A 72,089-nucleotide genomic window follows, 5' to 3' on the forward strand; every position below is an offset into this window, starting at 1 on the left:
CTTCTCTTCGTGCGCTTCAAATTTAGGCCGAAATTTCAGCTTCTCTTCGTGCGGCGACGACTTTATCTTAATGAACGGAGACCACCCCGAGGACAGGACTGCATGTTGCCTGAACGCGGAAAAAAATGCGGATGTCGCTCGAGTGATCAGATGAATTACCTGTCACAGGTATTATACTGGAGTACAAGTTATTTGAAATAATAGGTTTTTTTAACTTTTAGTAATTAAAATTATACCTGGTGGGTCAACACACCAGCATAATTTGATTTGAGCACAGGTAATTCAACGTCACAGTCCCTCAGCGCCTGTTGAACCGAATCAATTGAATCATATTCAGAGGATTTGATGGAGAATATGGCACCTGATCTGGCTAGGACTTTGGATGGATAAAATCCAGAGAACTCGAGTACTCGGAATTTCCGAGTCGGAAATAGGCTCGTTCTGTAAACGGGCACTGTCACAAAAGAGTCGATTCCAGCATTCCCACAGGCCAGTCACCGACCAAAAGTCATTTTAACCATCAAATAGCTTTTAGATAGTTTTCGCGCTCGCACCGGTTCGACTAAACAAAACCAAATTTCATCAGGACTCCCAGCGATCTTCGTCAAATCAAAATAGATAGTGATGGCACTCTCAAGCGACGCTTCAGGTAGCGGGGCAGATTCGAAATGGCACAGGAAAAAAACCGTCGGGGAAAGCTATCAGGACCGAGAACCTGAGCCCAACACATGCCGCCTACATTGAAAAGCGTCAACAGAGTTTATTGCGCCGCCTGGAGCGCTGGTGAACGAATCCTCAGGGCAGGCGGCAACGCCTCAGAGGTTAGCAGTCTGAATCGAATGAAAATGCAGCACGTCACCGTTGCATAATGACTCTGCAGTCCAAGCGCCAACTCCGACACGTCGTTTTCTCCATCATGAACCTTTACCAGCGCCATGCCGGTGGTGCTGGGCCCTATCACGAGCCTTACGCTTTGGGACAAGACGACTATCGGTAACTCCGGGCTTCTTCCTCAGCGCAATCATCACCCGAAAACGCCCCGATTCCTGATGTGCAAAATGGCGAAGATGCCGTCGACTTGTGATGCTGATGCACACCAAAACTATCAAGCACAAGCAAAAGAAAAAGTGCAAGAAAGCATACATTCAAGTCGTGGACATTTGTTCGTAGTATGCATACTTTGAGATTAACAGTTTATTCCTCCTCCCAAAACTCTCAAATGTGTTCCATTACGTCTGCTGCAGCTTGAAGTATTGTTCCTCATTTTCATGAATGAATAGTTACCCGCTCACTAATGATTATGGACGGTCCATCCGTGAGACGCGAGCTTGCTAAGTGCTTAGTTGTTTTGTCCTTGAACAAGTAACGTGCTCATCAACGTTCGAATATCGGTTCTCCTCACAAATCATATATATATAAGATACAAGCCCGCATCAACTTGTCTATGTCCAACGAGAATGTAGTTTGCATGGAATGGCTGATATCCTCCATCGAGCTTGAAGAACACCAAACGCCTGCTCAACATCCTGTCGCACGCTTTCTTGTCTTTCAGCAAATTTCTTTTGCTTGTTTCCGAGAGGTTGAGATAATGACTTAATGAATACAGGCCATTCAGGATATATTCCATCAGCTAAACAATAAGCCATGTTGTAGAATGTCCATTGACCTCAAACTCAACGCGGAGCAGTCCGTTCATTATCCTGTCAAAACAGGAGAGCGGTCAAGAATGTTGAGATCATTTAAAGCCCCGGCACCGAAACTTGCATGCCAAACCATAGGTCCCGATCGGCACAAGTTCCAGACGACAGTAGGTTTCTTCTCTTTGCCCTTGAACTGTCCACCCATCCATATGGACAATTCTTCCACTCCCAGTGCATGAGTCATACTGCACCACATGCCCACAAAACCTCGACAGCATTCATTTCTAGGAGCGCAGCATGTCTTCATCAGTCGGGGAACGAAGATATTCAGCCCCAAACCGCTTATCAACCGCCCTACAAAGTGCATGATGCTATCTTAACAGATCTCGATATCTCCAGATTCTCATCACATACATGCGGGTACACCGTACGCAAGTACCCGCAGAGCGATATCTCTCGATAGGTGTATTCCTGCCGCCCTGCCGCGTCTCGGCGCTGCTCAAAGTATTCAGAATCAACTCCAGCACTCCTTCCAGAACGCGATGAACATTGGTTGATCATTCGATTCCGCTCCTGAATTCGTCATCGTGTAAACTGGGGTTCTCAAAATACGCTTCATAGAGCGCCTATAGAGTCTCAAAGTCCCGCTCTTTGTTTTACTCTTTCCTGGCCGAGAACCGTCGCGTTTCACTGTCGTATCACGAGAGCAGATCGAGACGCTGGGAACAGAATTGCTGGCATGCCATCGTCGTCACCTTCAAATCAACTGAGGATGTCAAGCCACCCGCGCTCACCTGCGCAAGAGCGCTTACTGGTACGTCTTCCATCTCCACTACGACTACCCTCCCCCACTGAAAACGATTTGACTGACTTATCGCCGCGACGGGTGCGAATTTTCTCTCGATCAAATTTGCCGGATCTTGTATCCCAGTTTGCTAACTTTGACTTGGTTTGACGACCGGAATACCCTTACGTGAATCGAGTCTCCCAATTGGCTTTAAGATAGAAACCTGTATGATACGTCTGCGTGTAAGTACTGAATTAAAGATAGATTATCTCGTTAAACGCTTTGAACTTCCTCACTGTGAGACACACCGATGATTGAAGGGACCACAGTGAGGGTCACATACAAGATCCATTGGTGAAGCAGCATCTTCACAACAGAGACTAATAGCTCGATGAGCCAGCGCTGCCAACCCTTCATAGATGATAAACAGTTTTAGCAGATTTTAGAGGAAGATCAATTTACAACATACAGTTCTCATTTTACCTAATCTAAGTCACTGGAATCTTTTGTTACTTAACTATATTTGTATTCAACTATTACCTAGTTTACTAGACTTAGCTCCTCATACACGTTGGAACTGTAGTAATAGCGAGTCAAGTTAGAACTAAAACCCACCCTCAAAAGAAACACACCGGGTGTTTGATAACGATTGAAGATTGAAATACGTGCTCAGTGACGGATTATGATGGTGTACCGTGTACAAGCACGCCATCAACAGCAACATGCTCGCAGTCAGCGAAGAAACGTCGAAGCTTATATTATGCATTTTTGTACACTATTCAGACCCTGAATCAGAGTCTCTCTACGGCTGTGCGGATGAGCAGACGAACACCTTCTATCGAGTCTGGTGAACCTACCGTATCGCATGTGCCGTAGCTGGGGCACAAACGGCATGTTCTGGGTATGTTCTGGGTGGACCAGCCCAGCGGTACACTCCTTTATTTGCATGCTCGACACCAGTGGCGGCACGAGCGTGGCGTCACGCGTGCGCGACGGCAAGACCTGTTGAGTCAACATTGAAATATGTTAGTAGCAGAAGTAGACCGAGTCGTAGAAGCTCATTGTGGAATTGGAAGCCCACTGATGAGGCCCCGTGGCGGAGGTCGAAATCGATATGAGCAGCCTCTAACGAAACAATCAAATTGTATTGCCTAATGTCGACCCGGAGCCAGAACACGGCAACCGCTGGAAAGGGACAGAAGCGAGTGTCAGGTTGAGAGGTTGATAGGCGTGGATGTGACATTGCCTCAGCCCGTTGACGATAATTTCTTAAGACCTTTGGAAAGATCTGGCCAAGGCTACCTACCGTAGTACCAATGGTACGCGCGTTTGCCGATCAAAGATTGATAATACCAGGTATCCGAAGAAGTTGGCAAGAACTGCTGCAAGTGATCACACAACCGTGGATTCACACACAGTCACAACAGTCACAACAGTTGTGCTTCACACTCTGCGCAGCGTGTCTTCAACTTCTTCGGATACACCTGGTATTATCAATGGATGTGGTCGCAGTCTGCAGCTTCTTCTCTCTGGACTGTAAGCCTTCCATGAAAGAGCCTCTTTTCTTTTTCGTATTGTAGTCACTAGATACTCTACGACAAGGACCCTTGCAGGCGAAGCTTCCTATTCCGCCTGCATCACAGAGGATGTCGAACTTTCCAGATAGCGCCAATGAGCCAAAATGAAAATAAACGTTTACAATCACTTTCACCCAGCTTACCATTAGCGACAAAGGAACCCACTTTTGACATTCAAAATTTAGATGTGATTATTCTAGCCGAGTTGGGGGCAAATCGAGGCCAATACATGTACCGTACCGGGAAAGTACATCGGGGTCCAGGGTACCTTCTTTTACACCTCGTTTGTTGATTACGTCCAGAGATTTACAGTCAAAGACACGATGCCCAGTGCAATGCCCAAAGTAAGCCGGGCCGGAGGAGGCTTCTGAGAAATAATCTGGCAAAGGCCGCCAAACCGACGAGACATCCGGAGTTTCTGCCCGGATACGCCGCCATTTTCACCGCTCGCCGCCGTGACGACTCCGTCATATGCGTCGGAATACACGTAGCAATGTGTGTGACACGTGTGTTCAGTACATACGTGCAAGCGTACCGATCAACCGATCCTATCTTTTATCCTACGTAGTGCCGGATGCCGAACTTTGGCAACCTGCACGCAGTGCGAAGAGAGGTTCGATACCATAAGTTAGCACAGTATCCGTAAACCGGCAACTCCCAGGTTCGGCGCGTTCTCGTTCGGGTAGCTCTACGACGAACACCACTCCTTCAATTTCCAACCTACCACCAAGAACGTACAAAAATGAAGTTCTTCTCTCAGACTGTGGCGGGGCGGTTATGCTTGGCAAGCGGACTGACGCGGCTTGGGAAAGATATCGATGAGCAACAATTCGGCGAACCCACGGCACTTTTTTTCGGACACGAGCTTTGCCATCGCTGGACAAAGCGTGCACTCTCACGATCCGCACGGGCGAGGTGTGAATGGCGTCGGAATCGACGTTCAAGCCCGGACGGGAAGACGAGGAGCAATCCGTTCCACGGGGTAACGGCGGCAACCCGCAGACTCTCACCCCGAACCCTGGTGAACGCTTCCAGTGTTTGGAGGCCCACTGGTAATATCACGACCGCACGCGCATCCGGTACATTAACGATCAGTACGTACTGGCAGATCGATTGTGGTGGTACCCCCACGACCAGACTGGAAAGGTTTGCGCACCGGATGGTTTCCAACTGGGCGGTTTTGAGGGTCTGTCGGGCGAGGCTGATCAGGTGGGTGCGCTTTGGACCATGAACAGGTCGGATCAAGTTCCTGCTCCAGTTACTGAGTGGTGGATTTCTCAAGAGAGGCTATCACACTACCGAAGCGCATGAGATCAATTCTGTAGATGTAGCGAGCGCCAAACCAGCTACCTGATAATTTACAGTTCCCGTCTGATATCAGTGTCTTTAGCTCTTCGAACGCGATCGGTACGAGCGCTCGAAGGCAGGATTAGTACTTAGTGGTCCACAGCCTGCGGGAGTAGTGCTGCCGTCTGAGACGCTGTGTGCGGTACTATTCGTAAGTGCTTCTCCGGTTGTGCATGAGGCGAATGCACCAAACGATGCAAAATAATCCCTTCTTCCCGTGACGCTACATTATTTCTAAACCTGCCCACTCGTTTCTAGCAACTTGACTTCAACAAACTGGTAAAATACGACTGCATTATTTCTAAAGCTGTCCACTCCAAAACCAGACGTTTCTATCCAAAACTGGTACAGTACAAAAAATAACATTGCGTACCGTCCACCCAACACGTCCCTCAAACGACGCGCCCGCCAAAATGGTCCTCCGCTCGCTTCAGCTTCGTGTGCGCCACGCCCAAGATCGCGCCGTTTCGCACCAGTCTCACGTGACGATCCAGACGAGGAGAGCAGATATCTCGGTCCACGGTAGAGCAGCCGAGCATTCATGCAGCGACGCAGGCCTCGGTGCACTAGGCCGAGCGCAGCTACAGGCTTCATCACTAGGATGTGTGCGTCGCTGCTGGTCGTCGGTGCGCGCCCAGCTGTTCACGCCGAGGACGCCCGGTCCGCCCGAGAAGCTGGTGTCGCCGCGAGCGACTCGGCGGTGCGCGTGCAGTTCTTCCCGCGCTGCACGTCAAGCCGAGGGCGTGAACGGCGCGCCCGTGCTGGGCTACCGCGTGAGCGCGCGCGTGGACGAGGCGCAGAGTTCAGGTGGCGGCGGACGGGCCCGTGCTGGCCGGCGGCTACCGCGTGACTTCGCCAACGCGCGCGGCTCGGCGACGACGTCGTGCGTGGCGGAACGCGAGGCGCCGCTGAGCTGGGACGGCGTGAGCAGCGCTGCCCAACGTGGAGAAGCGTCGGCGTGGCGCGCTCGCCCACAGCGCGGCAAGAACGGCTTGTACACGGTCACGTTCGATGGCGCGTACCTGGTGAGCGGCCCGCAGCCAACAGCTCGATGCGCCACGCTTGTCAGGATAGCGCCCAACCGCGCGCTGTCGTTCGAGGGCGCGCACACAACGACGGGCGTCCCCGGCTTCTACCCGGAGGTGTGGAGGTCGTGTCACCGACTCGGCAACGCGCAGGTGCTGGCAGGCACTTTCGACCTGTCCGTGGGCTTCGAGAGCTAACAATGGGGCACTATTTGGGCAGTAAGATGTTTTGTTAACTATACATCAATAAAAAACTCAGAAACGACGCGTCCCAGGTCTGAGTTTGTGGAATACTCGAATACTACAAAGCCGTGCTTCGCCCGGAACAGCTCTGGATTTTGCGTGAGCGTGCGAAAAGAAGTATATGATATAATACAGTCAAGCACAATGCCAGATCGCTGCAAAACCCGGGCCGATCGAGCTTGCGAACTGACGGTTCCAAAGAATTGGGTAAATGTATGATACGCAAGTACGCTATAGTGTGCCCCCGGTGATTGCCTAGTTTGCAAGATGAAACTGCGCGTGACCGCCATGATGTATTGCCTAGTGGCAAGATAAAACTTGGTGACCGCATGATGAGTTGCGGCTATTTAGAAGTTTTGTGTGCTCGTGTATTCCAGCCGAATTGATCGTCGAAAATTTTCCGGCGCTCGGGAATCAAGAGTTATAGCGGCACTGCACCGAGACGATGAGTCGCATGCTGAAGCGAATGAAGATATCGACGAGGTGGAGGACGAGAAATGCAGCAAGTGGCCAACGAAAGAAATGTTGTTCTTCTTGATCGAAATATTATCTCGATCTCCAGGTCGACCATGCTCGCGAATCTGTATCAGTTTGCAGCCGCACTTCACAACGCAGGTGTTTCTAGCCAAGTCGCAGACACCTAGTCCGAGTGCCGCCAAAGTAAGCTGCCTTCCATGTCCACGGCATTGATCCGCTATTCTTTCGTCTCTTAATATGTTATTTATCAAATCATTAGTTTTCTAACAGCAACAAAAGTTTGGAAAATCACAGCATTTTCGGGTTGAGCAGGATTCTTTTCCTCCTGCAAGAACTCTGCAGTATGACACTGCTCGTTGATCTTCTTCTCGGCGTCATTGCCGTTCTGCAGCTGGTTCGTTGTTGACACGGCCAGGAGTGGGCACGAAGAGCTGGATGCGGCCGCCTGGACGCGGGCAGTACCTGGAGTCGAACAAGGGTTTGCGCGTCAAATGGCGTAAAGCTAAGGATGGAGGTGACAGGCGATCCTGTCGTGACCGCAGGTGCTATAGAGTCCAGTGACAGTTGACCCACCCTCTCAGTAAAATATTTTTTTTTCCCGAGCTCTGGTCTTGTTCCCCAGACGCCGTCTGCCCGCGCGGACTTCATTAAAGGAAAGAACACACGATATATATTAGTCTGACACGTTCATTTTGATGATTCGCTGAGTAGTCGAGTGCATGGGGTATTGTTTGTGTGAGCCAAATGGTGGTCTAACGAAGTGTTTGTGATTTGCTTTGCTTGTTCAGACGCCCACTTAATATCTATTTCACAAAGCACGGGAGTTGAGCAGCTTTTGAACACAGCACAGCTTAAAGGTTTTGTACAAAGGATGATTACTGAGAGTTGCCCATTTGCTGGTTTTAATGTTTTGTCGGAGTTGGCTGGGCCACAGGCATCCACGTCGCATGGTCTCCAAATTTGGAACGTGGAGCAGCTTGTTCTCCCAGGTCCGTGGCAGAGCTGGGCACGGCAGCAGCGACAGCAAGGATAACGACGACGAGGGCAGGAACGTCATGGTTTGGCTCTTCGGATGACAGGGCGGGTTAGGCTGACTTGGAAATTTGAGAAGTCATGTCCATGACATACCGTCCTCCTCTTCCTAATTCCTCTGTGAGGTCCATTACTCCAACAGAAAATACGTGGTATGACGCCTACATTCGGCGGCCACGGGAAGCGACACTTTTATCGTTGAGGCGTGGATGTTTTATTTGGTGAACTTGAGAACGATGTCCAACGTAGTAAGCAAGTGCGCAACATGAGTTTGTGGAGATATATGTATTATAGAGGGTAGCTTGTAGTGGACTATAACTCACTCAAACAGAAAAATATAAACAACATAACGGCAGGTACGGAGGAGAACTAGAGTGCACCCTGGACACAAACGGCATTATCCGCGGAAAAAAATGAAAAATAAGAGAATGCATACTGGCGTAAGAAACACGAGTGAATGAACTAGACCTTGACTGCCTTTTGGTCGCATGAATCTTTCACATACATAGTAGGTGACTTGATGGCAATTCTCAAGATTCGGATTGCCAACATTTCTCGATCAAAACGTGCGACTGTAGTGTCTGCAGGAAATCGAAGACACGCTGGGGAGTCGGCGAAGCTCCCGGAAGTTTAGCCGTAGTGTATTGCCAAAGGTAAATAAAGTGAATAGGAACGAGGTATCTGTGGCGGCTCCTGCTAACCAGTGAAGCCGCAGCTACCGTAATTCAGGTTGTCGTTAGCTAGTCCTCAAGTTTGTCGTTATGGCCACTGGATTTCTTTCATCAGCTTTACGTTATGCTCCGCCTGCTTTCGTTATACAGATTTGTTGCGCCGTCATTGCGGCGTTATTGACTGCGACGAGTGTGCTAGGGCTGGACAGGTGAGATTTCCTCCACTACAGCGACTCAGGTTCGAAAGTGCAACGATTTGGATGTAGAATAAATTATCTGACCAATAATCCGGACAATTTTGGTTCATCGCAGGTCCGCGCGTCCTATTATCGACATAGTTCCGCAGACCATACGCATGTCCAGTCTTATCTACTACTTCGAAGTAATAGAGATCAGTTCAACGGTGCTCTCGGAGTGTGACTGGTAAAAGGTGATGGCGAATTTCCCTTAGATTGAAATACAGCTCTGTTTTAGCTGATTACTGTATTATATCCGTTTGGGTCTGGGAGAAAAAACTAAACTATCTATTTCCAGAAAAGATGAGCGCAGTACTGTACCACAGCAAGAATATATCTTGTTATGCTTTGTGGCCCGCAAGAAAATCCAGGGCGAAGTTTTTAGAGTTTGCCAGTGACGCGACCACGCCGCGTAGCTGGCTAGAAATAACAAATCGAGGCAGGGCGTAGTTTTGCTTCATCAGCTTCAAATTTAGGCCCCGAAATTTCAGAGCTTCTCTTCGTGCGGCGCACGGCTTTATCTTAATGAACGGAGGCGACCACCCCGAGGACTAGGGACTGCATGTTGCCTGAACGCGGAAAAAATCCGCGGATGTCGCTCGAGTGATCAGATGAATTACCGTCACGGGATTATACTGGAGTACAAGTTATTTGAAATAATAGTTTTAACTTTTAAGTTAATTAATTATACCTGGTCAACACACCAGCATAATTGATTTGAGGGTAATTCAACGTCCCAGTCCCTCAAGCGCCTGTTGAACCAAATCAATTGAATCGGCATTTCTTAGAATAAGGCAAGCTGCGATGGATGGTAAAATCCAGAGAACTCGAGTACTCGGAATTCCTCGGAAATAGGCTCGTTCTGTAAACGGGATCTGCCAAAGAGTCGGAGTACCAGCATTCCACCCGGGTCAAAACACCGACCAAAAGCATTTTAACATCAAATAGCTTTTAGATAGTTTTCGCGCTCGCACCGGTTCGACTAAACCAAACCAAATTTCATCAGGGCCATCTCCCAGCGATCTTTCTGTCAAATATTGCAAGAGGATAGCTGGGGATGTCACTTCTCAAGCGACGCTTCAGGTAGCGGGGCAGATCTGAAACATACAGGAAAAAACCGTCGGGGAAAGCTATCAGGACCTGAGGAACCTGGAGCCCACACATGCCGCCTACATTGAAAAGCGTCAACAGAGTTTATTGCGCCGCCTGGATGCGCTGGTGAACGAATCCTCAGGGCAGGCGGCAACGCCTCAGAGTGTTTGCAGTCTGAATCGAATGAAAATGCAGCACCAGCCTCAAATCGGTGTGATGCGATCGACTCGCAGTCCACAGCGCCAACTCCCGACACGTCGTTTTCTCCATCATTTGAACCTTTACCAGCTGCATGCCGGTGGTGTGGGCTCATCACGAGCCTTACGCTTTCAGGGACGCAAGACTCATCGGTAACTCCGGCTTTCTCCCTAGCGCAATCATCACCTGAAAACGCCTCGATTCCTGAGTGCAAAATACAGATGCCGACTTGTGGATGCTACCAAAACTATCAAGCACAAGCAAAAGAAAAAAGTGCAAGAAAAGCAATACATTCCAAGTCGTGGACATTTGTCTCAGTATGCATAATTGAGATTAACAGTTTATTCCTCCTCCCCAAAACTCTCAAATGTGTTCCATATTACGTGCTGCAGCTTGAAGTATTGTTCCTCATTTTCAATTAGAATAGTTAACAAGTCACTAATTGATCATGGGAAGTCCACTTGGCCGTGAGACGCGTAGCTTGTACAAGTGCTTAGTGTTTTGTCCTTGAACAAGTAACGTGCTCATCAACGTTCGAATATCGGTTCTCCCTACAAATCATATTATGCAAGATAATACAAGCCGCATCACCTTGTCTATGTCCAACCGAGAATGAGTTTGCATGGAATGGCTGATATCCTCCATCGATTGAAGAACACAAACGCCTGCTCAACATCCTGTCGCACGCTTTCTTGTCTTTCAGCAAATTTCTTTTGCTTGTTTCCGAGAGTTTGATAATGACTTAGAATCAGCCATTCAGGATATATTCCATCAGCTAAACAATAAGCCATGTTGTAGACATGTCCATTGACCTCAAACTCAACGCGCGGAGCGTCCGTTCATTATCCTGTCAAAACAGGAGAGCGGTCAAGAATGTTGAGATCATTTAAAGACCCGGCCACCCGAAACTTGCATGCCAAATCCATAGGTCCCGATCGGCAAAAGTCTCCAGCACGACAGTAGGTTTCTTCTTCTTCCTTGAACTGTCCAGCATCCATATGGACAATTCTTCCACGTGCATGCAGTCAATACTGCACCACATGCCCACAAAACTCGACTAGCATTCATTTCTAGGAGTCGCAGCATGTCTTCACAGTCGGGGAACGAAGATATTCAGCCCCAAACCGCTTATCAACCTGCTATGATGCCATTATACAAGTAATCGATATCTCCAGATTCTCATCAATACACACTGCGGGTACACCGTAGCAAGTACCCGCAGAGCAGCAGATATCTTCATGATAGGGTGTATTCCTAGCCGCCCTGCGCCTCGGCGCTGCTCAAAGTATTCAGAATCAACCTCCAGCACTCCTTCCAGAACGCGCATGAACATTGGCTTGATCATTCGATTCCGCCCTGAATTCGTCATCGTGTAAACTGGGGTTTCATCAAAATACTGCTTCATAAGCGCCTATAGCGAGTCCAAAGTCCCGCCTTTGTTTTACTCTTTCCTGGCCGAGAACCGTCGCGTTTCATCTATCACGAGATAGATCGAGACGCTGGGAACAGAAGTTGCTGGGCGATAAGCTCATCGTCGCACCTTCACAATCCAAACTGAGGATGTCAAGGAACACCCTGCGCGCTCACCGCAAGAGCGCTTACTGGTACGTCTTCCATCTTCACTACCGACTACCCTCCCTCACTGAAAACGATTTGACTGACTTATCGCCGCGAGGTGCGAATTTTTCTCTCGATCAAATTTGCCGGATCTTTGTATCCTCAGTTTGACTAACTTTGACTTTGGTTTTGACACGACCGGTGGAATACCCTTACGTGAATCATGAGTCTCCCCAATTGGCTTTGAAGATAAGAAACCCACCTCAAAAGAAACACACCCAGGGTGGGTTTGAACGATTGAAGATTGAAATACGCTCCAGTGACGGATTGATGATGGTGTACGCACAAGCACATCAACAGCAACATGCCCGCAGTCAGCGAAGAAACGTCGAAGCTTATATTATGCATGTATTTTGTACACTATTCAGACCCTGAATCAGAGTCTCTCTACGGTTGTGGATGAGCAGACGTGAACACCCTTCTATCGAGTCTGGTGAACCTACCAGTACTGCATGTGCAGCTGGTGGCAACAAACGGCATGGTCTGTGGTGGATTCTGGTGGTACCAGCAGCGGTACTTATTTATTTGTCGATACCAGTGGCGGCACATGCGCTCACGTGCTGCACTTGAAGGAGGAAGACCTGTGAGTCAACATTGAAATATGTTAGTAGCAGAAGGAGACCGAGTCGAGAAGCTCATTGTGGAATTGAAGCCCACTGATGAGGCCCCGTGGCGGAGGTCGAAATCGATATGAGCAATCTAACGAAACAATCAAATTGTATTGCCTACCTGTCGACGCCGGAGCTTAGAACACGGCAACCGCTGGTGAAAGGGACAGAAGCGAGTGTCATGGTTGAGAGGTTGATAGGCGTGGATGTGACTTGCCTCAGCCCGGACGATAATTTTAAGACCTTTGGAAAGTATCTGGCCAAGGCTACCTACTGTATGTACCAATGGTACGCGCGTTTGCGCAATACAAGATTGATAATACCAGGTGTATCCGAAGAAGTGGCAAGACACGCCGCTGCAAGTTGTGATCACACACAACTGTGATTCACACACAGTCACACACAGTCACACACAGTTGTGCTTCACACACTTGCAGCAGCGTGTCTTGCCAACTTCTTCGGATACACCTGGTATTATCAATGGGATGTGGTCGCAGTCTGCAGCTTCTTCTCTCTGGCTGTGAAGCCTTCACTGAAGGAGCCTCTTTTCTTTTCTTTTTTCGTATTGTATTGTAGTCACTTAGATACTCTGACGACAAGGACCCTTGCAGGCGAAGCTTCCTATTCTGCATCCGCTGCATCACAGAGTGATGTCGAACTTTCCAGGTAGCCCAATGTAGCCAAAAATGAAAATAACGGTTACAATCACTTTCACCCAGACGTCATTTTTAGCGACAAGAAACCCACTTTTGACATTCAAAATTTAGATGTGGATTCTAGCCGATGATTTTGGTGCATACGAGGCAATCATGTACCGTACCGGTAAGTAAAAGTACATCGTCGAAATGGTACCACCTCTCTTTTTACACCTCGTTTTGTTGATTACGCTCTAAAGAGATTTACAATTGTCTAAAGACCCGAGTACGCCCAGTGCAATGCCCAAAAGTGAAGCCGGCGCCGGAGGAGGTTCTGCGAGAAATAATCTGGCAAAGGCGTCGCGCCCAAACCGACGAGACACTCGGTGTGAATTTCTTGCCTGGATACGCCGCCATTTTCACCGCTCGCCGCCGTGACGACCTGTCATAGCGTCGGAATACACAGTAATGTGTGTGACACGTGTGTTCAGTACATACGTGGCTGAAGCAACGCCTACCGATCAACCGATCCTATCTTTTATCCTACCGTAGTGCGATGCTGGAGCACTTTGAACTCTGCACGCAGTGCGAAGAGAGTTCGATACCATAAGTTAGCTACAGTATCCGTACAACCGGCAACTCCCAGGTTCTCGGCGCGTTCTCGTTCGGGTAGCTCTACGACGAACACCTCACTCTTCAATTTTCCAACCTACCACCAAGAACCTCAATAACGATGCTTCTTCTCAGATCGTGGCGGCCGTAGCTACTGGCGCTGGACTGGCGAAAGATATCGAGAGCAACAAATTCGCGAACCCCACGCACTTTTTTTCGGACAGAGCTTTGCATCGCTGAGCGCGCACTCCGTCACGATCCGCACGGGCGAGCGTGAATGGCGTCGAACGACGTTACAAGCCCGGACGGGAAGACGAGGAGCAATCCGTTCCAGGCGGTAACGGCGGCAACCCGCAGACTCTCACCCTGAACCCTGGTGAACGCTTCCAGTGTTTGGACCCAAAATATACGACCGCACGCGCATCCGGTATTCAATCAGTACAGTACTGGCAGATCGATTGCTGGTCGGTACACCCAGACCGGAAAGTTGCGCACCGGATGGTTTCCAACTGGGCGGTTTTGAGGGTTCGGCGGAGATCGACAGGTGGGTGCGTTTGGACCATGAACAGGCCGGCAAGTTCCTGCTCCAGTGCATCTGAGTGGTGGTTCTCACGAAGTGAGGCTACTACCGATACCGAGGCGCATGGAGATCAATTCTGTAGATGTAGCGAGCGCCAAACCAGCTACCTGATAATTGAAGTTTCGTCTGATATCGAGTCTTTACTTCGAACGAAAATATGCGATCGGCTGAGCGCTCGAAGGCAAGTGGATTAGTACCTTAGTGGTCCACAGCCTACAGGAGTAATGCCTACAGCGTCTGAGACTGCTGTGTGCGGTATGCATTATTCGTAAGTGCTTCTCCGGGTATAGCGAATGCAATCAGTGGCAAACGATTGCAAAATAATCCCTTCTTCCGTTGCTACATTATTTCTAAACCTGCCCACTCCCCGTTTCTAGCCAACACTTGACGTTTCTAACAAAACTGGTCAATACCTGCATTTCTAAAGTTGCCCACTCCCGTTTCTATCCAAAGCTTGACGGTTCATCAATACGGTACATGATGAAATGAACATCGCGTTTGTTCCCCACGTCCACCCAACACGTCCTCAAACGACGCGCCGCCAAAATGGTCCTCCCGTCGCTTCAGGTTCGTGTGCGACCCCAAGATCGCGCCGTTTCGCACCAGTCCTACGTGACGATCCAGACGAGAGCAGATATCTCGGTCCACGGTAGAGCAGCCGAGCATTCATGCAGCGACGCAGGCCTCGGTGCACTAGGCCGAGCGCAGCTCAGGCTTCATCACTAGGATGCTGTGCGTGGCGCTGCTGCTGGTCTCGTCGCGCTCCGTCGCGCCGAGGACGTGCCCGGTCCGCCGAGATCTGGTGTCGCCCGCGAGCGACTCGGCGGTGCGCGTGCAGTTCTTCCCGCCGCTGCACGTCAAGCCCGAGGGCGTGAACGGCGCGCCGTGCTGGGCTACCGCGGGAGCTGGCGCGCGTGGACGAGGGCAGACGTTCACGGTGGCGGCGGAGCCCGTCTGGGGTACCGCGGACCTTCGCCAACGCGCGGCCTGGCCACGACGTCGTGCGTGGCGTGGAACGCGAGCGCGTCGAGCTGGAGACGGCGCTGGAGCAGCGTCAACGTGGACGCGTCGGCGTGGCGCGCTCGCCCTACAGCGCGGCAAGAACGGCTTCGTGTACACGGTCACGTTCGATGGCGGCCTGGTGAGCGGCCGCAGCCCAACACGCTCGTGGGAGATGCCACCGCTTGTCAGGACGTGCAGCCGCCCAACCGCGCGCTGTCGTTCGAGGGCGCGCACACAACGACGGGCGTCCCCGGCTTCTACCCGGAGGTGTGGGAGGTCGTGTCCACCGACTCGGCCAACGCGCAGGTGCTGGCAGGCACTTTCGACCTGTCCGTGGGCTTCGAGGGCTACAATAATGTATGGCACTATTTGGGCAGTAAGATGTTTTTGTTAACTATACATCACTAAAAAAAAACTCAGAAACCGGACGTGCCCCAGGTTCGAGTTTGTGGAATACTCGAATACTACAAAGCCGTGCTTCGCCCGGAACAGCTCTGGATTTTGCGGCGAGCGTGCGAAAAGAAGTATATGATATAATACAGTCAAGCACTAATGCCAGATCGCTGTCACTTAAACCGGGTGGGCTGCTCGATTGCGCTATGAATCCGACGGTTCCAAATAGAATTGGGTAAGATGTATGATACGCAGACGCTATAGGCGTGCCCCGGTGATTACTATGCAAGATGAAACTGCGCGTGACCGCCATGATGTATTGCCTAGTTTGGCAAGATAAAACTTGTGCGTGACCGCCATGATGAGTTGCGGCTATTTAGAAGCATTTGTGTGCTACAGTGTGTATTCCAGCCGAATTGATCGTCGAAATATTTTCCGGCGTCAAGTGGAATCCAAGAGTTATAGCGGCACTGCACCGAGACGATGAGTCGCATGCTGAAGCGAATGAAGATATCGACGAGGTGGAGGACGAGAAATGCAGCAAGTTGGCCTCAACGACAAGAAATGTTGTTCTTCTTGATCGAAATATTATCTCGATCTCCAGGTCGACCATGTCACGGCAATCTGTATCAATGTTTGCAGCTGCACTTCACAACGCAGGTGTTTCTAGCCAAGTCGCAGACGACCTAGTCCAGGCGTGCCGCCATAAGTAAGCTGCCTTCCATGTCCACGGCATTGATCCGCTATTCTTTCGTCTCTTAATATGTTATTTACTTAACATCATTAGTTTTCTAACAGCAACAAAAAGTTTGGAAAATCACAGCATTTTCGGGTTGAGCAGGATTCTTTTCCCTCCTGCAAGAATCCTGCAGTATGACACTGCCTGTTGATCTTCTTCTCGGCGTCATTGCCGTTCTGCAGCGGTGGTTCGTTGTTGACCACGGCCAGGAGTGGGCACGAAGAGCTGGATGCTGGCCGCCTTGGACGCGGGCAGTACCTGGAGTCGAACAAGGGTTTGCGCGTCAAATGGCGTAAAGCTAAGGATGGAGGTGACAGGCGATCCTGTCGTGGCCGCAGGTGCTATAGAGTCCAGTGACAGTTGACCCACCCTCTCAGTAAAATATTTTTTTTTTCCCGAGCTCTGGTCTTGTTCCCCCAGACGCCGTCCCGCTCCGCGCGGACTTCATTAAAGGAAAGTAACACACGATATATATTAGTCTGACACGTTCATTTTGATGATTCGCTGAGTAGTCGAGTGCATGGTTTGTATTGTTTGTGTTGACAAGAATCTCAAATTGGTTGCTTCAACGAAGTGTTTGCCTTGATTTGCTTTGCTTGTTCAGACGCCCACTTAATATCTATTTCACAAAGCACGGGGAGTTGAGCAGCTTTTGAACACAGCACAGCTTAAAGGTTTTGTACAAAGGATGATTACTGAGAGAGTTGCCGCATTTGCTGGTTTTAATGTTTTGTCGGAGTTGGCTGGGCCACAGGCATCCACGTCGCATGGTCTCACAAATTTGGAACGTGGAGCAGCTTGTTCTCCCAGGTCCCGCGTGGCAGAGCTGGGCACGGCAGCAGCGACCGCAAGGATAACGACGACGTAGGGCAGGAACGTCATGGTTTGGCTCTTCGGATGACAGGGCGGGTTAGGCTGACTTGGAAATTTGAGAAGTACATGTCCATGACATACTGTCCTCCTCTCCTAATTCCTCTGTGAGGTCCATTACTCCAACAGAAAATACGTGGTATGACGCTCACATTCGGCGGCCACGGGAAGCGACACTTTTATCGTTGAGGCTGTGGATGTTTTATTTGGTGAACTTGAGTAACGATGTCCAACGTAGTAAGCAAAGGTGCGCAACATGAGTTTCAGTGTGGGAGTATCATGTGTATTATAGCGGTAGCTCTGTACGTGGATACTATATTATATTCCACTCAAACAGAAAAAATATAAACAACCATAACGGCAGGTACGGAGGAGAACTAGAGTGCACCCTGGACACAAACGGCATTATCCGCGGAAAATAAAATGAAAAATAAGAGAATGCATATCATGGTCAAGTAAACACGAGTGTAATGAACTAGACCTTGACTGCCTTTTGGTCGCATGAATCTTTACAACATAGGTGACTTGATGGCAATTTCTCAAGATTCATGGATTGCCAACATTTCTCGATCAAAACGTGCGACTGTAGTGTCTGCAGGGAAATCGAAGACACGCTGGGGGAGTCGGCGAAGCTCCCGGAAGTTTAGCCGTAGTGTATTGCCAAAGGTAAATAGCAAAGTGAATAGGACACGAGGTACTCCTAGTGCTGCGGCTCCTGCTAACCAATGAAGCCGCAGCTACTGTAATCTAGGTTGTCGTTAGCTAGTCCTCAAGTTTGTCGTTATGGCGCACTGGATTTCTGGCTGGTCATCAGCTTTACGTTATGCTCCGCTTGCTTTTCGTTATGCACACGATTTGTTGTCGCAGTCATCACGTTTGCCGTTATTGACTGCGACCAGTTGGTGCTGAAGCTGCTAGCTTGGACAGGCTGGAGATTTCCTCCACTACAGCGACTCAGGTTTCGAAAGTGCAACGATTTGGATGTAGAATAAATTATCTGACCAATAATCCGGACAATTTTGGTTCATCGTACGGTCCGCGCGTCCGTATTATCGACATAGTTCCTTGTGCAGACCATACGCATGTCCAGTCTTATCTACTACTTCGAAGTAATAGAGTATCAGTTCCCAACAGTGCTCTCGGAGTGTGACTGGTAAAAGGTGATGGCGAATTTCCTACTTAGTATTGAAATACAGCTCTGTTTTAGCTCCGATTACTGTATTATATCCGTTTGGGTCTGGGAGAAACAACTAAACTATCTATTTCCAGAAAAGATGAGCGCAGTACTGTACTACAGCAAGAATATATCTATTGTTATGCTTTGTGGCCCGCAAATGAAAATCCAGGGGCGAAGTTTTTTAGAGTTTGCCAGTGACCGCGACCACGCCGCGTAGGCTACGAGAAATAAACAAATCGAGGCAGGGCGTAGCTTTGCTCCATCTGCTTCAAATTTAGGCCCCTTCTCTTCGAGCGCTTCAAATTTAGGCCCCGAAATTTCAGAGCTTCTCTTCGTGCGGCGCACGACTTTATCTTAATGAACGGAGGCGACCACCCCGAGGACTGCATGTTGCCTGAACGCGGAAAAAATCCGCGGATGTCGCTCGAGTGATCAGAAGAATTACCTGTCACAGGTATTATACTGGAGTACAAGTTATTTGAAATAATAGTTTTTTTTTAACTTTTAAGTTAATTAAAATTATACCTGGCTGGGTCAACACACCAGCATAATTTGATTTGAGCACAGGTAATTCAACGTCACAGTCCCCTCAAGCGCCTGTTGAACCGAATCAATTGAATCATATTCAGCAGGTATTTCGATTGGAGAATAATGGCACCTGATCTGGCTAAGGACTTTGGATGGATAAAATCCAGAGAACTCGAGTACTCGGAATTTCCGAGTCGGAAATAGGCTCGTTCTGTAAATGGGCACTGTCACAAAAGAGTCGGTAATACCCAGCATTCCCACAGGCCGGGTCAAAATACCGACCAAAAGTCATTTTTAACCATCAAATAGCTTTTAGATAGTTTTTCGCGCTCGCACCGGTTCGACTAAAACCAAACCAAATTTCATCAGCGGCCATCTCCCAGCGATCCTTCTGTCAAATATTGCAAGAGGATAGCTGGGGGATGGTCACTTCTCAAGCGACGCTTCAGGCAGCGGGGCAGATTCGAAATGGCACAGGAAAAAAAAACCGTCGGGGGAAAAGCTATCAGGACCTGGAGAACCTGGAGCTGGCTAAAGCGTATGTTCACGTGTCCACGGATGCATTAGTTGGAATCCCCAAGTCGGCAGAAACCTTCTGGACGCGCATCAAAGACAAGATGAAGAGCTCAGAGGGCATTGCCAATGCGATCGCAAAGGAAGACCTGAAGCCACGAGCTTAGACGAGCCTTCAAGCGCAGTTCGGCGTGATGCAGAGGTCTATCGGGAAGTACATCAGCTGCGTGACCTTAGTCGAATCTCTGCGAGAGTCAGGATCATCTGAAAGAGACATGATGAAGAAGGCGCTGTCCATGTATCAGGAGCGCCACAACAAAGCTTTCACCTTCCTCGAACCCTACGACGTGCAGGCGAAGTACCCCAAGTTTCAAGCCTCGTTTGAAAATAGGAAGAAAAGCCCCCGCAACAAGAGTCGGACGGCGACAGAGGGTACTCTGGAAACACGTCCATCCGATTCCATCCCGGTAGTACCAGCGCAAATCGACACAACTGAAGAAAAGCGGCCACTAAAAGGTGTCAAAGCCGCCAAACGTGCTAAGTTGGAGCTATCCATGGAACGCCGCATCGTTGTGGCTCAAGAAACATTTTCAAGATCAATGGCATTGAAAGTTGAGGTCCTGAAGGAGCAGATTCGCGTCAACCAAGCACAGCAGCGCTTGGCGGAAGAGGAGCCGCTTCGCCGAATGCTGAACGACCTTTTCAAAGTCAAACCCACTGGCCCACCACATGCCGCCTACATTGAAAAGCGTCAGCAGAGTTTATTGCGCCGCCTGGATGCGCTGGTGAACGAATCCTCTCAGGGGCAGGCGGCAACGCCTCAGAGTGTTATGCAGTCTGAATCGAATGAAAATGCAGCACCAGCCTCAAATCGGTGTGATGCGACTGACTCGCAGTCCACAGCGCCAACTCCCGACATGTCGTTTTCTCCATCATTTGAACCTTTACCGGCTGCCATGCCGGTGGTGCTGGGCCCTATCACGAGCCTTACGCTTTCAGGGACGCAAGACTCATCGGTAACTCCGGGCTTTCCTCCCCTAGCGCAATCACCACCTGAAAGCGCCTCGATTCCTGATGTGCAAAAGGGCGAAGATGCCGCCGACTTGTGATGCTGATGCCACACCAAAACTATCAAGCACAAGCAAAAGAAAAGCAATACATTCCAAGTCGTGGACATTTGTTCGTAGTATGCATACTTTGAGATTAACAGTTTATTCCTCCTCCCCAAAACTCTCAAATGTGTTCCATTACGTCGTGCTGCAGCTTGAAGTATTGTTCCTCATTTTCAATTGAATGAATAGTTACCCCAAGCTCACTAATTGATCATGGACGAAGTCCACTTGGCCGTGAGACGCGTAGCTTGTACAAGTGCTTAGTTGTTTTGTCCTTGAACAAGTAACCGTGCTCATCAACGTTCGAATATCGGTTCTCCTCACAAATCATATTATGCAAGATAATACAAGCCCGCATCACCTTGTTCATGTCCAACCGAGAATGTAGTTTGCATGGAATGGCTGATATCCTCCATCGAGCTTGAAGAACACCAAACGCTCGCTCAACATCCTGTCGCACGCTTTCTTGTCTTTCAGCAAATTTCTTTTGCTTGTTTCCGAGAGGTTGAGATAATGACTTAATGAATACAGGCCATTCAGGATATATTCCATCAGCTAAACAATAAGCCATGTTGTAGACATGTCCATTGACCTCAAACTCAACGCGCGGAGCAGTCCCGTTCATTATCCTGTCAAAAACAGGAGAGCGGTCAAGAATGTTGAGATCATTTAAAGACCCCGGCCACCCGAAACTTGCATGCCAAATCCATAGGTCCCGATCGGCACAAGTCTCCAGCACGACAGTAGGTTTCTTCTCTTTGCCCTTGAACTGTCCAGCCCATCCATATGGACAATTCTTCCACTCCCAGTGCATGCAGTCAATACTGCACCACATGCCCACAAAACCTCGACTAGCATTCATTTCTAGGAGTCGCAGCATGTCTTCATCAGTCGGGGAACGAAGATATTCAGCCCCAAACCGCTTATCAACCGCCTCTACAAAGTGCATGATGCTATCGTACACAACAGTACTCGATATCTCCAGATTCTCATCAATACACACTGCGGGTACACCGTACGCAAGTACCCGCAGAGCAGCAGATATCTTCATGATAGGGTGTATTCCTAGCCGCCCTGCCGCGTCTCGGCGCTGCTCAAAGTATTCAGAATCAACCTCCAGCACTCCTTCCAGAACGCGCATGAACATTGGCTTGATCATTCGATTCCGCTCCCTGAATTCGTCATCGTTGTAAACTGGGGTTTCATCAAAATACTGCTTCATAGAGCGCCTATAGCGAGTCTCAAAGTCCCGCTCTTTGTTTTTACTCTTTCCTGGCCGAGAACCGTCGCGTTTCACTGTCGTATCACGAGAGCTAGATCGAGACGCTGGGAACAGAAGTTGCTGGGCGATAAGCTCATCGTCGTCACCTTCACAATCCAAACTGAGGATGTCAAGGAAGCCACCCTGCGCGCTCACCTGCGCAAGAGCGCTTACTGGTACGTCTTCCATCTCCACTACCGACTACCCTCCCCCTCACTGAAAACGATTTGACTGACTTATCGCCGCGACGGGTGCGAATTTTTCTCTCGATCAAATTTGCCGGATCTTTTGTATCCTCAGTTTGACCTAACTTTGACTTTGGTTTTGACACGACCGGTGGGAATACCCTTACGTGAATCATGAGTCTCCCCAATTGGCTTTGAAGATAAGAAACCCACCCTCAAAAGAAACACACCCAGGGTGGGTTTGATAACGATTGAAGTATTGAAATACGTGCTCAGTGACGGCATTGATGATGGTGTACCGTGTACAAGCACGCCATCAACAGCAACATGCTCGCAGTCAGCGAAGAAACTTCGAAGCTTATATTATGCATGTATTTTGTACACTATTCAGACCCTGAATCAGAGTCTCTCTACGGCTGTGCGGATGAGCAGACGTGAACACCCTTCTATCGAGTCTGGTGAACCTACCGATACTGCATGTGCCGTAGCTGGTGGCAACAAACGGCATGTTCTGGGTGGTATGTTCTGGGTGGTACCAGCCCAGCGGTACACTCCTTTATTTGTCATGCTCGACACCAGTGGCGGCCACGAGCGTGGCGTCACGTGCTGCCATTGAAGGACGGCAAGACCTGTTGAGTCAACATTGAAATATGATAGTACCAGAAGTAGACCCGAGTCGTAGAAGCTCATCGTGGAATTGGAAGCCCACTGATGAGGCCCCGTGGCGGAGGTCGAAATCGATATGAGCAGCCTCTAACGAAACAATCAAATTGTATTGCCTACCTGTCGACGCCGGAGCTTAGAACACGGCAACTGCTGGTGAAAGGGACAGAAGCGAGTGTCATGGTTGGAGAGGTTGATAGGCGTGGATGTGACTTTGCCTCAGCCCGTTGACGATAATTTCTTAAGACCTTTGGAAAGTATCTGGCCAAGGCTACCTACTGTATGTACCAATGGTACGCGCGTTTGCCGCAATCACAAGATTGATAATACCAGGTGTATCCGAAGAAGTTGGCAAGACACGCTGCTGCAAGTGTGTGAAGCACAACTGTGTGTGACTGTGTGTGACTGTGTGTGAATCACAGTTGTGTGTGATCACAACTTGCAGCAGCGTGTCTTGCCAACTTCTTCGGATACACCTGGTATTATCAATGGGATGTGGTCGCAGTCTGCAGCTTCTTCTCTCTGGCTGTGAAGCCTTCACTGAAGGAGCCTCTTTTCTTTTCTTTTTTTCGTATTGTATTGTAGTCACTTAGATACTCTGACGACAAGGACCCTTGCAGGCGAAGCTTCCTATTCTGCATCCGCTGCATCACAGAGTGATGTCGAACTTTCCAGATAGCCCAATGTAGCCAAAAATGAAAATAACGTTTACAATCACTTTCACCCAGTACTGTCATCTTTTAGCGACAAAAGAACCCACTTTTGACATTCAAAATTTAGATGTGGTATTATTCTAGCCGATTTGCATTTTAAAGGGTGCAAATCGAGGCCAATACATGTACCGTACCGGTAAGTAAAAGTACATCGGGGTCGAAATGGTACCACCTCTCTTTTTTACACCTCGTTTTTGTTGATTACGCTCTAAAGAGATTTACAATTGTCTAAAGACCCGAGTACGCCCAGTGCAATGCCCAAAAGTGAAGCCGGCGCCGGAGGAGGTTCTGCGAGAAATAATCTGGCAAAGGCGTCGCGCCCAAACCGACGAGACACTCGGTGTTGAATTTCTTGCCTGGATACGCCGCCATTTTCACCGCTCGCCGCCGTGACGACCTGTCATATGCGTCGGAATACACGTAGCAATGTGTGTGTGACACGTGTGTTCAGTACATACGTGGCTGAAGCAACGCCTACCGATCAACCGATCCTATCTTTTATCCTACCGTAGTGCCGGATGCTGGAGCACCTTTGGCAACTTCGCACGCAGTGCGAAGAGAGGTTCGATACCGGTACCATAAGTTAGCTACAGTATCCGTACAACCGGCAACTCCCAGGTTCTCGGCGCGTTCTCGTTCGGGTAGCTCTACGACGAACACCTCACTCTTCAATTTTCCAACCTACCACCAAGAAACTCAAGTTACAACAATGAAGTTCTTCTCTCAGACTGTGGCGGCGGCGGTTATGCTACTGGCAAGCGGCACTGACGCGGCTTGGGAAAGATATCGATTGAGCAACAAATTCGGCGAACCCCACGGCACTTTTTTTTCGGACACGAGCTTTGCCATCGCTGGACAAAGCGTGCACTCCGTCACGATCCGCACGGGCGAGCGTGTGAATGGCGTCGGAATCGACGTTACAAGCCCGGACGGGAAGACGAGGAGCAATCCGTTCCACGGCGGTAACGGCGGCAACCCGCAGACTCTCACCCTGAACCCTGGTGAACGCTTCCAGTGTTTGGAGGCCCACTGGGGTAAATATCACGACCGCACGCGCATCCGGTACATTAAAATCAGTACTAGTACTGGCAGATCGATTGCTGGTGGTACCCCCACGACCCAGACTGGAAAGGTTTGCGCACCGGATGGTTTCCAACTGGGCGGTTTTGAGGGTTCGTCGGGCGTGGAGCTCGATCAGGTGGGTGCCGTTTGGACCATGAACTAGGCTCGGATCAAGTTCCTGCTCCAGTGCATCTGAGTGGTGGATTTCTCAAGATGAGGCTACTACCGATTACCGAAGGCGCATGGAGATCAATTCGTGTAGATGTAGCGAGCGCCAAACCAGCTACTCCGATAATTGACAGTTTCCCGTCTGATATCAGTGTCTTTAGCTCTTCGAACGAAAATATGCGATCGGTACGAGCGCTCGAAGGCAAGTGGATTAGTACCTTAGTGGTCCACAGCCTACAGGGAGTAAGGCTGCCTAGCAGCGTCTGAGACTGCTGTGTGCGGTACTGCATTATTCGTAAGTGCTTCTCCAGGTTGTGCATGAGGCGAATGCAATCAGTGGCAAACGATCGCAAAATAATCCCTTCTTCCGTTGCGTGACGCGGCTACATTATTTCTAAACCTGCCCACTCCCCGTTTCTAGCCAACACTTGACGTTTCTAACAAAACTGGTACAATACGACTGCATTATTTCTAAAGTTGCCCACTCCCCGTTTCTATCCAAAGCTTGACGGTTCTATCCAATACTGGTACAGTATGAAAATGAACATCGCGTTTGTTCCCCCACCGTCCACCCAACACGTCCCTCAAACGACGCGCCCGCCAAAATGGTCCTCCGCTCGCTTCGGCTTCGTGTGCGCCACGCCCAAGATCGCGCCGTTTCGCACCAGTCTCACGTGACGATCCAGACGAGGAGAGCAGATATCTCGGTCCACGGTAGAGCAGCCGAGCATTCATGCAGCGACGCAGGCCTCGGTGCACTAGGCCGAGCGCAGCTACAGGCTTCATCACTAGGATGCTGTGCGTGGCGCTGCTGCTGGTCTCCGTCGCGGTGCGCGCCCAGCTGTTCACGCCCGAGGACGTGCCCGGTCCGCCCGAGAAGGTTCTGGTGTCGCCCGCGAGCGACTCGGCGGTGCGCGTGCAGTTCTTCCCGCCGCTGCACGTCAAGCCCGAGGGCGTGAACGGCGCGCCCGTGCTGGGCTACCGCGTGGAGCTGGCGCGCCGCGTGGACGAGGTGCAGACGTTCACGGTGGCGGCGGACGGGCCCGTGCTGGCCGGCGGCTACCGCGTGACCTTCGCCAACGCGCGCGGCTCGGCGACGACGTCGTGCGTGGCGTGGAACGCGAGCGCCGTGGAGCTGGAGACGGCGCTGGAGCAGCTGCCCAACGTGGACAGCGTCGGCGTGGCGCGCTCGCCCTACAGCGCGGCCAAGAACGGCTTCGTGTACACGGTCACGTTCGATGGCGCGTACCTGGTGAGCGGCCCGCAGCCCAACACGCTCGTGGGGGACGCCACCGCTTGTCAGGACGTGCAGCCGCCCAACCGCGCGCTGTCGTTCGAGGGCGCGCACACAACGACGGGCGTCCCCGGCTTCTACCCGGAGGTGTGGGAGGTCGTGTCCACCGACTCGGCCAACGCGCAGGTGCTGGCAGGCACGTTCGACCTGTCGGTGGGCTTCGAGGGTGTCTGGGTGGCGGCCGCCCCCGCGGTGACGGCCACGGTGAGCGCGGGCTTGAGGACTGCGACGACGAGTGCGTCGATGCTCGGACGCGTGAATCGAGGAGACCGCGTGCGAATTGCAGGAGAAGAGTTCCGGGTGCACGCCACCGCCCCGTTCACAGACACCAGTCTGCCGCTGGATTCGTACCACGTGCACGGTGCGAGCGGCGCTCCGATCCAAGTCATGGACACGGCGCTGGGCAACGTTCAGGTCACGAGTGGATCCACGTCTGTGGTCACCTCGAGCGACTTCACCAGTCGAATTGCAGGCGGAGAGCAGATCCGAATCGGCACCAGAGACATCGCCGTGGCGAGTGTTAGCACTGGTTCAATTACGCTGTCGAGCGCGTGGCCAGACACTTCCAACTTGCACGTGACGGCGTACGTCCGCAAGAAGGCGACGGTGAGTGTGAGCGCGGAGGCGGCCGAGATGAAGCGCGCAATGAGTGCCTTGCCTGGAATTGGGTCCATTGACGTCTCGCGCGTTGGACCCTCACTGTCGAATGGATATCACTGGTACGTCACGTTCCTGTCGCTGGACAGCACCTGCCCGACGTCCCCGTGTTTTCGTGTCGATGAAACGACGGGTACTACGAACTTCGTCGATGTGTATGGCGCTACCTGCGCTACGTGCTCAGTGACGGCGTCGATTGTGAAGGATGTTACGCAAGTCACCACCTTAAGCGCGATCGACGGAAGCTACGCAGGCAGCGCAATTGTAGCGTCTCAAGAAGTTGGAGGAGTGATGCCTGAAGTTCAGTCGATCTCCACGACAGCAAGTGCAGACGACATCAGCGGCTCTTTCCCGGTGAGCTTTCAAGGGGCTGGTGGGGCGGTGATCAATTTTGACGATACCGCAGCCGATGTTCGGACCAAACTTCAGGACCTCTCGACGGTTGGGCGGCTGAACGTGACCAGAGCGGACAATGCAAACTTCGGCGTGACGTGGACAATTACTTTTCTATCCAATATGGGGGACTTGCCCCTGCTCGTTGTTGGTAATACGCAGCTGCTGAAAGGGACAGGGGCTAATGTGGTTGTGCAAGAGGTTGTGAAAGGCGTGGATGTGCCTCTGGAAACAATTATCGATGGACTGGTCCCGGGCCAGGATTACTACGTGCGTGCATTTGCCCGCAATGAAAATGGATACGGCGCGAGCACAACTGACTTGCAGCAACGCGGGCGAGGCGCGTTGCCGCATTTAACTTCCGTGGCAACTTCTCCGGGTGCGCCTGGCATCACTGGGATGTGGCCGTTGTCAGGCTCGCAGATGGAGCTTCGTCTCTCCAGCCCAGTGGCCCATGGCGATCCTGTCTCGAAGTACTTGTTTGAATATGCTGTAGGTGACTCGTTTGGAACTCCTGCGACCAAGAAGGTTTCTGTCTTTAATTCTCTCGAAGACGACATTGCTGGGACCTTTCGCTTGCAATATGGTGACGACATCACTTCGATCATGACAGTGGAGACAACAGCTAGCGCTCTTGAGAGTGCCTTGAATAGCCTTTCGTGCTTGCGGCCAGTGTCAGTCACACGCGCACTGTATGTGCTTGCAGGAGGAGCGACCAATGGCGTGACCTCGTTTGACGCAAACGCCAATGTCCTCACCACGACAGTCTTGACAGCAACTCAGTGCAAACTGCTGATTAAAGGTGCAGCTATTGATGTTGGGGGAGCTCGCTTTACAGTTCAAACGCAGCCAATAGCGGGTGACTCGAGTATCAACGTGGAGCCTGGACACCGAGTGTTGAGTTTCAACGCGGCCCTCCAGCCTATGGCCGTACTCAATTTGGACGACTCGGGCAGTGCACATGGCCCGTATGGCTACGTGTGGACAATTTCGTTCGACAACGATGCTGGAGACGTTATAGATAGCGAATATCCCGGTCTGCAGCTACTTTCATCACTGACCTCGGTCGAAACAGGTTCTGCACTGACGACTGGAATTACTGCTGGCCAAGCTGCTGTCCTCGCTACCCACTACGGCTACTTCGAGATCAACAACGACGAGCACGTGTGCGATACGTACGTTGTCGGATCGCCTTCGCCGGTTCAAGTGGTGCAGCTGTTCGGCCCTACGACAGCAACGGCCGGTAGTTTTAAGCTCACACTCGGGAGCGAGACAACTGGCTGTATCACATTGGGGAAGCAAGGCACGCCAACCAATATGAAGACGATGCTGGAATCCCTCGATTTCGTGTTCAACGTGACGGTGGAGCAAGTGCCTGCATTCAAGGTGTCTGTATTGACTGGAACCTCGACATCGCAAGTTGCTGCCTACGACAGTATTCAGAACTCCCTCACTGTTGTTAGCACGGATACTTCAGTAACGCCTAATGGTGGTCTTACCACTGGCCAAGTTGCTGTCCTGCTCAAAGACACCGTCATCCAAGTAAGCCGGAATCCCAACGATTTCTCGAGGCATTCCTGCAGATTTGTTATCAATGCGGCTCCAGCCGTCGGTGATACAACGATCTCTGTTACCACCGCTGGGTCTGGGACCTGCACTAGTTTTACCGGCGAAGCTCGATCTCTGAAGATTTTGGACTTTTACGACTACAATGTGCGCTTCTGGGGGCATTACCCGACAGGCGAGTGGCCAACGCTACAGTTTGATTCAGCAACATTTGGAACTGGCGCCAGTGGTTGTGCGGCATGGGCGCCAACCGTGCCTAATCAAGCGGTGTACGGGCAAGTTCATACTGTTAAATATGAAGGCGTGTGCTCCCAAGGTCAACACGGGATACAGACGATCCTCGCAGACGCGTCGAGTACCATCGGCGGGACATTTACACTGTCGTACATGGGAGAAGTGACGTCGCCACTGCCGTTTCAAACAACAGGCGCTGGTGAAATGCGCGATGCGATCGACTCGATCACTGCACCAGGGATTGTCGACGTGAGCGTGAGCCAGTACGGTGCCTACGGAAAGGCGTGGCACGTGACCTTCGTGGAGGCGCAAGATGAAAAGCAAGATGCCATTTTCATCCAGCACTCGCGCCTGACCGGTCAAAGCGCGTTGATAAGCGTATACCCCACGGTCACTGTGTTCACGGACGCCAAGCAGAACGATATCAGCGGCTCGTTCCGAATCTCATTTAACGGAGAAATTACCGAGCCCATTGGCTTCACAGCAACTCACATGAAAGTCACCCAGGAGCTGCAAAAGCTCACTGTCGTGGATTCGGTGGTGGCGCTTGGCGATCCGAGTGCAGGTGACATTGGTGTCTACACGTTATCTCTCACCGCTGACGCAACCGGAGGCAGCCAAACGCTCTCCAATGTCAAGCTCAAGGTTGGCGGAATGATTATCGACCCCACCCGCTTTCTAGCCATTGGTGAAACACTGGTGGTCGGTGCAAACCCCGCGAACACCATTCAGGCTATGACACCCGTGGATATCACCTTGACGAACCCATTACCTGGCACGGCAACAATCCAGAATTATGATGTGTCGGCTGGCTTGATCACGAAGCACACGAAGCCGTTGCCCGGGTTCGTTGGCATCTCGCCTCTCATGCAAGTTGTTGCTGTGACGAACGGGCTGAATACCTTTCAGCTGCCTTCAGATCATGGGTTTATTCAGAACAGCGTGTTTTTCATCGCTGGTACAATCTTCACGGTCACTGGAGTCTCTGAAGCGAGTGTCACGACTGATGTGCCGTACCCAGGTGACAGTGTTGCTAGTGGAAGCCCAGCAGTGTATCTTTTCGACAACAAACTCCAGACGACAGAAGATCTGAGGAATCTCGTAGTCGCAGGCGATGACTTGTGGCTTCCTTCTGTGTCGGCAGATATGATCAAGTACAGTGTTACCGCGGTAACGCAGAGATATTTACTGGTGACTGGAAGTATCACGGATGCCATTGCAAGAACGAAAGTCTACCAAGTTTCTTACGGACGGATGTGGAACCTCGTATTCCGGTCTTATGATGGCAGCCTGGACAATGTTGACGCCATTCCCGGACATGACTGGCGCGGCACGGACGCCCGCATTGGCACGCGAAGTCCGAAAGCTGTTTCTCCGAGCGTGATCAACGTGGGGAACCCTGCTGTTATCCAGACGATTCTTCTTGAGGTCACTAATACCGGGATCGCGACACCGTATACGCTGAGCTTTGCAGGTGAAACAGTTGTGGATGCAGGGACCACCAATCCGACAAATATTCCGTGGGCGACGATCAACGATGATCTCAAAGCTGCGCTTGAATCTCTCGATACCGTGGACGGCGTCAGTGTCACGTCCTTGGTAACTGGTGGTACAGTTGTCCACACCATTTCATTTTGGGGAACCTACCCGATGAAAAAGCTGCCACTGCTCGTAGTCACCCCTGACTTATCTGGCAATTTAATGGCCTACGTTCGTGGCAACGATGCTGTTGCGGTGACCAAGCAGGACAATTTGATCCTCGAAAGCAGCCAGGCTTATGCCTTCCGTGTTTTTGCTGAAAATTCCAGAGGCACTAGCGACTCGGTATCAATTTTCGAGGCGCAGACATTGGCAAGCTCCGTTGTTCCTACTCCACCTACTGGTGTGGCACTTGGAGAATTTCATGGTCCCACTTGGCTGTCACTGAATTACTGGGCCCCGTTTTATTCAGGCGGGGCGGATGTGACCATGTATCGGATAGAGTGGGATTCGTCACCAAATTTTGACAGCTCTAGCGCGGACTACGGCGTGGCGAGTATTCAGAAAACATCCAAAGTCCAGCAAGTGTCTATTACCTACCGTACCGCTGCAGGTGCGGGGGGCATGTTTGCCCTTTCGTGGGGCGGTCGGAAGACTACGGCCTTGCCATTCGATTGCTCCGAGGCGGATATGATCGACGCCCTGGCGATCATAACGGATACAACCAACGTTGCAGTGGACCCAGTGAAAGTAACTCAAACGAAACTTTCGTTGGGGAGTACTTTGAGAATAACCTGGAAGATAACTTTCCTACACAACCCTGGCGATTTAGCTCCGCTAGTCGCGGATGGGAGGCAGTTGACAGGCGATTTCCCCCGAATCCAGGTTACTGAGCTTGTCCAGGGCTTCAACGATCTAGCCATCGGCGACTTTACGCACGAAGTCCAGGAGGTTTTCACGGATGGAGTACAGACGGTGGGTGGATCGTTTCAACTGACATTCAACGACCACTCAACTGGGGCGATTTTAGTTGGCGCGTCGGCACTCGAAATGCAAACTGCACTGCAAGCAACGACCACCTCTTACTCCATCAAGGTCACCAAGACTACGAGAAACGCAGCAATCAACACCGCGATTTGGTCTGTTACATTCGCGTACCTTCGAGGCGAGGAGATGGTTGGAGCTGGCAATATATTCATCATGACTGTCACGAATCCGCAGCTCACGGGCACGAATGCCGTGGTGCACGTCGCGAACAAGGTCGTAGGGTCGGACCCGTTCCGGTTTTCGCTTACTGGCCTTCGGCCAGGCGTAAAGTACTACGCACACGTGATGGCTTACAATGAAGATGGCTTCGGATCTGCGACGTCGCCACTCGCCAGCGCCGTGACCTGTAGCCAGCCACCCCCTCCCCAGTCTGTCACTGCCAGCGTCGTGGATGGATCAACGCTCCAAGTGGACTGGAGTGCGAGTGCAGGAAACGGTGAGTTTTGTAGCGTCGACAAGTATAAGATTGAGTGGTATCGCGCGGAAGGAACGCAGGAACAACAGACTATTACGACGTCAGCTGGGAAGGGGCTACCAGAGATCCAGCGCGTGGTGAACTTTGCTGATGCGCAGTCACTAAGCGGGTACTTTAAGTTGTCATTCAGAGGTGAAGTAACGGAGAACATCCGTTGGGATGCGCCAGCGATTGGATTGAACTCGGTGAAGGAACGATTGGAGCATCTATCGACGATCGGAACGGTGGATGTTTCGAAGCAAGAATCGACCAGAGTCGTTGGCGGATTCCTTGTGACCGCTACCAGCACTACCGTCACAACTTCAGTTGCTTACTCTAATCTAGCAGTGGGAGACACAATCTGGATCGCGGGGAACCAACGATTAATTGTGACCCTCCCATCCGCTACAACTTTCACGATTGACACAGCTCTCGAAGTCACGGTTCCGGTGCCAGTTTTCAAGAGCGCATTTGGTTACGAGTGGAAGGTCACATTTTTAGCTGGCCATATTGGACCCCAGGAATTGATTCAAGTATCTCCAAGCGATAGTTGGGCTGGCACTAACCCTGGGATCGTTGTTGATCCCATCCAAAAAGGCCTTCAACCGATCAGCGGCACGTTCCGAATCACTTTCGCTAGCGGAGGTCTATCAGATACTACGCCACCGTTGGCACATGACATTTCAGCAGCTGATTTACAGATCGCACTCGAAAGCTTGGTCACCATCGGGGCGGCCGGCGTAACCCGATCTGTCAACGGATACGGGTACAACTGGGTTGTCACGTTCTTGTCAGAGTTTAAAAATGATATTTCGCTTCTGGGAGTCGATGGAACAGAGCTGCAAGGCCCCGGCGCCCGAATTCTTGCTGCGCCTACCCTCGGTGGAGTACAGCCCCCATTTTACTGCGAAAGGAACGAAGTCGTTGGCGTTGCTGGCGAGGTCGGAGTTCCCGGTCAGCTACGTTATGTCATTCCAGGTCTGAAGACCGGCCAGAAATATGGTATCCGAGTGCGAGCGCATAATAGCGAAGGCTATGGCTACGCCGCCAGCATCAGCCCCTCGTTTCAAATTCCGAGGACAACGCCGTCAACACCTTTAGGTGTCAAGTTGCTTGCGCTTTCGAGTCGGCTGTTGAAAGTGCGGTGGAGCAATCCGGCTAGTGATGGCGGAACGGTCATTACCTCGTATCAAGTGCAATGGGATACTTCCGTTGAATTTCCGAGCCCTACCACTGGAAGCCTTCAGGTGGGGCTGGCCGATGTGGCACCCTTCTACTTTAACATCCCGGTCGCGAGCACAACTACATTCTTCGTTCGCATATTTGCTGTGAATGAACAAGGAGATGGAGATTTCGGAATACCTAGTCCAAGTAGTATCGTTCCATTGGATCGAACACCCGGCCGACCCGAGACGGCTACGGCGACGGTTCTGTCGAGCTACGCGGTTTTGGTTGAGTGGAAAGTGTCTTCGACTGAAAGGAACTACTTTGGAGGAGACGGCGGCCTTCCGATCACTCAGTACATGGTCGAGTGGGATAATTCGCCAGCGTTTGATTCCCCTCCAGCGTTTGGCCTTGTCGATGGCACGAAGCGTTCATATATTATTGGTGGAGACGATACGTTCACTGGAGTTCGGTCAGATATGCTGATTGCTGGGTTGACTTACAGCATTCGAGTCACTGCGTTCAACGCGAAGGGCGCCGGTGCGCCTCAGCCGACTACTCCTTCGTCAGTGACTTTGACGGATCAGCCACCAACCGAACCGCAGAACTTAAAGCTAACTTCAATTTCTGCAAACACGCTGAAAGCTGACTGGACGAACCCGCTGTATGATGGCGGATCGAGTCTCAAGTCCTACCAGATCGAATGGGATGAACAAGAGGATTTTTCTAGTGGACAAAGTTCCAGCGCGACGATCCCGATAATTCGTGAAATGCAGTCGATCACGCTGCAAAACGACGTTGTCAATGAAGAACAATTTGTAGACGCTACCGTGAAAGTGACGAATGAAGAGCAGGTTGTACGGACTACTTTTACGGGAGTTGACGAGATTCAGGTAATCAAAACGACCAATCAAGCTGTGGTGGACGAGGTGCAGTATGTGGTGACCTCGGCTACCGATCGCAATGAAGTCCAGGAGCTTCGCTTGGATGGAGATGATGTTGACGAGATTCAGGCGATTCGGACGACAGTTCCGGAAGCACTTGAAATTCAAACACTGCAGGTTGGCGTCAACCGCATAAGTGAAGTCCAAACGATATCCCTCACGCTCCCCGGGGCGTTTGCAGATCCTCTACATACCATTGATGGAACATTCTTCTTATCGTTTGACAGCAGTATTTGTACGCATTGCGTCTCGAAAATGTACCAGCTCACTGGTAACCTCGTAGGGTCGCTACAAACCACCCCAGGCGGGGAGTCGAGTATGCAATCGGCATTGAACGGTCTTGCTAACATAGGCGCGGGCGGCGTGACAGTCACCAGGTCGCAAAATGCTGCCGGGCCGGACCTCACTTACGTATACACGATCGTTTTCAGCGGTCTGACCGTGGCAGGAAACGTTCCATCCCTCGGGATTGATGCCGCGGTCACAGTAAGTGGAGTCAGTGTCTCTGGACTTCCAACACAGGCAACTCAAACAATCGTGGGGAGTGAATTAGCTTATTCCGCTGCTGCATTCTTCACGGTAACTTACACGTGCGAGTCCTACTCGGATCCAAATGCAATTACGACGTTCAGTACGCCTTGTACCCCCGCTGCGAATGCTGTTATTTGTACGGCTTGTGTCACGGGTTTCGATGGAACTACCTTCACGATATCACAAGATTTGAGCGCTGTAGTTTCTGTTACTGGTGGGGCAAAGCTCATCGCGGGTGTGTGCTCCTTTGAAGCGGGGAATGTCACCCCAACTCCAGGTGTTTCGACGACAATTACAGTGACTGCGAACGATGTGGGCATTTATTGCAGCATGTTTTCGGGACAAACGCTTCCACTGTACCTAGCCCCTCAAATATCGACAAGTATTCCGTTTAAGACAGCTGCTACAACGATTTCCGCCGGAAGCGTGGTCGAAGGACTCTTGACTGGTGCGATTAACTCAGTGACGGTAGCTCGCAGCGAAATGGTCACAAGTACTTTCGTTGGATCGCTGTACACGCTTACGATTCGGAAGAGGTCGGGCACAGTGCCAATGTTGCAGTGCGTCGCGACAGCACCAGCTACTTGCACGGTGGCGCGGACGGTCGTCGGGAGTATGATCACTGGAACTTTCCAAATCGGTCTGGTTAGTCAAGCTGATGAAACTCTAACATCTCCTAGTCCCCAGTACACAGCCGACATTCCCTGGGATGCATCGGAGGCGGTCATGGAAAGCGCTCTGGAAGCTGTCACGCAGAATTCACAACAGGTTTTCGGGACGGTGAGTGTGAAACGGACGGTGTATGCGCCCACGGGCAACAAGTGGTCGGGAGGATTCACATGGCAAATTACGTTTACGAGCAGGGGATGGAACATTCCCATGATGGTATCGAGAATTGCAGATCCAAACACTCTTTTGAACACGCTGAAGAGTACTCATAACCCTACACTTGATATACCATCGGCTAGTATCGAAGACGCGACACACCCACTCAACCCGTTTGCAAACAGCCGTGACGGGAACGAAGTTATGGGATCGATGATGTTAAAGTTCAATGATGTGGCGTCTACTCTCCCCTGCCAAGTAGGTGTACAAACCTCGCTCGCAACGTTGGACGTTCCCACTCGTGATTCTGTTCTCGAGACGTTTATTCAGACCAACCTCAAGATTAGCGTGCAAATTATGCGATCCCCCGCCACTCAGGCACGAGGATTCACGTGGACTATCACCTTCTCGGACCCCGCAACTCCAGGTGATGTCGGCTTACTGCAGATAGTTTCTTCGACTTTTACCGGCCAGAATGTCAGGATCGGCGTCTACGAGACTGTCAAGGGCAACCAACTAGGTGGGTCCTTCCAACTAAGTTTCAACGGTGAAACCACAGCGCCAATCCCGTTTGCTGCAGAAGCTTCCGACATGGCAACGGAGCTGAACGCCTTGGGAACTATTCTACCGAGCAGTGTAATTGTATCTCGAGGACCTCCAACTTCGGACCAAGTCCTTGGATATACGTGGTACATCACGTTCCACTCGTCGGTCTGGGCAGACCCTACCAGCGATCATTCGCAAGGCATTGATGGTAACTGGAAAAGTTCTTCACCAGCAGCATGGAGTGATGTGTGGGAATCAGGCTATTCAAAAGCCTGGGGACGTCAAGTTGGCCACCCGCCCCTTATCACGTGCATCACCGATGGACTCACTACTACCGCCAACGATGGAAGTCAAAGTTGTATTTCAAACGTGGCTACTACTGGCATTGGCCCAATTCGCGGAACTTTTGCTGTATCGCTGGATACGACTGTTGCGTCTGCTACTCACATGGCAGTACATGCCGCTGTCACTAGTGGGGCTATTGCGCATAATGCCTGGGCGACGAAAGAGGACAGTGGAAATACAGGAACGTCCGTTGAAGAAATACTGGAAAGTATGGCAAATGTTGGAGATGTAGCTGCGTCGAGAGGAGCTGTGGACACAACGAACGGGTGTTACGAGTGGACAGTGACGTTCCTCCGAGATGCTAGCGATGCTACTCATCCTTGTGAACAACTTGAGGAATCTGCAGGCGCCCAACTATGCAATGCCCCAGGAAATGTTCCTCAAATGAGTACTGACGGTACGTTGCTCACTGGATCAACCTCGGCAGCTGCAGTGATAACTGTCCAAGGAGGTACTATTCTACGCGGAGACTTCACAGATTTTAGAGTCCAAGGCGACATTGGAATAGCGCAGTCGAATGCAGTCACGGTACCCTGTCCGAACTCAGGCCCATGCACAGTAACGTCACTAACCCTGGAGGCTGGAGGCAATCTCCAACTCATGCCGCAGGATCGCTTCACGGTTGGGTCATTCACGACCTGTATTTATCAAGTTTCAAGCATCGTAGCTCAAACTATCAACGTCGCCTCCACAACGTGTGTTGGGATGAATACTGGCGCGAATACGCACCTAGGCATTTCGATGCTACTTCCGTGGAACGCGGATGAGGACCTCGTCGAGCGAGTACTAGAAGCGGCAGCTACCAATATCGGCCGCAAGGTTAGCGTTGAGCGAACAGTACACGGCAAGTACGGCGAGATGTCGTGGCAGATTCGATTCATCTCCAACCCATTGTTTACTCCACCAGGAGCTGGCAATTTACCAGATATCACAACTACGTTTGCCCCAGAGTCTGTCTCGAACAACTACGATGTGACTGTGACTCAAGTGACGCCTGGCTCCGATGGTTTGAGTGGAACCTTCTTGCTGGACTTTAAGTCCTCTTCTTTTGGGCCTCGTGAGATTTCATTCGATGAAGACCCCGATTGCTTGCAGCGTAAGCTCAACGAGATGGACACAATTGGGCGAGTGACGGTGAAGCGATTCAAGTATCCGTCCACAACTACAGGGTGCGCTGATTCGACGTGCTCGGGTGGGTGGGACGACCAGCCAGTTCAAAACCCGGGGACACGAGGAGGATACCGGTGGAGAATCCGGTTCATGCAGGCCACAGGCGACTACAACGGCTACACCTTCCCACCAGGTAGTGGGGATGTCGCCTCCTTATCCGTATCGCGCTCATCGACTCTACTGGGGACTGGTGTATCTGTTGATGTGTACACAAACGTCCCCGGTTCACTACCGACAGCGGGGAGTTTTTCTCTCAATACTACGGAAAGTCAAACACCCTCCCTACCGTATTCCGCTTCTGCGGACGAAATTCAGCTTGGAATTGAAGCTATGAACTTGTTTGGTGATGTGGATGTCACGAGCGGGTATTTACTTACTCAGAAGATCCCTGGAGCTATTGCAACGCTGAATCAAGATGGTACCACGGCAACGATTACTGGAATCGATGACATTCGTCAGTTCATTGCACCCACTGACACCATTCGCTTTGGATCTTCGTCGACAAGTAACCTAGTTGGCACGAATGGCGACGCACCATTCACGGGAATAACCGACACGTCCCAAGTAAACGTCGCGGCACAGTCTCCCGTAGTGACAGCGACAGATCCTGAATCTACGAGCTTGCTGTTCCCCGGAATGCAGCTGCGTATCGACGGCTTGGTGTACGAGGTCCAGCGAACCGGTTATGAAGTCCAAACCATCACTACAACCGTGCCAGTGGGTTCGTGGCTGGCCAGCCAGGACGTAGATTACTACGCCATCAAATTCACCCGTTCGGGAACAATCTTTGGACCAACTACGTGCTTCGCAGTAAACACTCCAGCTGCGACAATACAAGCCACAATCCAATTGATACTGCAAACCCAAACTCAAGACGTGTTGGTGTCTCGATCGGGCCCTGTTAGCGATGGAACTACGATGGGATATGTGTATTCATTCTATTTCGTCGGCGACTCCGTGACAGGGGATGTTGGAAAACTCCAAACGCCAAATCTTCAAAGCTGCACGGGGTTCACGGGCGCTGTAGTTTCGGCTGCTGTTGTCACCCATGGTGGCAAACTACCACACCAACGAATTAAGCTTGCGACTGACTATGGGCAGGTGCAGGATTCCACGGGCTACTACAAAATTTCGTTCAACAACCAAGACTCGGGCTGCATCAAATGGGGAGCCCCTGCCAGCGATGTGGAATCAGCGCTGGAAAATGCGCTGAATATGGGGAGTGTGATTGTATCGAGAAGTGGAAACGGAACGTCACAGACTGAAATTCAGCGAATTCGAGTGACCGCGAATGCCGAGGTTACGGGGGCGAACAATGTGTTTCAAATCCAGTTTACATTGAATGGGCAGACTTCTGCTACAAATTGCTTACCCTATGGCATACTGGCAGAGGATCTAGAGGCAGCTCTCAATGGACTGGCAAATGTTGGCGTTGCGAACAATATTGACCACATTAACGTGACTAGGGCAGGGGACGGCCAAGAGGCTTGGGGCTATGGATACGAATACCTCGTTCATTTTCAAGGGCCGATCAACGGCGGCTTTAGTCGTGTTCTAGGAGATGTACCACAACTGGTAATTGGCAACGTTGGCACAGGAGCCTGTGCGTCCGGCGCGATTGCTGGAATTTACCCTGCCATAATGGTGGAAACAGTTCGGCAAGGGTATTCGGGATATACTTACGATATCTTCTTCCTCGACTACAAAGCTGCGCCGGTCGTGAGTCTGGTGTCGTTAAAGAACGGAGACAAAGACAATGTTTGTCTCGTAGGGTGGAACTCGGTAGGGGGGAGCGTTAGGAAGGTCTCCGCAGAAATGGTCGAGGCTGGTGGTAGCAGCGAAGTACAGGTTCTTACAGTCATTGACACCACTGTTACGGGAGCCTACAAGATAACTTACGGGGCACAGTCATCGAGCTGTCTTCGTTTTACCGCGACGCCAAATATCGTCGCGGCTGCTCTAGTAACTCTTACGGCAGGAGCAACCGGCGATGTGTTGGTTTCTGGTGATTTCAATTTTCTGCAATACCCGAAGGGATACATCTACACCATTACGTTTGTTGGCGACCTCGTGACCGGTAACCTGCCAATGCTCGGTGTTGTGCAAACAAGTGATACGTCGTGTGCGACTACCATCGCGACAACCAATCTCGTGGTTAGCGTCGCAGTCAATGGCGGTGCTTCGACTGGAGACTTTGCTCTGACAAGTGTGTACGATGGTGAAGATCCGGGCACTCCGCACGTTGCGTACGCCGTCTCCCAGCAATTCAGCGTCATGGAGGAGCAGTTTGAGATCCAGCAGCTCATCATCTCGAACCCGAGTAACAACATCGCGTCCAACGCAGAGTACACGCTGACATTGTTGGGAACGAATACCAATCTGATTCCGTGGGATGCCAGTGAAAGTGCTCTTCAGACGGAGCTGATCAGTACCGTGCAGACAGCGCTGGGTATCACTGTTGTAGTGGGCGCTAGTGACATCATAGTAACGAGAAGGACCAATGCAGATGCGGCTCCACATGGATTCGTCTACACGATTTACTTCAGCGGACCAACGGTGGCTGGTAACGTCGGCGCTATGCAGGTGGGCGCAGCAACGACGCCAAACATTGGTGCTACAAATGTTCTGGTGTCAACAATTCGAAATGGCGTCGGTGGTGTTTCCGCCTTAACTACGACTTCAATTCCACTCGCTTTGCCGGACGATTCTACCACAGCTTCATCATATCTGTCAAGCTCTGGACAGCAACAACTGGAGGTTTACAAAGTGAACGGATTCCTGTGGACGATCAAATTCAAGTCCTCCTTAGGGAATATACCGAAACTCGGTCAACAAACCACGGCATTATCCGGAGGAACGATGACAATTCAAGACGACTTCGTCCAAGGATCTGCATCGAACTCGTACGTGATGTCCAACCTCCTCTCTGGAATCAACTACTACGCTCACGTAGCGGCTTGGACCGATATCGGCGTTGGCACGTTCACACCTTCTGCCTTCGCGATCCCAAGCAGTGCAGCTACTGGGGTGCAGAACCTCGCGTCTGGATACGCTCTGTACCAGCGAGAAGTCCAAGAAGTGAGGCTGGCAGCTTCGCACATCACCGAAATCCAGGAGATCGCTACGCAAGCAGCGAGTATTCCAGAGGTGCAAACTCTGCAGACTTCTGTCTTACCCGCTTCTTGTCCTGGGGGAAACTGCATTCGAGGAAACCTCGCCTTCCGTGTTCCAACCGTACAGACCGTGCGTATATGGGCGACAGCGCCGATCACTACAGGAAGCTACACCTTGTTTTTCCAGAGAAACGTGGCTAGTGGAACTGGTACATTCACGCTGCTGGGGACCAAGACTGGAGCTATCCCCTACAACGCTGACGCTGCTGCGGTTACGACTGCACTAACTTCGGTAGCTAATCCAGCTGTGACGACATCGGACATCATTGTCACCCGGGACGGTGATGGATCTGTGGACTACCAGTACGGATTCATATTCCAGATCACATTTGTTGGGAACAATGTTGCCGGCGAGACTTTGCCAATTGTGTGCGGAGACAATTCCATGGCAGGAACTGTGGGTGTCTCTGGACACTGCGACGTGAGCATGAACACAGACACAGCCATGGGGACGGATACCGCCGTGCAGCAGGTAATTGTGAAGGCAAGCAAGCCCTTGGTGGTGGGATCGTACCAACTGCAATTCACATATCTGGGAGCGGGACAAGTATCTGGATGCATTGCTTTTGACGCATCCGCGGATGATATGGACGCTGCGCTTGAAGCCATGCCGAATATCGACAGTGTGTTTGTTACTCGTGAGGATTACACGGATAACACCGCGAATGGCTTCCTGTACAAAATCTTCTTCCATGGTAACGGTGTCTACGGAGACATACCGGTGCTTCAGTGGACAAATTCACTGTGCCCACCATTTCAGACACAGGAGCAGAACGCACTTACCGCGGTGGGCGTAAACGGTCTGGTTGTTATTTCCATGCTGGATTATGGTGGCTTCAATGCGGCCAATACATTTGTCGATGCTTCGATGGCCACGGCAGCTCAGCTTACGACAGATCTCGATCGACTCCCAGTGTTTGGGGATGTTCTCGTGTCACAATCCATTGCGGACGAACAGGGTGGATTTATTTGGACGGTAGCGTTTTCCGACTCCGAAGGGAATTTACCGCAGTTTATCTGTGCAGTGGACGCAACATTTGCCGCAGTTACCAATGCAGCCTGCACAACGGATACACTCACGGACGGCAATGTTCTAAGTGGAAGCTTTCTGATTGAATCCTCCTCTCCGATCCCTTTTAACGCTGATGCACCGACACTAAAATCGGCATTGGAAGCGATGGCCTGGGTTGGGACAGTGCAAGTGAAGCAGTCGGCTCCGTCCCCACAGTTTGGTTACACCTGGACGATCACGTTCCTAGACTACAACGGCGACGTACCCACTTTGCGAGTTACGAGTTCTCTAGTGGGAACGGGTAGTCAAATCTCGGTACAGGAAGTGAGGAAGGGGAACGCGCTAGGTGGGACGTTCACGCTCGCTTACGCCAGCTCTGTGACGGATCCAATAAACTTCAATGCAGCAGAGATGGCTGCGACGGCGAGTCCGGACGGTTCGTCCATGCAAGAGAAGCTCGAGGCGCTGGATGTTGTTGGCCAAGTCAGTGTTCAGCGTTCGGACCCCGACGAAGAAGGGGGTACAGCTGGGTCGTGACGTTCATGGATAACCTCTTGAATTCCGGAGACCTGCCGTTGCTACAGGGGAACGCTAGTTCCTTAACAGGCGTCGGTGCGGTCGTGTTCACCAAGGAAATGACGAAAGGATCCAACGCGGTGGGCGATCAGCTGTGGCTGTCGTTCGATCCGCCAGCGACGGACAACGGCAGTCCCATCACCAAGTACCAGGTGCGGTGGGATACCTCTGCGCAATTCACAGCGAATCCCGCGGACGTCTTCATCACGGACGCGGACATTTTGTACCGGACGCAGCGCATCACGACGGGGGCCCCCAGTCTGGCGTGGTCCAACAACATGATCCAGTCTCCGGTGTCTGAAATCCAAATGCTCACTATTCTCGCAGTGGGGACTTTCACCCTCGAATTCCGCGGCATGGCAACCGCGACACTCACCGCAGGAGCAACGGCCCAAACGGTGGGCGCCACATCGATAGCCAACCTCGTCGCAGCTCTGGAGGCGCTCTCCAGTGTCGGATCGGTTGTCGTTTCCTCGGCTGCTACTGCACTAGCAGTGAACGCTGAGTTTCTGATCACGTTCACGACAGAGCCCGGCGATCTGCCACCACTACAGCCATCTGATGCAACCGTTGCATCGGTCGTGGAGGTTCAAGCAGGGACAACCAACTTCCGCAAAGAGGTGATGGTGTTCTCGTGCCAGGCGACTACGGGCCAGGTGCAGTTTACGTATAACGGAGCGAGCGCTAGTCCGAACTACAATGCTTTTTTGACTGACGTCGAGACGAGTCTACTCACGCTCTTCGGTGTCGAAGCCGAAAGCCTCAGCGTGTCGAGCGCGTCAAGCGTGCCGGCGCAGTCGGTGTTGTGCACCACAACCAATCCGGCAGACATCACGATCAGCTTCGACCGTGTGTACGGAGACATCAGCATGACCGTCGTCGCTACGGACCCCAACGCTGTCATTACGCCCAATACAGACGCGTCCATCAACGGCGTGTACAACGACAACCCCGCACTCACCATGAGTGGCACGTTCCAGGTGGGCTACCAGGGCCAGTACACACGTCCGCTGAACGCTGAGTCCAGTGCGGACCAGCTTCGGTACGCGCTGGAGGACCTCGACACCATCCAAACGGTTGGTGTGGCCCAAGAACAGTCGTATCAACCGCTAGAGGGCAAGGTGGATGTGACGGAGGGCGAGATTTTCGTGACGTGTTCGGCTGGCGAGACGTGCAACTTCTACGCTGCTGCGTACGGGCTGCCGGGGTATCCGATCCGCATCGGCGGTGACTGGTACACAATTCGCACAGACTTGGTTTCTCCGGGGCTGTCGAGCACTCAGCTGTACCTGGGAGACTTGAATGGACGTGAAGTCGGGTATCTAGGACCTACGCAAACAGCGGTGACGGTGTATGAGTGGACAAAGGGCTACGTGTGGACTGTGGACCTGCTGAGCGTGTCGTTCCCGCTCAGTTACATTCGAGCTAAGGTACCGAGACTGTTCCCGGAAGATGCAACCGTGCAAATATTCGGTAGTGCTTGCGATCAATGCTACTACTTACCGACGCAGACAACCAAGAAGCTCACTATGGGTCAGCAGTACTACATCGAAGCCTACGCCTACAACGACAACGGCAAAGGAGCAGTGCCAGTAGACGGTTCAGTTACCGCTACGCCAAGCCAAGTGCCTGCCGCTCCGTCAAATGTGAACCTTGCTGTTGTATCCGGAAAAGAGATCGAGGTATTTTTCTCTCCGCCGCCTCTGGCCACCACGAACGTGAACCCGAACTTCAACAACGACATCTCGTCCTACATCGTGCAGTGGGATACCACGAACACGTTCAAGCATGGACGTCTAATTTGTGCGAATTGTGCGACGAGTCTCAACGTGAACACATTGCTGGTCTCGACATCGCTCATGAATTTAGTCATGCAGAATACCAAGTTCACCGTCGCGGATGGTACTTGTGTGCTGACCGTCAACACACGCGACCCGACCACGGTGCAAGTCTTCGCCAACCATGGCTGCCCCAACTTCAACGGGCAGACGTACTCACTGTACTACTACACGTATCCTCCGAGTATCCTCTCCGGCTCGTCGATTCAAGGCTCGCCGCCATTCCGCTACGTGATTTCAGGCCTTACGGTGTCGACGACATACTACGTGAGAGTAGCGGCTGTCAATTCGGTACCAGTACAACAGATTGCGTTGAATGGGGAGCCTCCTGACAACCGCAAATGGAGTTACTATCTTACTGCGACGACGGCGGATCGGGTACCGGATCCTCCGTTGTCGGTCTACCTCAACCCGTATTCGTCTACGATCCTCGAGCTCCAGATCCAGCCATCGACTCGCGATGGGCAGGGGACGAACGGTGTTGGGATCACTGGTTTTTGGATCGACGTCGATACCGTATCGACCTTTGATTCGGCGTCAAAACCAGCTCCGGTTGAAGTTCCCAGCACAAGTTTGTTGATACCGGAGCTCTACGCTGGAGGGCCTCGGATCTACTACCTGACGGGGCTTACAACCGGCACGCGCTATTACGCGCAGGTGAAGACCATCAACTCGATAGGTTATAGTCGGGCTACCATCGCACCAGCTCCTCAAACACCGACCAAACATCCGAGTGGACCAGTCAATGTCAAGGTTAGTACGTTGACGGCATCGCCGACGCCTATTACCTCAGCGACGGTATGGTGGCAGCCTCCTCCAGACAATAGCGGGCTCTCGCTGACAGGCTACAAGGTTGAATGGTGGCGGTTGGCCTCCCGTCCAGAGATTCAAACCGTCGAGTTGAAGTGGACGACGCCACCGACCGCAGCTCCATTTACTCTTTCGTTCGGTGGATTGACGACGCCGGCGCTTCCGATGGATATCTCGGCTGCTAATCTGCGTTTTGCTCTGATGAGTCTGGCGTCAGTCACTAGTATTCCAATAGGGCAAGTCACGGTGACGCGGTCCGCGGTGAATGTGGTGCAAGGGTACCAGTGGAGCGTGACGTTCGATAACACCAATGTGAACGCAGGCAATCAACCGCTGCTCCAGTTCAGCCAAGACCCCACAGCAATTGCTGGGGGAGCGGGTATTGTCGGCCGAACGTTTGAGGTGCAGTCGGGCATCGCTCTGCCCGCCGGAAATGCATTCCCAGGGAAGCAGGAAGTGCAGGTTCTGGTGACGTATCATGCTACCACAACGGTAGGCGGGTACTTCCGATTGAGCTACAAGGGGTCCGCGTGGACAAACTTCTTGCCTGCAACTGTGAGTGCTGCGAATCTCAAGTCAGCGCTGGAAGCACTGCCTACAATCGGCGTGGTGTCGGTGAATTCTGAGACGATGTTGCTGAGCGGAGCGGCGTGGTCGATCGGAAGCGTGTGGACCATCACATTCCAGTCGAACGTGGGGAATCTGGCACCGCTTATCGTAGATACATCGATGATCACCCCAACAACTGCTTACGTTTTGATCAAGGATGGTGACAACGCTGTGGATACGACAGGATTGCTTTGCCTACCTGACGGTACGAGTGGATGCCCGGGTTCATGGCCTGCAGGTATCAAGAACCTTAAACAGCAGGCTGCACCACTCAAGAGCATCGCGCAACTCGCTACTGTTGGTGAAGCAGCCGTGGATTACGGATACTATGAGACGCTGGATGGCAGTACATTGACCTACACCATTTCAGGCCTGACGCCGGGACTTTCCTACCAAGTATCGGTTGCAGCAAAGAACCCAAAAGGCTACGGGCACCGCACGCTCTCGTCGCCTGCAGCTGTGACGCCACCACTGCAGGTTCCAGGGCCTCCGGTTAATGTGAGCGTTGACGTGAATCCTGGAGTTTCTACGCAGTTGGTGGCGACATGGGCAGCTCCTGCTAGTGACGGCGGCAGTCCTGTTTGGATGTACCGGGTGGAGTACGATGCATCCTCTTTGTTCACAGATCGTGGTCAACAGGATCAATGGTGTCCTGTTGCCCCAACGCCAGCGGTTTGGACTGTCCAGACGATAAGGACGAGTGCTCCAGCGACCAGTCCGATAGCGAGTGGCTACTTCAAACTAGAATTGACGCGGAATAATATCGTGGAGTTGTCGGATCCGATCCCGTGGAATGCCGTGGCTGAAGCAAGCAACGAAGCGAGTAGCGTGACTTCATCCAGCTCCGGGGTCTTCTGCACAACGGCGAGTGCACAATGTACAAGCAGCAACGTGGCCCCTTTCGGTCAACTCGAGACCTCAGGGTCGATGGAGTCTAAACTGGAACAGTTTTCGCAGCTGACGAATGGAGTCGACGTGACGCGAAGCGCGATGGCGGCCGACGGTGGGTATACCTGGACAATCACATTCCTCGACGGTGGAAACGATTTCTCCCTGGTGGCAAGAGCCAACAATCTCGCATGTACTGGTACGAATTGTGCCGGCACGTACAATATTTTGTACGCGCAAGTGAGGCCTGGCGTCATGCCCCCCGCTTGCACTGGAAGCCAGGTGATTCCGAACTCAGGTGCGTTGAACAACGGAGAATTGTACTACGTTCGCGTATTTGCCTACAACCAGATTGGCTTTGGGAATCCTCAGCTGGCTGCAGCACCGCAAAAACCAATGGTAGTTCCCGGAGCACCAACCGGTGTAACCCTTGCCGTTTTGACGGTATCTGAGTTGGTCGTGTTGTTCAACCCACCCGACGATAATGGAGGCGATACGGTCACAGGCTACGAAGTGCAGTGGGCAACAGATAGTGTGTTCACGTCTCCGAGCTCGACGACTGTACAATTGACCACGGGTATGAGCTCCCCATACAAGCGGATCATTTCGGCGTTGACGAAGGGCACTAGCTACTACGTCCGCGTCAGCGCTCGAAACTCTCAAGGTCTTGGGCAGTTCCAAGTCTCGTCGCCAGTATCGCAGCAGCCGTACACGACCCCGAGTTCTCCGACTCAAGTGGTGCTGGGCATCACGAGCTCGACCATGCTAACGGTGGGGTGGGCCCCGCCTACGGACGACGGAGGTGACGCAATATCTGGTTACGTGGTGCAATGGGACGTGGCCGCCACGTTCGACTCATTAGCAACAGCGGGGAGCACCACGGCGGTCATTAACGACGCAACGCAGCGGTCGTACACCATCACGCTGCTGACGCCTGGCACGCGCTACTACGTGCGTGTATTTGCTCAAAATCTCGCAGGTAAAGGCACTCCACAGACATCAGCGCCTGCTTCAATGGTACCAGCTACAACTCGCCCGGGCAAGCCAAATTCTTTAGCTGTTGCTGCTACTGTTACTGCTGGTCAGTTGCAAGTGGTATGGCAGCCCCCGCGCGTCCCTGCCCATGGAATTCCGTGCGCCGGAACGATGCAAGCGCCTCAAAGCTGTCCCATTCTCGGTGGACTAGACATGGTCTACGGTGGTGTGAGTCTCGAGAGTTACCTTGTGCAGTATGCAGTCTCGAGTGATTTTTCTTTGGCCACGGAGGTCGATGTCACCACGACGTCGGCGATGATCTCGGGGCTGACAAGTGCACAGCCGTACTACGTACGCGTGTTGACGGTGAATAGTCAAGGACTCAACAGCGACTTCTGCACGCGCGCGAATGCTCAAAGCTTGTTGTGTCCAGACCACCTAGTGCTGGAAGATGGCAGTGTGGTCACGGGAGACTTTGTGTTTGCTGCGCCGCAGTAGGAGCTTTGTTTGTTTGGAGGTAATACACGTAGCACTTTCTGGATAGTGATAACGCGCACTCGTCCTCAAGAAGAATTTGCTTTTGCCGCGTGGTAATTTACATCCTGACAGGACGTCCGTTGTGTCGAAGTGTCCTCCCAGGACGAAGCTATCGATAAAGTCTTCGTCAGGTTGCGTCGGTTTGCGTGTCGGCGTTATGCTCCGCCGTCGATGTGGAGCCCAGCGCCTGGATTTTACTCTACAGGTTCAAAGTGACAAAAACGTACCCCACTGAAAAATGAAAATGGATTTTACTCTCGGCAACAGGCCTACCGATATCGAGTGGCACAAGGAGATTGAACTCACGGCGACGGCGACGGAGATCTCGACGGCGCTGAGGTGGAGGCCAGCTGCGTCGCCAGCGTGTCCACTACGCTATGATTGTTCGCATGGATTCAAACGCATGCAGGGCGGCTCCAACCGTTGGCGATGACAACGTTGCGCAACAGCAGGTTATACAGTTCATCATCATCGAACATGGAAAATGTTCTATGTACAGTATTCAACTTCTGGACTGATCATCCTCGTGCATGAGATATAGGTACGCCGTGTTTATGCTAGATTACTTTTTATGGAGCGGGTAGACATACAATGAATGATGAACTACCCGGGGTAGTTCATCATTGTCATGTTTCCCGCTTCTGCGTTACCATACGGTAACCCGATCGAAATTCCTTCATGAGTAATCTCAGCGCATATCAATGTCCTTGGTTGCCCGACACGCCAATATGCTACAGCGCATAGCAAACTTCATCACTGTACAATTGGGCGTGAAGTTTACACTCAGCACCTCGCAAACCGTTGGCTGTTGATAGTACAGGACCCATATATCACTATGGAGACACCGCGCCCGCAGTACGATCTTGTTGGCTCACCCACGTGTTCCGTCTCGCCACAGCCAACCAGTCAGGCTACTGTATTTGAGGCTGAAAAATTTCTATCCCCGACCACGTGGACTTGAAAGGATAATTTGCAGATGCTGTCATCCTACAAAGAACGAAAAGATGCTTAGCCACCATTTGGAGTTTCGATTTAAAGTTGACCAATCAAAATGCGTACATAACCGGACATCAGAAATGTAAAAGTTAAAAACACTCGCAGAAAACTAAAACAACTCTAATTCGATTGTTTTTACACGAACTTCCCGACAATATACAATATGTTAAAATTGAAAAAAATGTTGAGGTCAAATACAACCCGGAATTTCGGAGGTCGGAAATGGAGATATTTTTCCCCGACCGATGTAACTTTACAAGTTCCTTCGATTCATAAGGTTACATTGCGATTCGTACTCCAGTTCGTTAGCCTTTTTCTGTTTACCGTGGTCTCAAATTATCATTAAAAATGTGTCGATTAAAGAGGTCCCTAGTATGAGCACCCCCCCCCCCCCCCTACTATTTATGTCCCATCAAATCAGAATTTGAAATTTTCTGAATTGGGGAGTCCACATCTAATTACCTCCCAAATTAAAGTTTGTACCCTACTGGGGGTCTCCATATTTACAGTAAACTACTAGTGTTAGGGTTTGCAAGATTGACCCGATTTTAGTAGAGTTTCAGATTGTTTTCAGCCTGGAGTGATTATCTCAAACAATCAGTTCTAACTTCGTTCAGACAGAAATAAAGTATATTAGTGCGCAATAAACGTAAATATTGACGAGTGTATTGCAGGAATCCCGACGACAACGACAAAAATCATGGGTTATACTGTAATCACATTGAAGCCTTCCAATCGATAAATCCTATCTCTTATCCTAACGTTGCCCCAGATGGTGCTGTTTGCGCTGCAAAGCAAAGCTCGATGATAGCGTAAGTACAAGTAGCGACGCTGTGCCAATGACCGAGTGTTTCAGCGTGTTGGCAGCGCTTTCTCATTTGGAAAGAGAAAGAGAAGTTACGACTCATTCTCGATTTTCCATCCGGACCCCGACAAGCCCAGGGGTACGACGATGAAGTTCTTCTTCCAGGCACTTGCAATGGTCGCGCTATTGACAAGCGGGGCTGCTGCGGATGGGGGTAAACGCTGGGGATGAAGAAAGCGGGATCATCGTCAGCCAGACCTTCGGCGAATCGCTCGGCACGATGTTTACGGATACAACCTTTACAACGCCCGGAGAAATCGTGCACTCCATCACGATCCGCTCCGGCGTGGATGTGAATGGCGTCGGCATCGACGCAAGTCCCCACTGGGGGCCAAGGGTCAATACGTTCCACGGTGGCAACATCGGTACCCCGAAGACGCTCACTCTGAACTCTGGTGAGCGCTTCAACTGCTTGGAGGCCCACTGGGGTACGTACCATGATCACACGCGCATCATGTACATCAAGATTACCACCACGTCGGGCAGGGTGCTCGAGGGCGGTACCCGCACGGCCCAGACCGGAAAGATTTGCGCTCCCACCGGCTTCCAGCTGGGCGGTTTCGTTGGGTACGCAGGCGTGGAGCTCAACGAGGTGGGTGTCGTGTGGACCAACAACAAGATCATGAGCTAGATCTGGGAGAGAACCATTCATTCCCTGATGCATTGTCAAGTCGACGATACGCGGCAACCGATTTAATGTAGCCACCTAATCAACATCGTTTACCCTTTTTGCTACTGGTGGTATTGTGGTGTTTGCGACGATCTACGGCGTGTACTACTAGAGTAACATGGTTATGGTGAGCCTCACCCTTCTCGACATCATCATGTTTGCCAGATTTTCGAAGAGACCAGAGTCAGCATGCACTCATTGTCGAGCAGATCCGAGCTACAGTGGTGTGCAACCAACGGACGATTCTACCACAGCTTCGCCATATCTGTCAAGCTCTGGGCAGCAACAACCGGAGGCTTTTATAAAGTGAACGGATTCCGGTGGACGATCAAATTTAAATCCTCCTTAGGGAATATACCGAAACTCGGCCAACAAACCACGGCATTACCCGGAGGAACGATGACAATTCAAGACGACTTCGTCCAAGGATCTGCATCGAACTCGTACGTGATGTCCAACCTCCTCTCTGGAATCAACTACTACGCTCACGTAGCGGCTTGGACCGATATCGGCGTTGGCACGTTCACACCTTCTGCCTTCGCGATCCCAAGCAGTGCAGCTACTGGGGTGCAGAACCTCGCGTCTGGATACGCTCTGTACCAGCGAGAAGTCCAAGAAGTGAGGCTGGCAGCTTCGCACATCACCGAAATCCAGGAGATCGCTACGCAAGCAGCGAGTATTCCAGAGGTGCAAACTCTGCAGACTTCTGTCTTACCCGCTTCTTGTCCTGGGGGAAACTGCATTCGAGGAAACCTCGCCTTCCGTGTTCCAACCGTACAGACCGTGCGTATATGGGCGACAGCGCCGATCACTACAGGAAGCTACACCTTGTTTTTCCAGAGAAACGTGGCTAGTGGAACTGGTACATTCACGCTGCTGGGGACCAAGACTGGAGCTATCCCCTACAACGCTGACGCTGCTGCGGTTACGACTGCACTAACTTCGGTAGCTAATCCAGCTGTGACGACATCGGACATCATTGTCACCCGGGACGGTGATGGATCTGTGGACTACCAGTACGGATTCATATTCCAGATCACATTTGTTGGGAACAATGTTGCCGGCGAGACTTTGCCAATTGTGTGCGGAGACAATTCCATGGCAGGAACTGTGGGTATCTCTGGACACTGCGACGTGAGCATGAACACAGACACAGCCATGGGGACGGATACCGCCGTGCAGCAGGTAATTGTGAAGGCAAGCAAACCCTTGGTGGTGGGATCGTACCAACTGCAATTCACATATCTGGGAGCGGGACAAGTATCTGGATGCATTGCTTTTGACGCATCCGCGGATGATATGGACGCTGCGCTTGAAGCCATGCCGAATATCGACAGTGTGTTTGTTACTCGTGAGGATTACACGGATAACACCGCGAATGGCTTCCTGTACAAAATCTTCTTCCATGGTAACGGTGTCTACGGAGACATACCGGTGCTTCAGTGGACAAATTCACTGTGCCCACCATTTCAGACACAGGAGCAGAACGCACTTACCGCGGTGGGCGTAAACGGTCTGGTTGTTATTTCCATGCTGGATTATGGTGGCTTCAATGCGGCCAATACATTTGTCGATGCTTCGATGGCCACGGCAGCTCAGCTTACGACAGATCTCGATCGACTCCCAGTGTTTGGGGATGTTCTCGTGTCACAATCCATTGCGGACGAACAGGGTGGATTTATTTGGACGGTAGCGTTTTCCGACTCCGAAGGGAATTTACCGCAGTTTATCTGTGCAGTGGACGCAACATTTGCCGCAGTTACCAATGCAGCCTGCACAACGGATACACTCACGGACGGCAATGTTCTAAGTGGAAGCTTTCTGATTGAATCCTCCTCTCCGATCCCTTTTAACGCTGATGCACCGACACTAAAATCGGCATTGGAAGCGATGGCCTGGGTTGGGACAGTGCAAGTGAAGCAGTCGGCTCCGTCCCCACAGTTTGGTTACACCTGGACGATCACGTTCCTAGACTACAACGGCGACGTACCCACTTTGCGAGTTACGAGTTCTCTAGTGGGAACGGGTAGTCAAATCTCGGTACAGGAAGTGAGGAAGGGGAACGCGCTAGGTGGGACGTTCACGCTCGCTTACGCCAGCTCTGTGACGGATCCAATAAACTTCAATGCAGCAGAGATGGCTGCGACGGCGAGTCCGGACGGTTCGTCCATGCAAGAGAAGCTCGAGGCGCTGGATGTTGTTGGCCAAGTCAGTGTTCAGCGTTCGGACCCCGACGAAGAAGGGGGGTACAGCTGGGTCGTGACGTTCATGGATAACCTCTTGAATTCCGGAGACCTGCCGTTGCTACAGGGGAACGCTAGTTCCTTAACAGGCGTCGGTGCGGTCGTGTTCACCAAGGAAATGACGAAAGGATCCAACGCGGTGGGCGATCAGCTGTGGCTGTCGTTCGATCCGCCAGCGACGGACAACGGCAGTCCCATCACCAAGTACCAGGTGCGGTGGGATACCTCTGCGCAATTCACAGCGAATCCCGCGGACGTCTTCATCACGGACGCGGACATTTTGTACCGGACGCAGCGCATCACGACGGGGGCCCCCAGTCTGGCGTGGTCCAACAACATGATCCAGTCTCCGGTGTCTGAAATCCAAATGCTCACTATTCTCGCAGTGGGGACTTTCACCCTCGAATTCCGCGGCATGGCAACCGCGACACTCACCGCAGGAGCAACGGCCCAAACGGTGGGCGCCACATCGATAGCCAACCTCGTCGCAGCTCTGGAGGCGCTCTCCAGTGTCGGATCGGTTGTCGTTTCCTCGGCTGCTACTGCACTAGCAGTGAACGCTGAGTTTCTGATCACGTTCACGACAGAGCCCGGCGATCTGCCACCACTACAGCCATCTGATGCAACCGTTGCATCGGTCGTGGAGGTTCAAGCAGGGACAACCAACTTCCGCAAAGAGGTGATGGTGTTCTCGTGCCAGGCGACTACGGGCCAGGTGCAGTTTACGTATAACGGAGCGAGCGCTAGTCCGAACTACAATGCTTTTTTGACTGACGTCGAGACGAGTCTACTCACGCTCTTCGGTGTCGAAGCCGAAAGCCTCAGCGTGTCGAGCGCGTCAAGCGTGCCGGCGCAGTCGGTGTTGTGCACCACAACCAATCCGGCAGACATCACGATCAGCTTCGACCGTGTGTACGGAGACATCAGCATGACCGTCGTCGCTACGGACCCCAACGCTGTCATTACGCCCAATACAGACGCGTCCATCAACGGCGTGTACAACGACAACCCCGCACTCACCATGAGTGGCACGTTCCAGGTGGGCTACCAGGGCCAGTACACACGTCCGCTGAACGCCGAGTCCAGTGCGGACCAGCTTCGGTACGCGCTGGAGGACCTCGACACCATCCAAACGGTTGGTGTGGCCCAAGAACAGTCGTATCAACCGCTAGAGGGCAAGGTGGATGTGACGGAGGGCGAGATTTTCGTGACGTGTTCGGCTGGCGAGACGTGCAACTTCTACGCTGCTGCGTACGGGCTGCCGGGGTATCCGATCCGCATCGGCGGTGACTGGTACACAATTCGCACAGACTTGGTTTCTCCGGGGCTGTCGAGCACTCAGCTGTACCTGGGAGACTTGAATGGACGTGAAGTCGGGTATCTAGGACCTACGCAAACAGCGGTGACGGTGTACGAATTGTTGAGGTTGCACTTCGCTGTCCGATCGACTGGATCCCTACCGCGAGGCAGACGGACTGCGCGTGCTGGCACGTGCCACCGGGGTCTGTGATTGAAGATGGGAAGATCTCGCAACCTGATTGGCTGGAATATCTCTGATACTGGAATGTGATTGGACGACAACTTCAATTTGGGTGCTTATGATTTGCATGTGTTGAGTCAACCGTTTTGAGCCGCAGCCGTGACTAGGCGGATCAGTCTTACGACTGGCAACTTCGTTTGGACCGCAGCCGAGATCGTTTGGACCACATCTACAAGCCTCACCTACTAGGGAACATTGCATACAGTAAGGACTGCTAGCTGGCAAACACACTAACCTAAATCGAGCTCACTTTCGGATTTCCTTCCAACTACTCACTCGACTACCAAGCCTCATTCGCACACTCTCAATTGGTTATGAGCCCAAGCTACGCGGACACCGTCAAGCTCGTGGAAGATAACTACTTCCACTGGGAGTTCAACATGCGGATGAAGCTCTCGCGCAAGGGACTGCTGCCCCACATCATCAAGGCAGAGTTCGACCCGGTGAGCAACGTCGGAGTGGCTCGTGGACTCCGGTGCCAGCTCGCACATGACCAGCGTCCGGGACAAGTTCGTGGCCATGAAGGAGCTCACGATGCCAGTCCGCATCACGATCGCGGATGGCACGAAGATCGACGCAGTTGCAAAGGGCACCGTCGGAATGAAGCTGATGGACGGAACGTCTGTCACGCTGTCGGATGTGCTATACATCCCTGAAGTTGATGGAAGCCTCATCTCGGTTGCGAAGCTGGCCGAGAAGGACGTCGTCGCGCAGGTCAGCAAGGACAAGTGTGTCTTTCGCTATGGCGATGCTACCGTCATGGAGGCCAAGCGTTTTGGAAACGTCTACAAGTTGAAGACGGTGGGGGGCGAGGTGTGTCGTGCGGCGACGGCATCTCGTAAGGAGCCATGGGCCGTTGTGCACGCCCGTCTCGGCCACATCCCGTTCAAACGTTACGAACAGCTGTTGACCATGGCAGACGGAGTGCCTTGCGTTTTGGATGGTGTCACAAGTGGTACCGTCTGCGCAGGCTGCTGCATGGGCAAGATGAGAGCGGACGATTATCCGCGACACCCGGAGAAGCTCGTCAAGAGTGCAGGCGTACTGAATCCGGTGCACACGGACGTGATGGGTCCGATGCAGACCAAGACACGCGGTGGCTGCACGTATGTGGTAACCTTCATTGATGACTACTCACGTCACGTGACCATCTACTTGATGAAGGCCAAATCGGAAGTGCTGCCGAAGTTCAAGATCTTCAAGGCAGCAATGGAGAACGCAACAGGCAAGGCGATCAAGCGCCTACGTTCTGACAATGGTGGCGAGTACACGGGCAAGCAGTTCAAGGCCTACCTCGACCGCAGTGGCATCAAGCATGAAAAGACGGTGCCATACACGCCTCAGCAGGATGGACTGGCTGAGCGCATGAACCGAAGTTTGGTGGAGATGGCGCGCTGTATGCTCAACCACGAAGCCATCGAGAAAAAGTGGTGGGCCGAAGCCGTAAACACGGCTGCGTGGATCATCAACCGGCTCCCCAACTCGGTGAACGTCAAGACGCCCTACGAAATTGTGCATGGAACCAAGCCGCAGCTCAAGTACATGAAAGTATTTGGTTCAGTTGGCTACGCGCACATTCCCGACGAGAAGCGCCGCAAGTTGGATGCTAAGGCCTTCAAGTGTCAATTCGTGGGCTACGAGGATGGTGTCAAGGGATACCGAGTTCTCAACGTGGCGACAGGAAAGGTGCAAATCGTGCGAACCGTGAAGTTCGTGGAAACAACAAGTCTGGATGACATGGTGGAGAAAATGGAGCTGGATGACGATGAAGTCAAGGTGGAGCAGCCCAGCCATGGTGGGTATCAACCGGACGAGTCAGGACAAGTCGTGCCAATGGATTCTGAAGTTGGGGACGTTATCCCACTTCAACGTGACATGGGCGTAAACGATGCGATCGTGCCATACGGATCGACACATCATATGATTACCCGATCGCGTGCTCGCCACATTGACGAGACAACGGATCCTGAAGAGGCAGGCGCTCGCAAGAAGCAAGTCGTGGCACCGTCGACTACTGGCACGAAGCGCCAGAAGATGATTCAAGGCAGAGTTCAGGTTAACGAGGACCAACATGCAATTGAAGGTGGCCAAGCAATGGCTGCAACGGAAGAGGTCCCGACGTCATATGAAGAAGCTATGGCGAGTGCGGACCAAGTGGAATGGAAGAGGGCTATGCAGAGCGAGTTGGAGATGCTCGTGGTTAACAAAATGTGGAAGCTGGTGCCGAGACCAGCTAACCAACGACCGATCGCCTGTCGTTGGGTATTCGCATTGAAACGCAACGAGAAGGGACAAGTCATTCGTCACAAGGCCCGTCTCGTAGCCAACGGTTACTCGCAACGTCACGGAGTGGACTATGAAGAGACGTACGCCCCGGTGGCTTACCTGAACTCGATTCGTGCCAAGTTGGCAAAGTGCGTCGCAGATGGATACGACATCGAGCAATGCGACGTCGACACCGCGTTCCTGTACGGCAGGCTAGAAGAAGATATCTACATGGCCTTGCCGGAGGGACTCCGAGACCTCTTGACACTTGCCGAAGAAGATGGTGAAGAGGACGTCGTCTGTATGTTGCTGCAAAGTTTGTACGGACTCAAACAGGCGTCACGAGTATGGAACGAAACGATTGACGCGCACCTCAAGGTGATGGGATTCAAGCCTGCTGACGCCGACCCGTGTGTGTACACAAGAGGGGATGGAGACGACCACTGCATTGTGTGTCTCTACGTGTACGACATGCTGATCGCATCGCGGGACAATGCGGTGATTACATCGGTGAAGGCTGGAATCGCGGAGAAGTTTCGAATCAAAGACCTCGGGCGCGCACGTTTCATTCTTGGAATTGAGATCGACTACAACATGGATCGCAAGACACTGAGGATCTCTCAACAAGCTTACACCGAGTCGATCATCAAGAAGTTTGGGCAAGAGAACGCGAAGCCGTGCACATCGCCTATGGAAGCTGGAGTTCATCTGACCAAGGCCGACGAACCGCAGGCGGAAGAAGAGAAGACCAAGATGAAGTCGAAGCCCTACCGATCGCTGGTGGGCAGCCTGATGTACCTGGCATGTGGAACACGACCTGACATTTCGGTCGCCGTTGCCAAGTTGAGTCGTTTCCTGGAGAACCCTGGCCAGAAGCACTGGGACGCCGGAATCAAGGTAGTGCGCTACCTACTGAAGACCAAGGACGTGGGCATCACGTACGATGGGTTATGTGGAACCGAGCTCGTCGCCTACTCGGATGCGGACTGGGCCGGCAGCCGCGACGACCGTCGTACCGTAAGCGGGACGATGTTAATGATGTGCGGTGCTCCTGTGGTGTGGCGTTCGACGTATCAGAAGACTGTCGCGTTAAGTTCTACAGAGGCCGAGTATATGGCTCTGAGCGAATGCGTGAAGGAGTGCGTCTGGATGCGCCGTCTATTGAAGGACATTGGCACTGAACAAGTGGGGGCTACGGTGATCTACGAAGACAACCAAGGCGCGATGGCACTGGCGAAGAATGTTGGATACCAAGCTCGCACGAAGCACATCGACATACGCTACCACTTCATTCGCGAGAAGGTGGTGAGCAACAAAGTCGCGCTGGAGTATGTGAAGACCAAGAACCAGCTCGCTGACTTCATGACAAAGGGTCTATCGTCGAAGACGCTCCGCTACTTAATGATGTGTAGTAACGTTGGACCCAAGCTCGAGACATCGAATTGAGTGGGGGTGTTGAGGTTGCACTTCGCTGTCCGATCGACTGGATCCCTACCGCGAGGCAGACGGACTGCGCGTGCTGGCACGTGCCACCGGGGTCTGTGATTGAAGATGGGAAGATCTCGCAACCTGATTGGCTGGAATATCTCTGATACTGGAATGTGATTGGACGACAACTTCAATTTGGGTGCTTATGATTTGCATGTGTTGAGTCAACCGTTTTGAGCCGCAGCCGTGACTAGGCGGATCAGTCTTACGACTGGCAACTTCGTTTGGACCGCAGCCGAGATCGTTTGGACCACATCTACAAGCCTCACCTACTAGGGAACATTGCATACAGTAAGGACTGCTAGCTGGCAAACACACTAACCTAAATCGAGCTCACTTTCGGATTTCCTTCCAACTACTCACTCGACTACCAAGCCTCATTCGCACACTCTCAATTCGAATGGACGAAGGGCTACGTGTGGACTGTGGACTTGCTGAGCGTGTCGTCTCCGCTCAGTTACATTCGAGCTAAGGTACCGAGACTGTTCCCGGAAGATGCAACCGTGCAAATATTCGGTAGTGCTTGCGATAAATGCTACTACTTACCGACGCAGACAACCAAGAAGCTCACTATGGGTCAGCAGTACTACATCGAAGCCTACGCCTACAACGACAACGGCAAAGGAGCAGTGCCAGTAGACAGTTCAGTTACCGCTACGCCAAGCCAAGTGCCTGCCGCTCCGTCAAATGTGAACCTTGCTGTTGTATCGGGGAAAGAGATCGAGGTATTTTTCTCTCCGCCGCCTCTGGCCACCACGAACGTGAACCCGAACTTCAACAACGACATCTCGTCCTACATCGTCCAGTGGGATACCACGAACACGTTCAAGCATGGACGTCTAATTTGTGCGAATTGTGCGACGAGTCTCAACGTGAACACATTGCTGGTCTCGACATCGCTCATGAATTTAGTCATGCAGAATACCAAGTTCACCGTCGCGGATGGTACTTGTGTGCTGACCGTCAACACACGCGACCCGACCACGGTGCAAGTCTTCGCCAACCATGGCTGCCCCAACTTCAACGGGCAGACGTACTCACTGTACTACTACACGTATCCTCCGAGTATCCTCTCCGGCTCGTCGATTCAAGGCTCGCCGCCATTCCGCTACGTGATTTCAGGCCTTACGGTGTCGACGACATACTACGTGAGAGTAGCGGCTGTCAATTCGGTACCAGTACAACAGATTGCGTTGAATGGGGAGCCTCCTGACAACCGCAAATGGAGTTACTATCTTACTGCGACGACGGCGGATCGGGTACCGGATCCTCCGTTGTCGGTCTACCTCAACCCGTATTCGTCTACGATCCTCGAGCTCCAGATCCAGCCATCGACTCGCGATGGGCAGGGGACGAACGGTGTTGGGATCACTGGTTTTTGGATCGACGTCGATACCGTATCGACCTTTGATTCGGCGTCAAAACCAGCTCCGGTTGAAGTTCCCAGCACAAGTTTGTTGATACCGGAGCTCTACGCTGGAGGGCCTCGGATCTACTACCTGACGGGGCTTACAACCGGCACGCGCTATTACGCGCAGGTGAAGACCATCAACTCGATAGGTTATAGTCGGGCTACCATCGCACCAGCTCCTCAAACACCGACCAAACATCCGAGTGGACCAGTCAATGTCAAGGTTAGTACGTTGACGGCATCGCCGACGCCTATTACCTCAGCGACGGTATGGTGGCAGCCTCCTCCAGACAATAGCGGGCTCTCGCTGACAGGCTACAAGGTTGAATGGTGGCGGTTGGCCTCCCGTCCAGAGATTCAAACCGTCGAGTTGAAGTGGACGACGCCACCGACCGCAGCTCCATTTACTCTTTCGTTCGGTGGATTGACGACGCCGGCGCTTCCGATGGATATCTCGGCTGCTAATCTGCGTTTTGCTCTGATGAGTCTGGCGTCAGTCACTAGTATTCCAATAGGGCAAGTCACGGTGACGCGGTCCGCGGTGAATGTGGTGCAAGGGTACCAGTGGAGCGTGACGTTCGATAACACCAATGTGAACGCAGGCAATCAACCGCTGCTCCAGTTCAGCCAAGACCCCACAGCAATTGCTGGGGGAGCGGGTATTGTCGGCCGAACGTTTGAGGTGCAGTCGGGCATCGCTCTGCCCGCCGGAAATGCATTCCCAGGGAAGCAGGAAGTGCAGGTTCTGGTGACGTATCATGCTACCACAACGGTAGGCGGGTACTTCCGATTGAGCTACAAGGGGTCCGCGTGGACAAACTTCTTGCCTGCAACTGTGAGTGCTGCGAATCTCAAGTCAGCGCTGGAAGCACTGCCTACAATCGGCGTGGTGTCGGTGAATTCTGAGACGATGTTGCTGAGCGGAGCGGCGTGGTCGATCGGAAGCGTGTGGACCATCACATTCCAGTCGAACGTGGGGAATCTGGCACCGCTTATCGTAGATACATCGATGATCACCCCAACAACTGCTTACGTTTTGATCAAGGATGGTGACAACGCTGTGGATACGACAGGATTGCTTTGCCTACCTGACGGTACGAGTGGATGCCCGGGTTCATGGCCTGCAGGTATCAAGAACCTTAAACAGCAGGCTGCACCACTCAAGAGCATCGCGCAACTCGCTACTGTTGGTGAAGCAGCCGTGGATTACGGATACTATGAGACGCTGGATGGCAGTACATTGACCTACACCATTTCAGGCCTGACGCCGGGACTTTCCTACCAAGTATCGGTTGCAGCAAAGAACCCAAAGGCTACGGGCACCGCACGCTCTCGTCGCCTGCAGCTGTGACGCCACCACTGCAGGTTCCAGGGCCTCCGGTTAATGTGAGCGTTGACGTGAATCCTGGAGTTTCTACGCAGTTGGTGGCGACATGGGCAGCTCCTGCTAGTGACGGCGGCAGTCCTGTTTGGATGTACCGGGTGGAGTACGATGCATCCTCTTTGTTCACAGATCGTGGTCAACAGGATCAATGGTGTCCTGTTGCCCCAACGCCAGCGGTTTGGACTGTCCAGACGATAAGGACGAGTGCTCCAGCGACCAGTCCGATAGCGAGTGGCTACTTCAAACTAGAATTGACGCGGAATAATATCGTGGAGTTGTCGGATCCGATCCCGTGGAATGCCGTGGCTGAAGCAAGCAACGAAGCGAGTAGCGTGACTTCATCCAGCTCCGGGGTCTTCTGCACAACGGCGAGTGCACAATGTACAAGCAGCAACGTGGCCCCTTTCGGTCAACTCGAGACCTCAGGGTCGATGGAGTCTAAACTGGAACAGTTTTCGCAGCTGACGAATGGAGTCGACGTGACGCGAAGCGCGATGGCGGCCGACGGTGGGTATACCTGGACAATCACATTCCTCGACGGTGGAAACGATTTCTCCCTGGTGGCAAGAGCCAACAATCTCGCATGTACTGGTACGAATTGTGCCGGCACGTACAATATTTTGTACGCGCAAGTGAGGCCTGGCGTCATGCCCCCCGCTTGCACTGGAAGCCAGGTGATTCCGAACTCAGGTGCGTTGAACAACGGAGAATTGTACTACGTTCGCGTATTTGCCTACAACCAGATTGGCTTTGGGAATCCTCAGCTGGCTGCAGCACCGCAAAAACCAATGGTAGTTCCCGGAGCACCAACCGGTGTAACCCTTGCCGTTTTGACGGTATCTGAGTTGGTCGTGTTGTTCAACCCACCCGACGATAATGGAGGCGATACGGTCACAGGCTACGAAGTGCAGTGGGCAACAGATAGTGTGTTCACGTCTCCGAGCTCGACGACTGTACAATTGACCACGGATATGAGCTCCCCATACAAGCGGATCATTTCGGCGTTGACGAAGGGCACTAGCTACTACGTCCGCGTCAGCGCTCGAAACTCTCAAGGTCTTGGGCAGTTCCAAGTCTCGTCGCCAGTATCGCAGCAGCCGTACACGACCCCGAGTTCTCCGACTCAAGTGGTGCTGGGCATCACGAGCTCGACCATGCTAACGGTGGGGTGGGCCCCGCCTACGGACGACGGAGGTGACGCAATATCTGGTTACGTGGTGCAATGGGACGTGGCCGCCACGTTCGACTCGTTAGCAACAGCGGGGAGCACCACGGCGGTCATTAACGACGCAACGCAGCGGTCGTACACCATCACGCTGCTGACGCCTGGCACGCGCTACTACGTGCGTGTATTTGCTCAAAATCTCGCAGGTAAAGGCACTCCACAGACATCAGCGCCTGCTTCAATGGTACCAGCTACAACTCGCCCGGGCAAGCCAAATTCTTTAGCTGTTGCTGCTACTGTTACTGCTGGTCAGTTGCAAGTGGTATGGCAGCCCCCGCGCGTCCCTGCCCATGGAATTCCGTGCGCCGGAACGATGCAAGCGCCTCAAAGCTGTCCCATTCTCGGTGGACTAGACATGGTCTACGGTGGTGTGAGTCTCGAGAGTTACCTTGTGCAGTATGCAGTCTCGAGTGATTTTTCTTTGGCCACGGAGGTCGATGTCACCACGACGTCGGCGATGATCTCGGGGCTGACGAGTGCACAGCCGTACTACGTACGCGTGTTGACGGTGAATAGTCAAGGACTCAACAGCGACTTCTACACGCGCGCGAATGCTCAAAGCTTGTTGTGTCCAGACCACCTAGTGCTGGAAGATGGCAGTGTGGTCACGGGAGACTTTGTGTTTGCTGCGCCGCAGTAGGAGCTTTGTTTGTTTGGAGGTAATACACGTAGCACTTTCTGGATAGTGATAACGCGCACTCGTCCTCAAGAAGAATTTGCTTTTGCCGCGTGGTAATTTACATCCTGACAGGACGTCCGTTGTGTCGAAGTGTCCTCCCAGGACGAAGCTATCGATAAAGTCTTCGTCAGGTTGCGTCGGTTTGCGTGTCGGCGTTATGCTCCGCCGTCGATGTGGAGCCCAGCGCCTGGATTTTACTCTACAGGTTCAAAGTGACAAAAACGTACCCCACTGAAAAATGAAAATGGATTTTACTCTCGGCAACAGGCCTACCGATATCGAGTGGCACAAGGAGATTGAACTCACGGCGACGGCGACGGAGATCTCGACGGCGCTGAGGTGGAGGCCAGCTGCGTCGCCAGCGTGTCCACTACGCTATGATTGTTCGCATGGATTCAAACGCATGCAGGGCGGCTCCAACCGTTGGCGATGACAACGTTGCGCAACAGCAGGTTATACAGTTCATCATCATCGAACATGGAAAATGTTCTATGTACAGTATTCAACTTCTGGACTGATCATCCTCGTGCATGAGATATAGGTACGTCGTGTTTATGCTAGATTACTTTTTATAGAGCGGGTAGACATACAATGAATGATGAACTACCCCGGGTAGTTCATCATTCATTGTCATGTTTCCCGCTTCTGCGTTGCCATACGGTAACCCGATCGAAATTCCTTCATGAGTAATCTCAGCGCATATCAATGTCCTTGGTTGCCCGACACGCCAATATGCTACAGCGCATAGCAAACTTCATCACTGTACAATTGGGCGTGAAGTTTACACTCAGCACCTCGCAAACCGTTGGCTGTTGATAGTACAGGACCCATATATCACTATGGAGACACCGCGCCCGCAGTACGATCTTGTTGGCTCACCCACGTGTTCCGTCTCGCCACAGCCAACCAGTCAGGCTACTGTATTTGAGGCTGAATCATTTCTATCCCCGACCACGTGGACTTGAAAGGATAATTTGCAGATGCTGTCATCCTACAAAGACCAAAAAGATGCTTAGCCACCATTTGGAGTTACGATTTAAAGTTGACCAATCAAAATGCGTACATAACCGGACATCAGAAATGTAAAAGTTAAAAACACTCGCAGAAAACTAAAACAACTCTAATTCGATTGTTTTTACACGAACTTCCCGACAATATACAATATGTTAAAATTGAAAAAAAAATGTTGAGGTCAAATACAACCCGGAATTTCGGAGGTCGGAAATGGAGATATTTTTCCCCGACCGATGTAACTTTACAAGTTCCTTCGATTCATAAGGTTACATTGCGATTCGTACTCCAGTTCGTTAGCCTTTTTCTGTTTACCGTGGTCTCAAATTATCATTAAAAATGTGTCGATTAAAGAGGTCCCTAGTATGAGCACCCCCCCCCTACTATTTATGTCCCATCAAATCAGAATTTGAAATTTTCTGAGTTGGGGAGTCCACATCTAATTACCTCCCAAATTAACGTTTATCCGTGGCGGCGGGATAAACGGTGGAGGATAAACGCCGCGACGACGAGAACGAGGAGATGGAGATGATGGACGAGAGCGAAATGAGAAGAGATGATGAGACGCACATGGCGCGTGTAGGCCCAGTGCGCGCGGCGCAAGAGAAAGCAGCAACGAGCTCGGTCGGCGAGACGGAAGTGATGAGGAAGACGCGACAGCCCGAGGCAATGAGCGTGCGGTGCGCTCTGTTGCGACGGTGATGCCGGCCATGGCTTCGGTGAAGTACGTGAGGGCGACGACCAAGGAACCGCAGGCGTCCAGCGGGGCCGGTGAAGCTGCGAGGAAGACAAATATCAACGACGAATGCGAGGGTACCCGTCGAGGTAGTTATGATCGGCGTGAAGGTGACGTCGGACTGCGACGCGACGACGGTGATAGGCAGACCCAACGCCGACCGACGATGAAGTGCTCTCGACGTGCAACGAGCACGCATGGCGAGGCGACGCACACGGAAGCAGCGTCGAGTCAAGATATTGCTGGTTAAGCGACACCAGGAAGAGCGTGAGCGAGCTGACAAAGTGCGACGAGTTACCCAGGTTTGCCGTGAAAAACGACGGTGTGTAGCCGACGACGCGCTGGACGAACTAAAGCAACGTCGACGAACGCGGCGAGACGAGCAGCAAGGCGGTGCAGCGGCACCACCAGGTGAGGCAGTACATGCCAGTCTCGTACAGCATCGGCGAGACAGTGGGGAGCGACGCGCTGGCCTTGAGAAGTCGGTCGAGTATGTAGGTGCTGGCGATGGCCTACCTACGGCGACAGTGCTCGTGGATGGCGAGCGAAGGCACGTGAAGTTGGACAGCGGTGCCAGGTACGCTATTGCTGGTACCGAGTGAATGCGGTACGGCGATCGTGTGTCGACGGAATCCCCTGTGGACATCGTTGAGGGGATTGATGGATTCCTGTTGGACGTTGTAGGCGTGTGGTGGTTCAAGGTGACGACCGTGTCCGGCGAGTCGATCAGTAAGGACGCGTGCGTGGTGGAGGGCTGTACTGATGAGTTCCTGGTTGGTGTAGACTTTATGCGAAGCTGCAAAACCACGATGGACTTCAGCCATAACGAAGTGCGGTACAGTCGAGAAGGGCGAAGCATCGTGATACCATTCAGGACAAGCACTAACACTAATGGCGCGCGGATTGCAGCAATGCGTGTGGTGCGCAAGCGGTTGCTGGACAGCCTAGCTGTCATGCCCGTGGACGTGTCGGTATCTGCAGAAGATGGTGAGAACGATGTCTTTCTGCCCACGATGTACACAGGCTCCGTGGTGCAGTCAGCGACGGTGACTGAGGTCAAGGATGGTAAGGCATGGGTACCCTCTGTTAACCCAGGCAATGACAGGGCGAAACTACCAGCTAAGAAAGTACTCGGAATGTGGATACCTATTGACAGCGAAGTGTCGGTGTTGAAAATGAGTGGTGAGTTGGATCGAGACCGTGTACAGGCATGGTGTCGCGTTGGGCCCGAAGAGTGTTTGTCGTTGAAGTGGGTGCGAGTGTTGGTCCTGTCGAGAAGCGCGGTAGTTGTGGTCGATGTGCGGGGTAGACGGTTTATTTAATACTGAATTGCTACTGCTAGCCTAACATGCATGCCTCGCTGTGCTCCTACGCGAGCACAGGGCTCTCTTTGCGTATTTCTGGGGTTTTCCTTGACTATGTACTACCCTGCGTCTTTTTGTTTTCTTTTCATTTCTTTTCTACTAAATGCATGTTCCATGTTTCTTCTTCATGTTTTCCCTACAAAATGCATGTTCACTGTGACGGCTGACCCTCTCGGGTAGCTGCCACAGGAACTTCAAGCCTCTGGCCGCTAGCAAGCAAGCCAGAGCCTTTGCGCCGCATCGCTCTGGTTTGCTTGCTCAGCAGGCCAGAGGTGGGCCTGACATCTCCCCCTGGTTGACTTCGCGTTGGCGGAGTCGATACCCATCCAGGAGTTGACGCCAATGCGAAACGTGCTTGATCTGCGCTTCGCTTTCCCAGGTTGCCTCATGCTCCGGCAACCCATGCCACTTCACGAGCCATTGACGTTTGCGACGTCTAGTTCGTTTCTTGAGCAGCTTCTCCACAATGTAGAGTTCTTCTCCAGTGTCCTCGTCCAAGATTAGAGGTACAGCCTTCGGAATCGGTCGATTCGGAAAATCCTCACTGTTTGTTTGGTAATGGGTCAGTAACTCCACGTTGAATGTCGGATTAAGACGTTTCATCGTGCGCGGAAGTATCAACTTCGCCACGTTGTCGTTCACCATACGTTCAATCACGAACGGTCCAACCTTCTTAGCCGCTAATTTCGCTTTCTTCAATTCCGTGTTCTTGTTTACGGTTTTCAGCGGTAAGTTCATCGTGTCGAGCAGCACTAAGTCACCTCTTTTAAAGACAACTTGTCTGCGCTTGCGATCGTAGTACTCCTTTTGTCTTGCTTGAGCTTCTTCCAAATTCTTCTGAGCACGTTCTACGATCTCCTGTCGCTCCTTCGCAAAGTTCTTCGCGAACTCCGCGAGCGTCACATCATTCTCCGATTGCCGCAGGTCTTTCATCTCCTCTGCCACAATGTTTGACACCTTACGTCCTGTGTCAAGTTCGAATGGCGCGAACTTCGTAGACGCGTTGACGAGGGTCGAATGCGCATATTCGATAGTCCCTAGGTGCTTAACCCAATCGTCACCGCGATACGAGATCATACATCTCAATGCATCTTCGAGCACGAGGTTCTGGCGCTCCATCTGGCCATCTGCCTGAGCTCGGTGCGCAGTTGTCATGCTGAGTTTGATACCCATCAACTTCATCAATGACTTCCAAAAGTCCGAGATGAACTTCGAGTCGCGATCACTGATGATGACCTTCGGCAATCCGTGATGCCGAACAACTGCATCAAAGAACACTTTAGCCGTGTCCTTCGCGTCAGCTGTCGAATACGTTGGTGCATACTTCGCTCGCTTGGACAACTTGTCCACTGCAACTAGTATTGCATCAAACCCTTCCGACACTGGCAAACCCGTGATGAAATCCATTGACACCACTTCCCAGCATTCCTTTGGCACTGGTATCGGCATCAGTAGTCCTTTTTTCTTCTGGCTACTGGACTTCCATCGTGCACAAGTCTCACATGTGCGAACGTATTCCCTTACGTCGCGGTCCATAGTCGGCCAGTAGTACCATTGCGCTGCTTTCAGGTACGTACGTCGACTTCCAGGATGCGCGGACGTCTTTCCATCATGAAATTCGATCATGACATTTGTGCGAAGCTCTTTTACCTTCGGCACACAAAGTCGGTAGACAGTTTCGCCTTTCGTCTGCTTAAAAAACAGAAGCCCATTGTGCTTGACGAACTTCTCCTTTCCTGCTCCATTAGACCACTGTTGCTTGAAAGCAGGGTCTGATTCGTATCCTTCCTGAAACGCTCTTTTCGTCTCAGGTGCCAAGTGCGGACTTACAAAATGATAGTCGACGCTGTTGACTTGTTGCTGTGCTACGCCAATCGGGCGACCCTCCCCCCGTAAGTCGACATCGTCGAGTAACAGGTGAGTATCATCCGTTGACAAGTTGCGCAACACTGCAGACTTAATACGGTGGTCATGAACTAGTGCGGCATTCTTCGCGCATTCGTCGTCGCAGTCATGAACCGTATACGTCACATCCGGAAGAGGTGCTTCTTTCTCCTCTTCGTCTTCCAGTCCATCCGGTGGAGGCCGTGAGAGCGCATCCGCTACAACGTTCATCTTACCTCGCACATGATGCAAAGTAAACGTGTATTGCGAAAAGTGCGTCAAAAAGCGAGCCATCTTTGGTGACACTCGTGGGTGATGCAACATCCACGAACACGCTGCGTTATCCGTGTAGACGTCGAATGGACGTCCATGCAGATAGTGTCTCCACTTCTCCGTAGCCACTTTGATAGCTAGTAGCTCCTTCTCATGCGTAGGCCATCCACGCTCATGTTTATCCAACTTCTTCGAATAGAAGGCAATCGGATGATCTGCTCCGTCATACTTCTGTGACAGAACTCCACCAATACAATGTCCTGACGCGTCCGTCGTCACGATAAACGGTCGCTCAAAGTCCGGCAACTTCAGCGTAGGCGCTTGCTGAAGTGCGAGCTTGAGATGCAAATACGCGTCCTCCACAGGCTTCGTCCAATTCCATGGGGCATCTCCCTTCGTCAAATCCCTCAACGGACGAGCAATCTCGGCAAAATCACAGATAAATCTGCGATAATATCCTGCCAAACCCAAGAAACTCAACAACTCCTTTCGATTCGTCGGAGTCGGATACTTGGCTATCGCTCCCGTTTTACGCGGGTCAACGCTTACTCCTGCCTGCGAGACAACATGTCCTAGGAAAGCCACTTCGGACTGACCAAACGAACACTTTGCCATGTGCGCAAAAAGCTTCTCGCGACGCAGTACCATACAAACTGCACGCAGATGCTCCACATGCTCCTCCATACTCTTCGAGAAGACGCAGATGTCATCGAGATACACGACGACAAATTCGTACTTGTCGAACAGCTTGTGCATGAGCCTGGACCATGTCCCTGGCATTCCAGCCACTCCCATGGGCGCTACACACCACTGATACGTTTCCTTGTGTGTTCGAAACGCAGTGTACGGACGACTTGACTTCACCACAAGCATTTGATGATATCCCTGCGCAAGGTCGATCAACGTGTAGATGACACAACCTACCATCTTATCGAACAACTCCTCGATTAATGGCAACGGGATCTTGGCAATGACAGTCACGCTGTTGAGATAGCGGTAGTCGAACACCCAACGCAACGGAATCTTCAAATTGCCGCTACGCAACCATTCAGCCCTTTTCGGCATTTGACCTGTGACTGGGTCCTTCTTCGGGATAGCGAAAATGTTCGAAACCCACGGCGAGTTCGACACTTCAATCCATCCTTTCTTCAACTTGTCTTTGACAAATTCTTCGAAAGCATCCTGTTCCATCTTCGACATGCGGAACGGTGCACGAGAGCTTGGCTGAGCCCCCTTCTTCAACGTCACTTCAAAGTTGACTTCACGCATCGGAGGCAATCCGTCTGGTAATTGCTCCGGAAACACATCCTTGAACTCCTTACCGACTACGTTGAAAATCGGTTCTGGAATTCCTTCCATTTCGGGCACAAGTTGTATCTTTACCCGAAACACCTGCTCATACTCGCCTTCCTTCAAGTTGTGCGAGAACGACGGTGCATCGACGTCGATGAATTGCATCCGGTCAGGTATGACAACCTCCTCCTTTTGCCAACCCACTTGAGGGTTGTAGTCCTTAAACCACGGTTTCCCCAAAATGACGTCGTGCGACTCCGGCAACTTCCATTCCACGAACTCGATCGCTGGAAAGAAGTACCCATCCATGCTCACTGGCGCTTCCACGTGTTTGACATCCGTCGCCGGCGTTAACGTGCCATCAAAGCGCTGAGCTTGAAGTCGTCTTGACAGAAGCACATTACTAGCCAAACCTGTCATAATCATGTTCGTGCTTGCACCCGTGTCCAACAGAATTCGGGCATCTCTGCCATTGATGCGACCCTTCCTGATGAAAAGGTTACTCGTACGTTCGGACTTCACTGCGTTCACCTTCAAGGTCTCCGTTGTACTTGTTGGTTGCGATCCTTGCTGAACCAACTTCACTGGCTGCTTCTCATGCAACTCAGCTTCCTGCTCTGGCGGCGATCCGCACACACCAGACTCCAATTCCGGTTGCATCGCATGCAAACTCGGTTCTTCAACTGGCTGTAGTCCACACGAGCCAGCATCTTCCGTCATTTCTGACGCTGCAGTGACAGTCTCTTCCACTTGTACACGTGCCTTGTCCATGAATGCCTGTAACTCATCCGCTTGTTCCTGGATGTCAGCCACACTCACAGTCACGCGATCCATGACGACAGTATCCACCTGTTCGTCATCCTCGAGGACCATGTTCATCCTCGGCTTACGCCCTTGATTACTGCCCGAGTTGTTGTACTTCGGCGCATTCCGCTTAGCCACTTGCGTCTGCTGCGGCTGTATCGGACATTGACGAGCCCGATGGGCGCTACTCCCGCACCGGAAACACAGGTTTCGGCGCATACATTCCTCCTTCGACGGTACCCTTACGTTGTCGATCTCCATCGGCACTGGTCCATCGTTGTTGCTCTTCGATCGTCTGTTGTCGTACGATCGGTACCTCGGTCTGTCGCGTGCTCCTTCCGAGCGTCCACGATGCGCGTGAGACCGGTCATTGTCGAGCGCTACGGTAATAGCGTCGGTCAACGTTGCACTCCTACGATACTGGACTTCCTCCCGAATACTTGACGGCAGACCACGCAAGAAATACATGATCTTGTCCAGTTCGCTCATCTCCTTGACTTGCGTAATCAAGTGCCTGAACTTGCTGATATAATCGGGCAAGTCTCGACACTGACGCTCCTTCAAGTCATTCATCTGGTCCCGAAGACGTTCTTGCAGATCCGGAGGCACGAACTCTTCCTCCAGCTTCAAAAAGAAGTCTTCCACACTCTTCACATCGTCCTTCTTGACGATGTACCACTGCGCGGCTCCATACTTCAGCGATCCCGCTAACACAGCCAAAATGCGTCCACTCAACTTACTATCCTTCCAGTCTATGCCCTTAGCTAAAACGTACTGCTCCACCTGCTCCCGGTTTAGTTGGAACGATTCCTTGAGCGTCCCCCCGTAGCTGGGCATTTTTATCCCATCCAGCTTTAGTTGCGACAGCTGCCTTGACTTGCGCAGCTCGTCGATCAATTCTGTCTGCTTCTCCATGGCCGCCAACATACTATGCATTAGTTGGGCCGGATCCGCCATCTTGAACACGCGAAAACTTCGTACTTTGTGTGTTCACCCTTGAAACTTGATACCGGTGGGAGCAATCTACTTTTAGGGGCACTGACTAAAAGAAAGTAAAAGAGAAAACCTGTTAAAGAAAATAGCCTACGCTACTTCCTAAAATTGGCCGAGTTATGCGCTGTGGGAGGTCTTGGACTTCTTCGATGCCTTTGAAGAGGTCGATGACACGTGAGAGGTCGATGACGCGTGAGAGGTCGAGCGGTGACGGTTGTCGTCCTGGTCTTCGCTTCGCCAAATTTTGCTGTGCCGGGCTACCAAGAACAAAAACTGACTAACCGGCTTCGAGACTTATAGTGCTCGATTTATGTGCGGTGCAGTCTTTTGAGAACAGTATCTACTTGGGCAAATGGGCTGTCACCGGGGCCAGATGCAAAACAAATTTGCACCACGGCTGCCCTCCAGTTATTTCCCACGGTCCGCGTACAATAATAGGTTGCCCTATTAATGTACCAAAGTCTCCCCAACAGCTGGGTTGGTCACGCTGACGTGACACTTACACCTCAAGCTGAAAAAGCCTCCCCTTGAGTGCCGTACAGCAGCGAGCCTTCCCCCCGCAAGTGCTACCAGATGTCGCGTTGGGCCCGAAGAGTGTTTGTCGTTGAAGTGGGTGCGAGTGTTGGTCCTGTCGAGAAGCGCGGTAGTTGTGGTCGATGTGCGGGGTAGACGGTTTATTTAATACTGAATTGCTACTGCTAGCCTAACATGCATGCCTCGCTGTGCTCCTACGCGAGCACAGGGCTCTCTTTGCGTATTTCTGGGGTTTTCCTTGACTATGTACTACCCTGCGTCTTTTTGTTTTCTTTTCATTTCTTTTCTACTAAATGCATGTTCCATGTTTCTTCTTCATGTTTTCCCTACAAAATGCATGTTCACTGTGACGGCTGACCCTCTCGGGTAGCTGCCACAGGAACTTCAAGCCTCTGGCCGCTAGCAAGCAAGCCAGAGCCTTTGCGCCGCATCGCTCTGGCTTGCTTGCTCAGCAGGCCAGAGGTGGGCCTGACACATGGCTGGTGACGATAGCGAAACGCCACTCGACGATGAGAATGATGTGCAAGTAGGAGTCGACGATAACGAGAGTTGGCAGATGATCGTGAAGCTACTGCGGGTGTATTGGTAGCTAGAGCAGAAC

General features: G+C 52.0%; 3 protein-coding genes across 3 annotated transcripts; all 3 read left to right on the forward strand.

Annotated features, from left to right (window-relative positions):
• Positions 1–5,764: 5,764 nt before the first annotated feature.
• On the forward strand, positions 5,765–6,574 carry IUM83_19495 (Immunoglobulin-like fold; the record flags this gene model as incomplete). Its single annotated transcript, XM_067944547.1, has 1 exon — positions 5,765–6,574. One exon carries the CDS (start codon positions 5,765–5,767, stop codon positions 6,572–6,574), a length of 810 nt encoding a protein of 269 aa, XP_067797782.1.
• An 8,530-nt stretch (positions 6,575–15,104) lies between these two features.
• Positions 15,105–19,766, forward strand: IUM83_19496 (Immunoglobulin-like fold; the record flags this gene model as incomplete). Its single annotated transcript, XM_067944548.1, has 3 exons — positions 15,105–15,518; positions 15,569–15,736; positions 19,536–19,766. The coding sequence occupies 3 exons, from the start codon at positions 15,105–15,107 to the stop codon at positions 19,764–19,766; spliced, it is 813 nt and encodes a 270-aa protein (XP_067797769.1).
• A 5,790-nt stretch (positions 19,767–25,556) lies between these two features.
• On the forward strand, positions 25,557–57,502 carry IUM83_19497 (Projectin/twitchin; the record flags this gene model as incomplete). The annotated part of the gene is made up of 7 exons (XM_067944549.1): positions 25,557–27,068; positions 27,957–32,040; positions 36,976–37,545; positions 39,637–42,080; positions 42,182–43,365; positions 51,216–53,855; positions 57,487–57,502. 7 exons carry the CDS (start codon positions 25,557–25,559, stop codon positions 57,500–57,502), a joined length of 12,450 nt encoding a protein of 4,149 aa, XP_067797768.1.
• Between the last annotated feature and the right edge of the window lie 14,587 nt (positions 57,503–72,089).

Source organism: Phytophthora cinnamomi, assembly GCF_018691715.1.
Source record: "Phytophthora cinnamomi strain GKB4 chromosome Unknown Contig13, whole genome shotgun sequence".
Lineage (NCBI taxonomy): Eukaryota > Oomycota > Peronosporomycetes > Peronosporales > Peronosporaceae > Phytophthora > Phytophthora cinnamomi.